We start from the raw sequence: 62,379 nt of genomic DNA on the forward strand, positions 1-62,379 counted from the left end.
TTGATACCATTCTATAAAATCTAAAAATTGAAAGTCACACTTACAAGAGTTACTAAGTGTTAGTAGGTACCGAAAACGATACTAATAGAATAAAGAGTTATTCTGGAATTAGTTAGTCAATAATGTCTTGCTTCAGTGCAGGAGTATTTGACTGTCACTCGGTACTATCTATTCTGACTCAATAAAGTATTGTTGCAAATAAATCAAGAATTTTGGGTACTTTATTATATTTGCTAAAAATTGGATTTAGATGCAATTTTTCTAATAGAATTTGAAGCATGTCGAATTCAATAATCCAACTCTTAGCTTTCGATAAGTTCAATGGCGAATGTTATTCGAATCTGAAATCAAACATAAATACGATACTAGTTGTTGATGACTTGAAGTTCATTTTAAAGGAGGAATGTCCTCCGCTTCCTAGTTCAAATGCAAACCAAAATGTTCGGGATGCCTATGAAAGATGGGTTAGGGCTAATGAAAAGGCCAGGTGCCTATATGTTCGGGATGCCTATGACAGATGGATTACTAAAAAGCATGAAACCATGGTCACTGCTAAAGAGATCATGGAGTCATTACAAGAGATGTTTTGACAATCTTCTTCATCAACACGACATGATGTTATAAAATACATTTACAATTCCCGCATGAAGAAAGGGTCCTCTATTAGGAAACACGTGCTGAACATGATGGCTCACTTCAATATTGTGGAAGCGAATGGTGCTATCATAGACAAGAAAAGACAAGTCAGTATGATCATGGAATCTCTTCCAATGAGCTTCCTAACCTTACGTCATGATGAATAAGATTGATTATAATTTGATAACTCTCCTAAATGAACTCCAAACTTATCAATCATTAATGAAAAATAAAAGTCAAGAATGAGAAACAAATGTTGTTACCCAAAAGAACATTCAAAAAGGATCGACATCTGGTGTGAAACTTTCTAAAAAGAAGTCTGGTTTTTCAAAGAATAAAAATATCCAAATGAAGAAAAAAAGAAAAGGAAAGAAGAAGGCTCCTACTAAGAAGAGCAAGACTAAAGTTGCAAAAGGACAATGTTCCCTTTGCAATGTTGATCAGCATTGGAAACAAAATTACTCAAAATATCTTGGAGAAAAGAAAGCTGAAAGGGAAAACCAAGGTAAATCTGGTTTACTTGTAATTGAAACATGCTTAGTGGAAAGTTCTCATTTGACCTGGATACTAGATTCAGGCGCTGCTAATCATATTTACACCTTCTTTCAGGAAACTAGTTCCTGGAGATAGCGGATAAAAAATGAGATGACTTTCAAAGTGGGAACGGGTGAAGTCATTTCGGCTGAAGCAGTGAGAAATCTCAAATTATTTTTTGGAGAAGCATACATTTTGTTAGAAAAGTTATATTATATACCTAAGATGAAAAGGAACTTAATCTTTGTCTTCTGTTTATTAGAACATATGTACAAATGAAATGTTCATTAGTTCAAGAGGTGTTCAAGTATGTTCTGCTAAACTTGAAAATAACTTATATGTATTAAAACCAACTAAGGCAAAAGCTATTTTAAATATAGAGATGTTTAAAAGAGTTGATACTTAATATACGAAACGAAAGATTTCTCCTTACGCTTATCTTTGGCACTTAAGATTGAGTCACAATAACCTCAATAGAATTGGGATATTGGTTAAGAGTGAACTTCTAAATAAATTAGAAGATAACTCTCTACCACCATGTGAGTCTTCTCTGAAGGGTAAGATGACCAAAATATCTTTTTCAGGAAAAGTTCTTAGAGCCAAAGAACCCTTAGAGATAGTGCATTCAACTCTCTATGGTCGATGAATGTTAAAACCCGATGAGGTTATGAATATTTCATCGACTTTATAAATGATTATTCAAGATATGATGATATTTACCTAATGCATCATAAGTTTAAAACACTTGAAAAGTTTAAGGAATATAAGGTAGAGGTTGAGAACCAATTAAGTAAAAAGATTAAAATACTTAGATTAAATCGAGGAGGTGAGTATATGGGTTTACAATTCCAGAACTATCTAATAGAACATGGAATTTAATCCCGACATATTGCACCTAGTACACCACAATAAAACGGTGTAGCAGAAAGGAGATAGAACCCTATTAGACATGGTTCGTTTAATGATGAGTTATGCCCAATTACCTCAGTTCTTTTGGGGATATGCAGTATAGATTGTAGTATATTTTGAACATGGTTCCTTCAAAAAGTGTTTTAGAAAAACCATATGAGTTGTGGAAAAGACGTAAAGGTAGTTTATGTCACTTTAGAATTTGGGGATGCTCAGCACATGTGTTAGTGCAAAATCCTAAGAAATTGGAACAACGTTCAAAAGTAGGCCTATTTGTAGGATGCCCCAAAGAAACAAAAGGTGATCTGTTTTATGATCCTCAAGATGACAAAGTATTTGTATCGAAAAATGCTACATTCTTAGAGGAAGACCACATAAGAAATCATCAACCTCGTAGTAAACTGGTATTAAATGAAATGTCCAGAGAATCCACAGATACGTCAACAAAAGTTGTTGATTAGGTATGTCCTTCAACAAAAGTTATTGTTCAAATTGGTCCATCACATCCTTCTCATGAACTGAGAATGTCTCAACGTAGTGGGATGGTTATTCAACTGCCTGATCGATACATGGGTTTAACATAAACTCAAGTCGTCATACCAGATGATAGCTTAGAGGATCCATTGACCTTTAAATAGACAATGGAAGATGTAGATCGAGACCAATGGATAAAGGTCATGGACCTTGAAATGGAGTCAATGTACTTTAATTCTATCTGGGAACTTATATATCAACCTGATGGGTAAAACCTATTGGTTGTAGGTGGATCTACAAGAGAAAACGAGACCAAACTGATAAGGTACAAACCTACAAAGCCAGACTTGTGGCAAAACGTTTTACCCAAAGAGAGGGGGTAGACTATGAAGAAACCTTCTTTCTTGTTGCCATGATTAAGTCTACAAGAATACTTTTATCCATTGGTACTTTTTATGATTATGAAATATAGAAAATGGATGTCAAGACATCCTTTTTGATTGGTCATCTTAAAGAAAGTATTTATATGTCTCAACCAGAAGGGTCCATTGAATGGGGACAAGAGTAAAAAGTTTACAACCTTAAAAGATCAATTTATGGATTAAAATAAGCATCTCGGTCCTGGAATATAGGATTTGACACTGCGATCAAATTTTATGGCTTTGAACAGAACGTTGACAAACCTTGTGTTTACAAGAAAATAGTCAACAAAACTGTAGCTTTTCTAGTACTTTTATGTTGATGATATCTTGCTCATTGGGAATGAGGTAGGATTTCTTGCTGACGTGAAAAGATGGCTAGCATCGCAATTTCAAATTAAATATTTAGAAGATGCACAGTATGTTCTTAGAATTGAAATAGTTTGGAATTGGAAGAACAAAATACTAGTGTTATCTCAAGCATCTTATTGACAAAATGTTGTCAAGATATAACATGCAAGATTCCAAAAGAGGTTTGTTACCTTTTAGACATGGAATTCATTTGTCTAAGGAACAATTTCCAAAGACATCTCAAGAAATTAAGAATATGAAAAGAATTCCTTATGCATCAGCAGTCGGGAGTTTAATGTGTGCTATGTTGTGCACACGCCCAGACATATGCTTTACAGTCGAAATAGTCAGCAGGTTTAGTCCAACCCTGGATATAGTCATTGGAGTGTCGTTAAGAACACCTCAAGTATCTTCGGAGAATGAGGAACTATATGCTCGTGTATGGCTCTAAGGATTTGATCCTTACTGGATACACTGATTCTGATTTTCAAACTGATGTGGATTCAAGAAAATCTACTTCGGGATCAGTATTCACTCTAAATAGAGGAGTTGTAGTATGAAGAAGCATTAAACAAAGTTGTATTGCTGACTCCACCATGGAAGCTAAATACGTAGTTGCATGTGAAGCAGCTAAATAAGCAGTGTGGCTCAGAAAGTTCTTGACTGATCTAGAAGTGGTTCCAAATATGCATCTGCCAATCACCCTGCATTGTGATAACAGTGGAGCAATTGCCAACTCAATAGAACCAAGAAGCCATAAAAGAGGAAAGCACATCGAACGTAAGTACCATCTCATCAGGGAGATAGTACATAGAGAAGACGTGAATGTCACGCAAATAGCCTAAGAAGACAACCTGGCTGACCCGTTTACTAAGGTCCTCACGGCTAAAGTGTTTGAAGGTCACCTAGTGGGACTAGGACTACAAGATAGATAAATTTAGGGCAAGTGGGAGAAATACTAGGTATCTGATACCCTAGTTTATTGCATTTATCATTCTTTCATACTCAACATTGTATATATTTGTATATATGTAAATTCATTGGAGTTTTAGTCCAAGTGGGAGTTTGTTGAGTTGTATCAAATACTTGAGCAACATCTTGTCAATGTACGATGTCTGAGACAACATTGGCACTTTGTTCGTACGATCCCAAAAGATCTGTATACCCAGAACAAACTGAGCCTCTTCCAAATCTTTCATTTGGAATTGGGTCGCTAGCCAATTATTAACTACAGTCGGTAGACCTACATCATTCCCAATGAGTAGTATATCGTCTACATACAACACTAAGAAAACTACTGAAGCGTTAACAATTTTCTTGTAGACACAAGGTTCATCAACGTTTTGGTCAAAACCATACGATTTGATAGCAGTATTGTAACTGCATAAAATGAGGATGTGATGATATTCAATACTACTTCTTGATGTATGCATTATTAATGAAATGCTTGTAGTATGTTATGCATTGTCACAAGTTTCCTTGCGTTGAAACCAAGTATAATTCCACCGCAAGTTTCTCGGAGAGAATCGAGGTCGAACACAAGGATTGCATACTTAATGCATTACGTTTGTGATATATGCGACCGGGGGGGTTTTAATTAATAAAAAGTTGTGTGTGTACAGATATTTAAAATTGCAATAAAGTAAAATTATGCGGTAAAGTAAAGTTGCGATAATAAAATAAAATGCGATAAAAGTAAACCTAAGCTATTATAATACAAGATACAGGATGCTGATACATGATATTGAGATTGAGACTGACTGTAAAGATTATACAAAGGGTCGTGTTATGCGGTGGCAAGTCTTTATGTATGAAATAGAAATAGAAAGGGTAATATTTATAAACATCGCAAGTTCAATAATTGCATTAAAGATTTAACTACGGTTCTGATTTCCCTTGGCATACACATCTCGGTGATCGGCCGCGTTCCCACATCTCTGTGGTGAAACAAGGACGAATGTAATGAACGCAAGGTTGCTTCCATCTCTGGAAGTACTTCTCGCTTTAGTTAACGCAGTCTTCTAACCTTCTTTCAATAGGCAGAATGGCATCTTCACTTTTGCTCTCACAGATGAAGATGCCGTCTAGCATGCTTTAGCTAAACATATTTATTTCTTTACCACGGATTAATTTACTTGTTTAATTCATTCTAATTACCAAGGGATTAAGAAAACATCATGGAGAAAGCGATTAATGGAGGAACGAAAATAGACAGAAAGATGGAGATGAAAATGATCGTGACATTTAATACTAATATTTAGCGTCTGATATATGATGTGAATCACAGAGATTAAGAAGATGAATACAATTGATGATAAGAGATAGAAACAAATATAGAAGAGTACCAACGTCTTGACACAGATCTGGACGATGGATTTTCTTGCCGCGAATGGAGTGAATGGAAGGAAGAGCTTCCCTCTCAAGCTTGCTCGTCCGGTAGGAGTGACCTTGGTATAGAGCTTCACGGCGGGGATTGAAAGGATTTGCCCTGAGACTCACCTCTCGGCCTTATCTCTTAAATCTTCCCGGATCTTCTCTGATTAGCACTCAAACCAGTCTCTCTCTCAATATACAAATATCAAAATATGTCCGTATCAAGTATATTTTCCAATGGAATTTCAGAGGCTATTTATAGACTCAGCTTTGACTCTCTGACTTGTGGACCACACTTTATTGTCATGGCAGCTTCGGAAATGGTGGAATGAATGTTCCTTCTGTTACGCAATCAAACCCGTCAAAAATGCATAACGGTCAGCTATACACATGTCTGGATCCTCTGCAATTGCATTGCTCTTTTGCATATTCGATCATTTGCCTGCATGCGGTGTTGTTTTTTATTATCGCATGCGGTTGAATTTGCGTTGATCGCAAAGCTCTTGATCGATTGTTGCATGCGCCGGATCTTAGCATTGATCGTGTGCGTTTCATTCCTAAATGATGGACGCAATGCGACGTGATGTCATTAATCCTTTTATCTTGAGCATGAACGCATACAGTGACTTGATTTTCCTGCAAAACAGACTTGAAATATTCTTTTCTGCCATCGCAATGGTGTCAGTGGGTGTATTGACGACAATTATAATTCTTGCATTTTTTAGCCAATTTCCATACAATTGACGCAACTTTCCTCTCTTTAACCGCAATATCTAATAAAGCAGTATAAATAACATGTATTTCTACAAGTTATCAAGTATCAAACTGAATGTTCTAAGATCGACACCTGTTTCAAACCCATAAATGGACCGATTCAGTTTTGCAAACTTTTTTATTCTTGACCTGAGCAATGAATCACTCGGGTGGTACCATGTAAATAGTCTCCTCAAGATTGCCATCAGAAAGGCATCTCGACGTCCATTCATTGCGATCTCGTAATTTATATAAGATTTGCATGGATAGGGATGCAGATCGCCCTTAACATGGCAAGAGGCGAGAAAGTCTCCTCATAGTCGACTCCCTCTCCTGGGTATAACCTTTGCCACAAGTCGACGCCTTGAAAGTTTGTAGCCTTCCCATCACACCACGTTTGCGCTTATAGATCCATTTACAACCTATAGGTCTTACCCCATCAGGTTGAATCTTTAAGCACCCATAACATGAGATGGATAGTACATGACTCCATCTCGAGATCCATGGGCACTTGACCCATTCATCCCGGTCTACATCCTCCATTGCCTTCTGATAAGACAATAGATCCTCAACGTCGCCATCTGCTACCATAGCAAGAATGTTTGTGAAACCTAGATAGCGAATGGGCGGGTTCGCAACCCTTCAATTGCATCGAGGTTCCCTCAACTCTTGAGGTGGAATCGACCTACTAGATAAACTATCATCAACAACTCTTGCTGATGAAGAAGGCCCTTCAACAACTCTTGTTGAAGTTTTAGTAGTTTCGTTGGAAAGCTCACGTAACACGACTTTACTATGTAGACTATGCTCCCTTATATGATCCTCCTCCAGGAAAGTAACGTTCGTGGAAACAAACACCCTATTTTCCGACTGATCATAAAAATAAACCCCTCGTGTACTTTGGGGTAGCCTACAAAGAGGCATACCCTCGACCGTGGTTCCAACTTCTTGGGATTCTCCTCAAGCACATGTACAGGGTAACCCCAAATGCGAAAGTGACGTAAATTAGCTTTATGCCTGTTCCATAACTCTAAAGGTGTTCTCGTAACACTCTTGGAAGGAACACAGTTGAGTATGTAAACCGCAGTCTCCACTGCGAAACCCCAAAACGAGTTCAGTAAGGAAGCGTAACTCATCATCGAACGAACCATGTTCAACAAGGTTCTGTTTCTCCTCTCCGCTACACTATTTTACTGAGGTGTACCCGGTGCTGAGAGTTAGAAAACGATTCCACGTTCTATCAAATAGTCCTGGAATCCATAATCCAAAAACTCTCCACCTCGATCTGATTGAAGTGTTTTAATCCGTCTATCCAAGGCATTTTCAACTTCAGCCTTGAACTCTTTAAACTTTTTAAAAGATTCAGACTTTCATTGCATCAGATAAACATACCCATACCTAGAATAATCATCAGTAAAACTGATAAAATACTCATAGCCACCTCGAGCTCACACATGCATAGGACAACAGAGGTCAGAATGTACTAACTCAAGGGGCTCTTTGGCTCAATAACCTTTTCCATTAAAAGGTCTTTTAGTCATCTTACCCTCAAGGCAAGATTCGCACACCGGTAAAGAACTTTCTTCTAACTCATGTAGAAGGTCATTCTTCACCAATCTCTCAATCCTATTGAGATTGATGTGCCCTAAACATAGATGCAAAAGTTGGACATTTTCTTTGGAGAAATTCGTTGACATTTAGATTGAGTTGCGGCAGATTTAAACAACTATGTGTTATGGAGAGAACTTGAGGCTAACAGTCTTAGCACATACAAGTTACTTTCCAAATTAGCTGTACAAATTTCAACACCATCTATATGAATAAACACTTTATCCACATTAAAAGAAAACGTATATTTACATTGTAACAAACACTTTACAGAAATAAGTTTCTTCTTTAGTTTAGGAACTACATAAACATCTTTTAAAACTAGAAACCTATTCTGTAAAGTTAAGTGGATGCCTCCTACTGCCACAGCTAAGACGACGTGCCCGGTGCCTACTCGCATCGTTATCTCACTAGCCTCCAGCTGCCGCCAAGATCTAATCCTTTGAAAAGAAGAAAAAATGTGATTAGTGGCGCCCAAATCAATTATCCAGGCAAAATCATCATTCTCCACTAAACATGATTCTAGTACAAGCAAATCATATTTACCTTTATCTGTCTTGGCCTTAGCCTTGGCGGCCTTCCTTTCCTTCAGCTAGCGAGGACAATTCCTCTTCCAGTGTTCGTCCTGGTTGCAGTGGAAACATTTTCCCTTTTCAACTGGCGGCAGATGCCTTCTTCGGGCGATAGGTGGCGGATTAGCAGGCGCTTTCCCTTTTCCCTTACCACCCTTCTTCTTCTTCCCCTTTGCAGAGTTAGAAGTAGAAGGTGTAGACTTCGTTCCTGAGGTCGAACCTCGATGGAATGCCCTAAAGGATGAAGCAATATTTGCCTCACCCTTTTTCCTTTCCTTACTTTTCTGTAAAGATTGGTATGTCTGCAACTTGTTGAGAAGAGTTATAAGGGTGTATTTCACTTTGTTAAGAATCGCATTCCTACCGAAGTGAAGGAAGCTCTCCGGTAATGAATGCAGGATTATGTTAACCTGACTGCCCTCAACAATTCTAGACCCATTCATCTAAGCCATATTAAAGTGGACCATCATATTAAGCACATGTTCACGAACAGAGATGTCTTCCTCCATTTTGGAGTTGAAGATGTATTTTAGAGCCTCGTGCTTAAGCTGTCCAGACGGCTATCCAAATATCACCCGCAGGGACTTCATGATCTCACGTGCTGAGACCATGGACTCATGCTTCTTGGCCAACATGTCACTTAGACTAGTCAAGATATAGGCTCGGGCCTTCTCGTTTGCCCGTGTTCATCGCTCGTACGCCTCCCGAATATTTCGAGCAGCATTAGGAGCTGGAATAGGAGGATAGACCACCATAAGGGCAAACATTAGATTCTCGATGATGAGTATCGTCATGATCATATGTTTTCAATTAAAATAGTTGTCGTCAATCAGTTTTTGGGCACTAAACAAAGCTATTGTGGTTGTAGCCATTTTAAAACTTGTTGCTGAAAAATGAACAAATTTTTATAAGACTTTGCTAAACCACATTTGTAACCAATTAGTTTTAGCAAAACAGTTTCCAAGTACCCTAAGTGTTTAAGACTTCTATTTTGCAATGATGCCCCAGTGAGGCAGGACAAACGTCACTAGTGGGGTGATCAGATGCCCCTTCACTGGGATGAGACAATCTCAACCATTAGGCAGAACCAACTCTTGAAACTGAACCTAATAGCCACCATTTATTTGGTCCAGAACTGTTAACCCTTAATAAATTCCTCATAAGTGTGACCCCTCGTTTTTGGTGTCAGTCCCGCCCTAATAAGCCCACCGTAGGGAAGAAGCATATTAGGACAATAGACTAAGTAACCTTATCCTCTTATAGGAGATCAAATAAATAAAAGCTCAAAACTGTCATCCTATAAGGGGACACTCCCAGGATGCCTTGAGGCAATGCGTAGAAACTTTATTCAATCCAACAAGAGAGACCGTGGGATATGTTGTCGCACTTCTCTCTCCCACTTACTATGAACATTCTCTCCATCCACCTTGATATTGACCTACCCAAATACCATCCTTTAGGGGGACACTTCTAGGGTGCCTGATAACGGGCAGAAATGCACGTTATTATAGTGCTAAGTTATAAAACAATGCAAGATTGCATTGATAAAAATATATAATATTGCATCCAAAAGCATTAAGTTCACAATATGGCGATCGCATGTGTCCATCACATTAAAATAGTTAACTTATGTATTTTTGTGCAGAATATGCGTTGACGCAAGGCAGAAAATGCAATCCAAAGAAATCAATGGCCGAGCGCATCAAGAGATTGCGTTAATACAAGGCTATACGATCATTTGCGCTCATAATTATCTGCTCAAGAAGGTTGCCGCATAGAGCCGGTGCATCATGGTGGGCGCATGTAGGTGAAAAGCGTAATAAATCACGATGGGATAGAAACCTGATGACAGTTGATTCTGAATTAAGTTGACAAGCCATTAACGAACTACTGTAGCAAGTACACTCAACTTTTCGGTGACAAATATTTGGCGCATCAGACAGAGAATTAATGCCATCCCATCAGTGCAATCATAAGAGAGAAGAAGCCTTTCACCCCGAAGCTCTATAAATACCAGAGGCTACCTTCAGTGAAGGAGTTCGTTTAGTTAGAGAATTTTCCCTTTAGATAGAAGTAGTCTTGTTCTTAGTTTTCTTTTACTTAGAAGGTGGAAGTGAGTAAAGGGAGATTACACCGAGAGATCGCTCCAGTGAACTTGGAAGAGTGCCGAGAGCGTCGAGATTAGAGAGAGGGCCAACTCTTGTGGAAGTAAGAATATCTTTTGAGTATAATAGAGATAATAGTATAAAAAGCCTTGGGAAGCAAGGAAATGCTACCAGACTCTCTACCCTTACTTCCATTGTCATTTTGTACTCTAAACTTATTTATATAAATGGAAACTGCATCTTTATATCTATTCACTCTCTGTATAATACGCATGAGTAGCTAAATCTATCGAATGGGTTGAGAAGCACTTAGCTCGCATAACTGGAGATCTTCATTCTATGCGATTATCTTGTATTATGTATGCGTCATTCGTCCATTAGAAATACTCAGGAGGGTAGTATAAGGATAGAATCTAGGCTTGGAAAAATTAGGTTAGAATCTAGGCTCGGGAGAGTCAGATTAGAAACGTATAATCAAGAGATAGGAGCTTAGGAATAAGCGTTGTTTGCTATTAACGCATCGCATGCATCCTAGAGATAGGTTATGATTGTATGCAGTCACCTTGTCCTTGTGTGTATCTTGCATCATCGCATAGGCAAGAAGTAGAGATTTAGGAATAAGCTCTATAAGCACTATCGCATTCATCACATGTGTCCTAAAATTAGGAGCTACCGCATCTGCATTGGAAAATGATTTGTTGTCGCATGAGTCTAGCATGATCACATAGTTTGACGCATTCTCTGGAAATGCTAGCTAAAGACCTTCTCAACCCATTCCGCTGCATATCAGTGTATCTGTCGCATAATCATTCTTATCTCAAATCTGCCGCATACTTTTTATACTTCAAACAACAAACCAACCAAATCATTAATTTATTTGTTACCACAAAGTAATCTAAAAATTATTGCTGCATATTGTTTTCCTTAGTCCCTGAGTTTGACCCTGGGCTTACTAGGAAACTCAGTAGGATTTATACTTGGGTCCTGCTGAGAAAACTTGTTGCACAACGCATTTTTCCATCACCGCAATTCCTTTCATTAATTCACCGCATAAAATAACACATCAGTGCCACAAGGCCGAAGGTAGATCTCACGGTGTGGACTATAAGGGAGAAATATGAAAGGTTTAAATGAAGCATCATATGCCCCAAGTACCTCCCACTGAATTTTCTACCTAGGGGTTCATTAACCTAGACAATCCGACTACTGATTTTAGTCTAAGTCATTTATTAAGTCCGCTCATAAACAACTTTTGTCTACGAAATAGAACAAGTTCAAGTAGTCACATTTAAACACTTTAATAGACTGTCCTTAACTTGCATGCATGTATCAAATCTATCTAATTCACCTTTCCAGGTAGGTTTCTAGGTAAGGGTGTTACGTTTCCATCATCTTAAATACCCCAGCCTAGACAGAACCCACCTTAGACAAAAGGTCCCTTATAGATATATTTGCTATACTTTAACCTTTTATTAGTCAATTTAATCCTATTAAACTGATTAAAAGATTAAAGCCAAAAGGTTGCTAATCATATTAGAACCATGATCTTAGGTCTATGTCATCCAAGTTTTAAACGTTTTAAAACCATGAATTAAACCTAAGTGAGCATGCATGTCTTTCTTATTTCTTTTAGTTCTAATTTCTCTTTAACCTTTAAAAAGAAACAACTAAAACACATTGCCACACAACAAGGTATTTATAACACTTATAAAGTAACCTATGTTTCATGCTTCATGCAATGTCCGGTCATTACTATACATAACTTTTATATAAAAGTAACAACCAAGCAAACAAGTTTTCCATACACCCTTATACTATAACAATTATAATATAAAGATGATGCATGTCAATGCTTTTATGCATGCATAAATATAACTCTTATATTATATGATGCATGAGCATGCTCTTACGTAATTTAAATCATGATTCTCTAAATCATAACATTTATAATAAAGAGATGATGCATGACCAATGCATAACCTAAGGTGGGATTTTTCTATATTTGCATACCATATGACATATAAATTAAACATACATCTCATGTATTAAAACCACAAATTAATGGACCGGGATGAACCAATTCTAAAACTGGAATAAAAAATTCTATCTATTACATCATCGAACAAATCGATTCATAGGCGAACTGGGTCTTGAACTGCCAGGCAAAGTTCCATTGTTTAGTAAACGCCTCCAGGTAAACGATCATCTAGCACACACTAGACAAAAACAAGGTCGCGAAGCCTGATCGTCTAAACGATCGTTTAACACGCGAAAGTTAAATGATTTGCCATGCATTTACTCCGCGATCGTATAGTCAATAACTAAGCGATGAGACTTACTAAGCTATACGATCGTCTAATGCATGTGCGTGTTAAACGACACCCGAATATCCGATACTCAACGATCGTCTACCTCATCGTCTACACGACTCGACCAACACTTGGTCGTCTTTTTCCTCAAAGAACAGCAACCTTGCTCTGAACTTCTTCACGAATGACTCAAAACTCAAACTAACTTTGAATACATACTCGATAGCAATTAATTATGCCCAAAAATGCAGAGACCTTTATAATTAACTAGAAATGTAAAAGACTTTAACAAACCGAGGTTCCATCCAAGAAAACTCCATTAATTCATACATCCACAAACAATTTAACAATTAAAACAGAGAGTAGACATGTTGCACCCACCGAGAATGTAAATGCAATTCTTTGCAGCAATGAATTTGGAATATCAGAAACCTGGCTCTGATACCAATTGAAAGAACTTTTATACAAGAGTAGCTATGAGCGGAAGCAGATCTTTCCAACTCATTGTGATAAAATTTTCACATATACAGATATGCATTGATAATGTTAAATTACTGGCATGCTTAAAGGATGAATAAACAAGAGACCGAGAGAACATACCAGTTGAAGACTTTTCTTCATTTGAAATCTCGCTCTCTCCACGAACGACCTCTCACTCTCGCTAAACTAGCAAGTAATCATCCAGCAACACCCGGGTTGTCTAGACGAATAGCTTCACTTGAACAATAGGAAACGGGGATGACACCACCACTCGGAGCCCTCAGTATTCTCGAAGTAAGAATCCAAAAGGTGGGCTTTGTTCGGATTTGGTAGAGGTGAGAAGGAAAGGGAGTCGTGTACTAAGATCAAGCAAATGGGAGAATGGAAAGACTATCGTATAGTCGGTTGCTTGATCATTTAGTGCGCGGTACACGATCATGTAGTAAAAGCTAAGCAATCTTCTATATGATCGTTTAGTTCTATTCAGGTGCTAAGCGATCGTCTATGAAATGGTATGCGATCGTTTTGGAAAGCATGGGCACGGGTGTGCAATCGTTGATGGGTTTTATGTTCTTATACTCATAGTTTGTAATATTAAACAAGTTCTATTTGAAATAAAGATGTTATTAAAGTTCATTCAATAAATATATTACACTTTTAAAAGTCTAAATCCAATAAACTAAGATCCATGGCTATTACATGAGTACTTGGTCTTTATATGGAGACATAAAAATGGATCAAGTTCGAGTAAATAGCCAAAATGGTCTATAGTATACAAATGAGGTTGGGTACCTTATTCTAGTAACACTATAGGATGCAGCCCGTTTTGTATTTAGTACAAACGATGTGATCCTGAATCGTTGATGTAGAAGATATACAAGTGGGGGCATCCTATGCAAAGAGTTTGTATAAGACTAGACCAAAAAACAAATCACTCTTATTTTGTAACGTTGTTTACTGTTTAAAACTGACTATTTCAAATCAATGACCTAGGTAACTCGACCTTAATCCTGAGCTAACTATGAACTATTGTTTATTCGGGATTATCCTTAGATTTTTCATAGGTGAGGGTTGGCTCTATGACACCAGCTCAATAAACCTCCCATTTCAGGAGTAAAACCGAGTAGATAGCTGGGGACATAGGGTGCAAGATGGAATTCGCTCCTACCTGCCTTTAAAGGTTAGTAGAGAGGTTGTTTTCTTAAGTACTAATTCTAGGTCTTGAACAAGGGGTCACACACTCTCATTGGCTCGAGAGAGACTCGATTTGGTGATTGGATCATAAACCAATTCTTTATTAGAATATCAGTGGAACTTAACGAGCAAGATGTAATCTCAAGGATAAAACAATATTTGACCCCGCCGTTATTACAAACAACCTGTGAAGGCGACTTACTGATTACGGTTAAATTAAGTGGACAAAAATATATCTACAGTAAAGGGAGTACAACTATTGGGCTTTAGTTGAGTGACCCAGTAGTTAACAAATGTTGATTAGTTCGGTTTAAAGATTTTAGCTGATTAATCTCGAATCATTGGAGCCCATGATCTGTAGGTGTATTAGGTCCCCCTACTAGCTCACAAATAGAATAAACCTTAGAATAGAGTGATGATTTTAATTTGAAACGTTCAAATTTGGATTAAGGGACTTAGTAATTGTATGTGATATAATTACACGTTTAATTATTGAATTAAATGAAATTGGAGAATTGAATAATATTTAAATTCGATTTAAATATTAATTGCATGAAGAGGGATTCATGGTAGTGGAAATTGGTGTTTAATTAATTTAATATTTAATATTAAATTAATTAAATTATTTAATTAATTATTAATTTTATTTAAAAATTAATTTTTGAATTAATTTTTGATAAAATTAATAAAATTTCAGTTTAATTAATAAATTAACACTGAAAATTAATTTTAATTTTCAAAATAATTTCAAATTTTGAAAGATAATTTGATTTGGAAAAATCCACTAAAAGTGGGATTTTTCCACTTGCTTAAACACCTATTTCCCAATCAAATCTTGAAGTAGGAGGTTTTTACTTCATATGATTTTGGAATTGTATGTTGAAGAGATAAAAGTTGAATACTTCAGCTGAGTTAATGGCATGGAAGACTTAAATTTTCTGAGATTCAAGGTTGAAGAAGAGTTCTTCATTGCATGTTCTCAAAACCAGCTTTTCTTCTCCACAATACTCCATCAATTCAGCTCATTTTGATTCCCACAAACTAATCTAAGATCCAAGAGAATAGTAGGGAAGATCAAGTGGTAATTTACATCCATTTGAATTGAAGATTATTGTTGATTTCGTGGATTGAAGAAGTTCTACAAAGGTAATTCCTGAAATCCTCTTTTTCCTTATGAACATATTTGATTTGATGTCAAAATTAATGAATTGGAATGCTTATTGATTCTGATTTCTTCCGCTAATTGCATGCTAACTCTATCATAGAGGTTCCAAGTGGTGGTGTCCCGTTTGTTGGAAAATTTATAGTGTTCATACTATTTTTGTCAAAGGAAGGAGAGGATTTTTATGAAGAAAGAGTCTACAAGGGTCAGTAATTTCTATTTCTCTTCCTCTCAAATTAGAAAGCATGCTTATAAGATTAATTTTGATGTTTATATCTTGTTGCAATTTTGTATGCTTTTCTCTGTTATTTTTATGGTTTCAAATTGAATTTTAATTGCACGACGTTCACGCGCTTCTGCAAAGGAATTTCATTCTTTCACCATTATGTGTCCAAAATTAGTCGTTAGACACAAATATAAAATATGTTTAATTCATTTTTTTAAATTCATTTTCATTTTAAAACCAATCCAAAAATGAAAAAAAAATCCACCATGTGTCACTCTCTCATTGATCTAAGTGGCACCTTTCAATTGGTTCACTTTGATGAGAAAAATTCAATCACGTCATCAGTATGGGATATTTTTATTAAGTTTGTTTTGGTCATATTTCTTTGTTTGAAATCTAATTTGAGTGATTCAAATTGCAATGAAATCGTTGTTTCAAGCTCTAAGCAATAAACACTTCAAAAATACTCAAATTATCAATAAATTAGTTTAGGTTTTTTATATCAAAATATTAATTAATTAATTAATTAAAATTAATTAATTTGAGATCTAGGGCCAGAAAGCCAACAATTTGTAGTTTGAAGTTGCTGACTTGTTTCTACTATTGTTTGGACTTTTCTGGGTACTATGGATACACTTTTATATTCTTTTCTGCCTAACCTGTTAAATTTCTGATTGGATTAGTTGTTTGTCTATGTGTTGTGTTCGTTGATTTTGTGATTCGAGCTTAGGAATGTACTGTATAAAGTGATTGAAAAAATAAGTGTAAATGTGAATGATGCATTGATGCGTTGATGATGCGTTAGTGATGCGTTGATGCGTTAATAATGTGCAACAGGGCGCATGACACTCCTCTATAGACATTCAAGTTTTCTTGAATCAAATCCAAGTATAAATCCAACTTAGGTTCCTGGTAAGTCCAAGGTCGAACTCAGGGATTCAGATTAAGGCTAACGTAGGCCTTGCGTTGTACTATTGTAGAAATATCCTAAGTGTATATAGAAATGAGTTATTTACACTAAGTTGATGTGTGTGTGTGCAAGATTATACAAAAGGGTCAAGTAGAGAATGATGGGTCGTGTGAAAATGGAGTTTAATGCAAGTGATATGCGTCGATCTAAGTTAGATGTACACAAACAAGAATATGATGCAAATGAGATGACTTGTTTACCTCCATTTATGCGTTAGAGTTCTATTCGGCACTTCTCAATGCGAATATCATACAATACCTATCTTTAGGAAGTATGCGTCAGTCACAAGATGCAATGAAACACCAGTGCGTCTATTTCTAGATGTATTAAGTGTTTCTAACTTAATGTTGGCTTACTTATTCTCTCGAATAATTTAAGTTAAAGCTGCTTTTACCAATTGATCTAGTTGACTTAAGCGTTTCGAAGTGGAATTTTGCATGAAGTTATAGATGCATCCAACATAAAACAAGAAATAAACCGTGGCGAAGTATGATAGATCAAATGTGTGAATTTATAAATAAACTGATTGTCTTTACAAAACCAACATTTAATCAAATGAGAAAATGAAAACGATAAGCAAAATGAAATGAAAGGAGTCAAGCCGCAGAGTACAATCTCTTGTCCTCTTTGGCTCAATTCTAGTTCGTGTACAACTAGTTGTGGAAGAATTGGAAGAAATGTCTCTCTCGAGCTTAGCTTCCTCTGCTCTTTGATTGGCGGTGGTGGTGGTTCTCTTCCCTCTTGTTCTTCTCATCACCATAGCACAGCTCTACGGTCTAAAAATTTCAAAATTATGCAATGAGTTCAAAGATCGTTCATCTGGTGGGATTTTCTTCTATTTATAGGCGCCGGTCTTCTTCAACTTGATGATGGACAACATTAAATTTCATACCCTGGTCGGCCGCCTAACACTCAGATGCTTTTCAGACGCCACCCGTTGCAGATGCCCATGCTTGTAAGTGGTGATTTGACACAAATAGCCTGAATCAATGAATCTTCATTGCGTTGAATCCCTCCGACGCATGCCCCATGCGTTAGACTTTGCCTGTGACACTTTTCTCAATCATGCGTTAGACTTTGTTGAGATCCTGCAATATCATGCGTTAGTGTCGCAGTATTTTAGCAATAAACATTCTTTTGCATGAGTTTGATAGTGTTCGAGTAATTCCATGCGTTTCCTCTAAAAATGATGAAATTTTATCATTGAAGACCCTAATTGTTCCAACTTTTGAGCTACAATAACTTGTATTTCTACAAGTTATCATGTTGTCTTAAAAGAACATATCCTAGTCAAAGTGAGAGTTTGTTAAAAATGTGATATTGGCTAAATATATTGTTTATGTTTCCTGGCATTGACTTCTTGAGTTGTTGTGGAGTTGTCTCAGATTTTGTCTTTGTGGGTTCCTATCTTAGAGGTTGTTCTTCAAGGTGTCATCCCTGCAAAATATTTCCTTATTTAAATAATTCTTCAAAATATATTATCTAAGATGTTTTCCTTTTCGGTGAATTGCCGATATTATGTGATGATTATTTCCTTCTTTCTACTGTGCTATTTAAGCCAAAGAAGTTTTTGAGCTAGGGTTGTTGCACATATTGTTTTGTGAACGTTAATTGAAATTTATAGACCATTTTTTACAGTGTGTGTGTTTGAAGAAGAAAGGATTATTCTAGAGTGTGACGGTTGATTCTGTATGTGTTTCCACTGCAATTGTTTGTATCATAAGAAGCATTGTTTTTCCTTTAAGGAATCCTAAGATTTTATTCATCAAGAAGAGAGTTCTCATACACTTAGGGGAAGCCTAAGCTCACATGTGAAGGGAGTTCACAAATAAAAGGAAAGATACGTTCAAGTGAGAGGGGACTCATATATTTAGGAGGAGTCTAAGTGTCATTGAACTAATATTCATCTACTTAGGGGGAGCTTAAGTTCAAGTGAAAGGGAGTCTCACATCTAGGGGAAGCCTAACTGATTTGTTAAGTTGAGCTCTACGTGTGTCACTGTAATCTTCATTACTTATAATAAGTACAACATTGTAATTGTTTGACTTTTATATATATTAGTGGATTATCTTTCTTGGATACTCTGCTCCCTAGATGCAGGTGGTTGATCACCGAATTGGATTACTAACTTCTACATATTCATGATTGATTTATTATTTATTACTTTGTTGTTGTCTTGATTATTGCTAGGATGTCTTGTGTAATACTTATGTATCTAGTCATTCCAAAATTTCAAAAAAGAAAAGTACCCTACAAGTATCCACCCAATCATTTTACTTTGTGCATTTGTCATCCATATCAACAACTTCATTTGGTATTTAAGCCGTATATGCTTAAATTGTCAAAAGTATCTCTGATATTGATTTCAAGTTTACTTCTAATTTTTTTAAAAAAAAATTATTTAAACTCTTAGAGTTTGATTATTTTTCCAAAATAACCCTTTAAGTTGGTTTTTATTTTTAAATTCATGTTATTTTAAGTGAACAAATTTAAACTCGTAAGTGAAGTAATTTTAAGAGTTAGAGTTAGTAAAAGAATGTATTTGTATTTTTTTTTTTTTTTCTTTTATGTATGTGTTTAAATTTATTCACATAAGCAAATATAAAGTTTCCACCTATAAACTATGAGAGATGTTTTGAAACAAACTTCAAGCTTCAAAAGTTATGAAACTTTTCTAAATTTAAGGGTATAGGTGAAACCAAACTCATACTTATTGTGATTGGGTATTTTTATAATTTAACCGGTTGATATTTCATCAAGTTACATTGTTAGAATTAAAATTCATACAAGATATTTCATCTAGTATCTAAAAAATGAGGGGTTTTTTATTTTATATTTTATTTTGGTGACATGAAGAAAAGAAAAAATGTGAGTGATGGGCACTTTCATCCACTTATTATATTAGTGTATTACCACATACATTTGCACGTGTATTTTTTGTTCGAAATTATTTTATGAAAAAAAAAAAAAGCAAGGTAATTTATAGAAAAATTTTATTTTGATTTTTTTTTTTTAAATATGACAATTATATAAAAGTCTATTACTTAGTTAATAACGAATTCTTATTTTCTAATTTTCATTTTCTTAATCAATTAATATTTTAAGTTTCTTTAAATAAAATAATATTTGAAGTTATATTTTTGAACTATCATTTAATCGGCTCATACATTCTATCTTTTTTAATATTTCAAATGATATATATATATATATATATATATATATATATATATATATATATATATATTAAACAAATTAGCAACATATTTTTATAAAAATTAAAAAAAAACATATTTATTAGGCTATATTTATTTAAAAAATAACATATATTTAGTTGTAACTAATATAACCTAATACAAAACAATATAAAATATTCTCGTTATTGTTATTGTTATTGATATTAGAAAATAAATAGAAAAAAAAATAAGCATTCTAGATTACATTATCATGTGAAAAACAAATCATATATATAAAAAACACTATGGAAAAATATTTTTAAAAAAATAAAAAAAAAAATTCAAATGCAATAGTATGGAAAAGAGAAAAAAAAACAATAAAAACAAAATTTTAGATAATAGGAAATAAAATATTATCCTAAAACCATATATTAGCTTTGATTTTCTTTCTTTCTAATTGTTTTTATAAAATATTTCATCTAAAATTGTTATAAGAATAAGAATGTAGTTTAAACAAACATATTAAATTTATTATAGAATTTGACTATTAAAATTTAAATTTATGAATTAAAAAAAGACATGAATCGAAGTGAAAAAAAAAAAAAAAAAACACACCAAATAGATGTATGAGATGCAATATATCATTGAAGAAAGAAAGAAAAAATAATTAAGATATGTTTATACACCCGTCTTTAAATAAATTTCATTTTCACTTGACAATAATTATATATATATATATATATATATATATAATTATATTATAATTGTACAATTTATGAAACGTATGTTCTGTTTGGTAATCATTTGATTTTCTTTTAAATTAAGTCTATTCCAGTCATGATTCTTACAATGATATACATCTTTATTAAGTATAATGGAATCGTGTTTCAGAAATAAAAATAATTTTTTGAAAACTATTTTTTTTAGTCCTCAAAAGTTGACTTGATTTTTTAAACTATTGGTAAAAAGTGGATAAAAAATGAAGAATTTTAGAGGTAAAAATAGTGTTCATAAACTTAATTTTTAAAAATTAAAAATTAAAAATTAAATAATTACCGAATGGCCTCCATTTTTCAAATATGATACAACACATGCATTGTATGCTCATTAAATGGGAAAAAAATAGCTCTAACTTTCTTCCTTATATCTTGGAATACAACCAAACTAAAAAAAATAAAATAATAATTAAAAACGAAAAATAAAAGTAAATTAAAAAGGTTGGAATTTCTTGTGTGGAAGCTAGTGAGGACTCTTGTAGCTATACTATATTTCTCTTCAATCTTTCCATCTCCATCAAAGCAAACAAGCGCACGACCTTCTTTTTATTAATGAAAAAAAATATAAAAAAGACCAAGAATAAACATAAGTAATTAATTTGTATCATCACATAATTAATATATATTAATTAATTAATAGAAACTATTAATTATATTTTGTGGTGATATTTATTAATTCATTGTTTTTTTTATGATGTGCTTAAAGTACTTTTTAATGCACACATTACATTTTTAGTTACGTCTCAAGGAAAAACCATCTTTCAAATTATATTTGGCTAATCTTTGCAATTAATCAAGGAGAAATAAATTACATTATTTTTAAATTATATTTTTAATATCTAAATAATAAAATAATTACTAATGTCAATGCTAATGGCATTTCGTTAATATTTACATTTAATCAAAGAGAAAAAAAGTTACATTATTTTATAAGTTACATTTTTAATAGGAAAATTTTCAAAGATAGAAAAATAAAATAGAAAAAAATATTGATAGACTTCTATCAACATTTATCAATAATAGACTTCTATTGATTTCTATTACTGGTAGACTTCTATCGGTCTCTATAAAAAAAATTAAAACTTTGTTATTCTGCGTTAATAGTTTCCTTTATTTTTCTATTTTTGAAAATCTCTTTTTTATATCTAATTAATAAAATCATTACTAATGTTAATGCTAATGACATTTTTGTAGACGTATAAATTAAAGTAAGGACATAATTGTCCAACAAATTTTTGAAAGATGGTGCCTTTTTAATATGTTTTAATTTAATTTTAATTTTTTTATAAATATTATAGATATACATTATATATAGGTATAGATATAAACCTATATTATAAGTTATAAATATAAATATAGATTATCCATTTACTAATTTGATTTATGTTATAATTTACTATTATAATTAATGATGAAATCTTTTAACTCATTGGAGAATGAAATGGAGTTTTTTTTTTTTTTTTTAATATTGTGATTAGGAAAACAATTTAGGGAAATATAGTGGTTTTGAAACTATTTAGAAATCTATGTTTGTTTTGAAGATTTCGAGGCGGAGATTTTGTTTAAAATATTTTGTCGAGGGTTAAACCCTCGACCTATCGAAAATTAAAGAAGAGATCGAGGGTTTGACCCTCGACTTGTCGAAAACTAAAGAAGATCTATAATGGAAGAGGAAAAAATTTGAAAAAAGTCGAGGGTTGAACTCTCGACCTCTGAAAAATTATAGAACAAACCCTCGACCTAAAGGAAATTAAAGAATCATTTAATAATTATATACACGATCGCACACAATCGTTTAGTAAAATTACTATGCAATCGTTTAGTAATTCTTTATTAACGTAACAATAGGTGCAAACTTCCGGAAAGAACAAGCGAACGATGAACAACTTCTTTATTAGACGATAGGAATCAAACAAGATTAATCGGTCGCTTACGAGATGCTAAACGATCGTTTACAATCTCTCCACAATCGCTTAGTATGACTAAACGATCGCTTACTAAATCCTCTGCAATCAGCCATAAACTTCTAAAAGATCGCTTAACTATTACTATTACACGATCGCCTTCTCAGAACCTATACGATCGAATACCTTTTACTATACGATCGTATACCAAGTGCTACACGATCGCTGAGTTTTACTAAACAATCGCCTAGTAGAAGTAGATGATGAACGGCACGCTACGATGGCCTCTCCACGACCGCGTCTTCCGAACTTCTACTCTCGAGAGCTCTCTTTCCTCACTACACGATCGCCCACAAACTCCTACACGATCGCTTAGTTATTACAATTAGACGATCGCTTTCTCAAAACCTATACGATCGCCTACCTTTTACTATACGATCGTATACCAAGTTCTACACGATCGCTAAGCTTTACTATATGATTGCTGAGCTATACTACACGCTCGCCTAGTGGAAGTACATGATGAGGGCACGCTGCGATGGCCTCTCGAGAGCTCTCTTTCCTCACTACACGATCGCCCACAAACTCCTACACGATCACTTAGCTATTACAATTAGACGATGGCCTTCTCAAAACCTATACGATCGCCTACCTTTTACTATATGATCGTGTACCAAGTGCTACACGATCGTTAAGCTTTACTATACGATCGCTGAGCTATACTACACGATCGCCTAGTGGAAATACACGATGAGCTGCGATAGCCTCTCGAGAGCTCTCTTTCCCTACTACACGATCACCCACAAACTTCTACACGATCGCTTAGCTATTACAATTAGACGATCGCCTTCTCAAAACCTATACGATCGCCTACCTTTTACTACACGATCGTATACCAAATGCTACACGATCGCTAAGTTTTACTATACGATCGCATAGTTGAAGTATACGATGAGCGGCACACTGTGATGGCCTCTCGAGAGCTCTCTTTCCTCACTACACGATCGCCCACAAACTCCTACACGATCATTTAGCTATTACAATTAGATGATCGCCTTCTCAAAACCTATACGATCGCTTACTTTTTACTATACAATCGTATACCAAATGCTACACGATTGCTAAGCTTTACTACATGATCGCATAGTTGAAGTACACGATGAGCGGCACGCTGCGATGGTCTCTCGAGAGCTCTCTTTCCTCATTACACGATCGCTTAGATAAGAATTCGAATCTCTACAGCACGCGTCAGAGGAATTTGAATTGTCGACCTCCTTTAAAATGAATCCGAATCTCTGCAGCGTGTCAACGTCTCGTTCCGTCCCATCCATATTATTTTCCCAACGCCGGACCCATGGGTCGAGTTTTGAAAACTCGACCTTTCAGCTTATAACCCCTACTCTCTCTTCACATTTTCTCACACTGCTTTCGTTCCCTTATTCTCCTCACTGCCTTTCGACCTTTAAGATCAGCCTCTCATTTTCTCTTCACTGCCTTCGTTCTCTCATTCTCATTGCCTTCAGCCTCTCATTTTCTCACATTTTCTCACTGCCTTCAGCAAATCTTCTTCTTCTCCCACATTCGTCCATTAAATTGTGGAGGTTTGTACCTTTTACTATAACAAAATTTCATTTTTTTTAAAGAACTATACATTTTGTTCCTATTCTCATACGATTCATATTTTTTTTATAATTTTTGTTGCTGTTTGAAAAAGACAAAAATAATGTTTAAATTGGAGTTATCTATTTATTTATTACTGTTTTATTAGTATTGGATAGATCTAATCATGTTGAATTCATATTAAATTACATATGATGTTGAAGTAGTTCTTCTCTATTAGTATTATCTTAGTAAATTGTTATGGTTAGATCTTATGTTTGGGATGTTATACCAACATGTTAATCTATTATATTTTTTTTTGTTTTGTGTTTGTATTTAAGTATAGTTTTATTTTAGTTTCTTATGATAACATCGTCTAATAAATTGTGAAGTTTTGTATCCTTTAATATTTTTAATTATACAAATTATTATGAGTTTTATTTTAAATATATTTCTTATGCGATATTGTTTTTCTAGTATTAACTTTGAAAATATAGTTTAATAATAGTTTGAAAAAATTTAATTTAATTTTATTTTTTATTTTTGTATTAAATTTGAAAAATAGTTAATAAAAGTTTACACTCATTGTAATGTTTAAAAATTGATGTTTTAACGCTTAAAACTTTAATTATTTTTAGTTAATACAAAATTATTGTGATTTTTTGTTATAAAATCTTTATGATATTTGAAATGTTTAATTTGTTGTTATTTTATAAATAGTTATAGAAGTTTAATTTATTGTTATGTTTAAAAAGTTGAATATTCATAAAAACTTAAAAAGTTGATGTTTTATAATGTAAAAAAGTTTAATATTTTAGTTAATACAAAATTATTGTGAATTTTTTTGTATTAAATCTCTTATGATATTTGAATGTTAATTTGTTTATGTTAAAAATAGTTATAAAAATTTTATTTATTTGTTATGTTTAAAAGTTATATTCATAAAACTTAAAAAGTTGATGTTTATAAATTAAAAAGTTTAATATTTTTAGTTTAATACAAAATTATTGTGATTTTTTTAATATACTTCTTATAAAAAGTATAATACAAAATTATTGTGATTTTTTTTAAAGTTTAATATTTTTAGTTTAATACAAAGTTTAATATTTTTTTACCCACAAATTTCTTATATTTCCTATATATATTTCTTATTGTGATTTTTATTGTGGTTTGTTTTTGTTTAAGTTTGATCATTAATAGAACTATTGTTTGTCTTTTTTTTTTAGAAAATGGCAGGCAAATGCTTGGGATTTTTGTTGTTTACAAATGGTAATATGATTGATGGTATTGATGGAGTTGACTATGACCAACCACCAAGTGGGAGTTTTAGCATAAATGTGAACAGTGGAATTGTATTTGAACAATTTATTGAAATGGTTGGGATGTCACTTAGTGTAGATTTGAGAACAAATCAGATAGAAATAATATATAGACATCCTAACTTAGAACCATCAGGATCAATAAGGTTGTATGGCGAGATCGGACTACTGGAGAAATATCTTGCAGGCGTCGAGAGACAGTTCTCCAGTGCACTATCCTACTCCACCCTCAAATACTATCGCTACTGCGTACATCTGGATTCTATGGGGTTGCCAGATTGGGATTTATTCAGTTGGACTTACATCTGATCACAACCTTGGTCAAGAGATAGAGGCCTGAGACGCATACATTTCATATGTCTGTTGGAGAGTGCACTATCACTCTACAAGACATAGAAGTGTTGTTGGGGTTACCTGTTGACCGTGAGCCAGTCACCGGAGTGATGTACGATGATTGGTCACAAGTTTATCAACTGTACCTTGGTGTGACTCCATCTACTGACAAAATTAAAGGATCGAGGTTAAGTTTGATATGGTTAGAAACACAATTTCGTGAGCTCACAGATGATGCAGACGAGGAACCGTCATAAGATATGCATGAGCATATATACTACAAATGATGGGTGAAAGTCTGTTTTCCGACAAATCAAATCATTTTGTTTACTTGATGTTCCTGCCACTATTAGCTAACCTTTATGATGCAGGGCAGTATTAGTGGGGTGGAGCATATTTGGTATGGTTGTATAGACAACTATGCAAAGCAACAAAACTTGAGGTTCGTGAGATAGCTGGGCCTCTCATACTTTTGCAACTATGGGCTTGGGAGAAATTTCCAACAATGGCTCCACAACTACAACATGTTAATGACGCTCAGTTAGCTAGACGAGTCTATGGTTCTCGGTATGTTATTGTAATTCAATTTAAGTTTTATATCATTGATCTAGTTAATTTAGATTATAAATTATCAATTTAAAAATTTAGGTGGAGAGACAAATTTTGTGTGACTAGGACAGCCACACATGTAGTCAGCCAGTACAGATACATGTTTGATCTGCTTCAACCTGATCAGGTACATTACACTGAACCTAATTGATTATTTTATACACATTTTTATTGTATTTTTCTTTAATGTTCTCCAATATAATATTTTCGTTTCATGTTATTTGGGAGCCGTATAAAATTATTATGCATACTTTACCCAATTCTGTATCGAATGGTCAAAACATATGGCCGAACGATGAGTCCCTCTCATATGTTTTCACATTGGTTGAGTGCATCTTCCTGGATAGGGGATGAGAAAATTCAGTTGTTCCAGCAGATGTCTCGTCAATCGCTTTGTAATACGAACCCCTACTGCATGTAAATCGACTTAAGGATGTAAATTGGTCCGAAAAAAATTGCAACATTGGTAGTGCAATGGCCACTATCGTGCAAAGTTTATTGTGAGTGGGGTTTCTATTAAACAAGTTTTGACAGGATGTCACTCAAGACTACATTCATTGTATAATAATATCACAAGGCGCTACGTCACTCATCCGGGAGCAGTTGTGGTCATATCTGGTAAATGAAGAATATTATCTATTATTTTTAATATAATCTAATTGTTTTATAATTTACAAAGATCGAACAACAGTAGACTCCGTGATGTGTCGAATAATCTGAACCAGTTCTTGCTTATATGTAGTAGTACAACCAAAGCTATATGGAGGAGTATACATTATATGCACGATATACCTATTGTTCCTCCACCAGCTCCTAAACGTTAGAGGACCTGTACGGGAAGAGGATGAGTTGATGAGGTTCCCATAATGTGGAAGAGTTCCCCCATGTATGCGACGCAGAGTCAAACTGATTATCTTAGTCTGATGATAATGATGCCAGCATCTGGTTCAGGACATTATGACTCAGAGGCAGGTCCTTCGTCTTCATACGTGCATGGACATGGTCGGGGTCGTGGAGAGCATGATGAATATTTATATCATGAAGCGTCTATAGAGGTACCAAAGCAACATCAAGAAGAACCAGAGAAACCTCAAATTCGAAGTCGACAACGACAACCAGCTCGAAATCGACGAAGTCCACCTTGTGGGATACATTGATTTTTGTAATTATTTTTATATAAATGAGATATTTTAATTTACACTTTTTTTATTTTTATGAGATAAATTTTTTTTTAATTTGTTCTTTTTAGAGTTTAAATAAAATAATAAAATAATAAAATATTTTTAGAAATTATTTTTATAAAATGGAAAATTAAAAAATAAATAAATAAAGGTCGAATGTTAAAAATTCGACCTAGGTGAGTCAAATTTTCAACACTCGATGTATTGGAAATTATTTTTTTAAAAAAAACATTTTTCTAAATAGTTTCAAAAGTACAATATTTTTATAAATTGTTTTCAAAACTACTATATTATTTTAATTTTCCCCTAGGAAGGATATAACTTGTACTATTTTATTCTCCACATTTCATAAAAATTATCGTTGATCATTAATTTTTAATTTATTGTTTTAATTGAATATTAAAAATTTTGTGAGACATTAGATTACAAAATTAGTTTCTCGAAGGTAAGTTTATAATAGATGATAAATTTTTTATTTTGTCCAAAAAATATTAAAAAGAAAAATAATACATCAATTATAAAAGAAAAAAATAATATTAGCTATAGTACTATCATGCTAAAAAAATAATAATAAATGCATAAGCTTGAAATTCATGATATAGACACAACACATGTATCATCATTTGTAAATGAATATACCATTATCTTTGAGATGCCCTAAAATTTGAAGTAAATTTTAGAATAATGGGTTGAGAGAAATAGAATGAAAAAATAATGAAGTTTTAAGAGTTGGTGAAAAATGGTCGAATGAAACTTTTTAAATTTCAAAACTTTTAATTTTGATATCTAATTAAATTAAAGTAATATAAGTATATAGTAGGGTGTTATTGCTTCTCACATTAATTTAACATTAATAATAACGATGATGATAAATTAAATTAAATGACAACCGGTAGATTTTCTTTTTGAATATATATATATATATATAACATGTTTTTCTAAAAGAAATGGCATGGAAATGTAATAAATAGAAATTTAGAATGATATATTAGTGTAGAATTTTTTTTAAAGAAAATAATCCTTTCCTATAATATAGTTTAGATTTAGATTTGTTGATAACAATTTTTTTTTCTTACTTCTTTATTCTTTTTTCGAATTTTAATTTAAAAACAATATTTCTTTCCAAAAAAGGAAAACACAACTTTTGTTATCAATTTATTTATTTATTAGTACTTTTGTTATTATTTTATTTTCATTAGAAACAATGTAATTATTCATATTTTTATACCCTTTTATTATATATGCGCTTCCCCTGCCCTTTTTTTCATCAAGCACTTCTCGTATTTATTCTCTTGATATTTTCTTTTTACATTTTTCTAGAAATGTTCTCTTGTTTAGACGTGTCGATCTTCCTTACACATGATTGAGTACCATTTAAAATAGAACTTTATAGCTCAAAAATAGATTTTTATATAGTTTAGTAAATGGAGCAAATTTCCGATAGCTTTTATATTTGACACATTTGTAAGTTATAAAATTTATATATGGCTTGTTATTATAAATATTATAAAAATAAATAGATATCTATTACTTAATATCCTAAAAACTATGTATCAATCTTCATGTTGTCCATGTGCTTTGTAGTTATTCATGTTTGGTGTTCATGTAAGACCACGTCCTACTTCCATTTTACCTATAAATAGTGACATTTGGTGGATTTTGAAATTACACACATTGATGAGAAATTCACTTCAAATTTCCACTAAATTTTCATTTTATTAAATTTTCATAATTTTAGTTATTTTATTTATTATTATATTATATTATATTTATATATTATTATTTTATATTTTCTTCCTAAAGCTCATTATGAGTGGATGCATTTAAGCTACAAGATTTTAAATCAGTAAGTTATTATAATTCCGCATTATTTAAAATTAGTTCCAAATTGTTATTATGTAAAGAGAAAATTATTGATGTTGATATGTTAGAGAAGAAATTTTCTACATTTCATGTCTCGAATATGCTCTTGCAGTAGTAACATCGAGAGAAATATTTTAAACAACATTCTAAACTAATTTCATGTCTTCTAGTGGTCGAACAAAATAACGAGTTATTGATGAAGAACCACGAATCTCGACCAACTAGAGCAACACCATTCCATGAAGTGAATGTTGTGAATGTTAATAATCATGGTCGAGGTCGTGACCGTGACCATGGCAGATGAAGAAATAATTATTATTTTCATGGTGGTCATTCTAATCATTCAAATTTCAAAAGAACCACATAAAATGATGATCACAAAGGAAAAGCTCCACAAGATAAAAGTTCATAGAATGTTGAAAATCAATGCTTCCGATGCAGAATGACGGGCATTAGTCATGTACCTGTCGTACGTTAAAACATTTAGTTGACCTTTATCAAGCCTCCCTGATGGAAAAAGAGAAAAATATGGAAGTAAATTTTGCATACCATAATAATGACATATTTGACCCATCCCATATGACAAATTTGGATGTGGCGGACTTCTTCAATCTCCCGAAGAGAAGATTGACACAATTGATGAAATTTCAAGTGTTTCTTTTGACTTTGAAAGTATCTGGACTTAATGTTGTTTTTTTCTCTTATCTATTTTTTTTTAGTAAATTTTGTATATTTTAAGTGTTATTTTTCTTATTGTAATTATTTTCTTTTAATGAAGAAACATGGATCATTTTCATATGTTGAGAGATTAAAAAATAAGCAAAAAAGATCTATGTCTAACAGACAGTGCAACTACACATATAATACTTACAAATAAAAAATAATTTTTCAAATTGAAATGCTGAAAGTAAAAGTAAATACAATATCAGGTTCTGCAAACTTGATCAAAGATTTTTTAAAAGCAAATATTATTTTGCCTATAGGAACAAAATTTAAAATTGACAGTGCATTGTTCTCTAGTTAATCAAAAAGAAATCTTCTAAGATTTAAAGATATAGGTTGTAAATGGTTATCATATTGAGACTAATAGTAAGAATAATGTGGAATATCTATATATTATCTCTATTGTCTCAAATGAAAAACGTATATTGGAAAAGTTGTCTGCTTTATCTTCTGGATTGTATCATACTCATATACGAGTAATCGAAACATATGCAACAATGAACCTGAAGTTTATGAATCCATATATATTTTCTATTTAGCATAATAGATTGAGTCATCTAGTGTCTATAATGATGAGAAGAATCAATGAGAATTCAAGTGGACACCCATTAAAAAGCCAGAAGATTCTTCGATCTAATGAATTATCATGTGATGCTTACTCTTAAGACAAATTAATAATGAGACCATCACTAGCTAAAGTGAGAACTGAATCACCTACATTTTAGAACGAATTCATAGTGATATATGTGGACCTATTAACCCCATCAAGTGGACCATTTAGATATTTTATGGTATTAATAAATGCATCCAGTAGATAGTCACACGTGTACTTGTTATCAAGTTGAAATCTTACATTTGCAAGCTAAGATTAGTTGCTCAAATAATTAAGTTAAAACACAATTTCCTGATTATACAATTAAGACCATTCATCTTTATAATGCTAGTAAATTTACATCCCAAGCTTTTGATAATTATTGTATGTCAATTAGGATAAGTGTTGATGTTCATATACAAAATGGTTTAACAAAACCATTAATAAAATATTTGCAATTAATTGCAAGACCATTACTTATGAGAGCTAAACTTCCTTCATCTATATGGGGACATGCTATTTTGCATGCAATTTCACTTGTATGCATTAGGCCAGTAGCTTATCATAAGTATTCACCATTACAATTAGCTTATGGTCATGAGCCAAATATTTCCCATCTAAGAATTTTTGGATGTGCAGTATATGTTCCAATTGCTTTACTACAACGTACTAAGATGGGTCCTCAAATGAGATTAAGAATATATGTTGGATATGATTCCCCATCAATTTCAAATATCTTGAACCCCTGACAGGTGATGTATTTACTACACGATTTGCTGATTGTCATTTTATTGAGACAAATTTTTCAGTATTAGGGGGAGGAATTAAGAAATTGGAAAAAGAAATTATATTAAATGCATCGTTATTGTCTCATTTAAATCCCCATACAGATCAATGTGAACTTGAAGTTTAGAAAATAATTCATTTGCAAAATATAGAAAATCAATTATCAGATGCATTTATAGATCCAAAGAAAGTAACTAAGTCACGTATACCAGCTGCAAATGTTCCATAAAAAATTGATATTCCAACACAAGTTGTCACTAAGGAGTCTAGAACACGCCAAAAGTATGGTAGAACAGTAGGTTCCAAAGATAAAAATCATCATAAATGAAAAATAATTAATAGTAAAAAATGACTTGATTGAGGATGTAAATATCCATGAAGAAATCATGAACATGACTAGTGAGGAAGGTGAAATACCTAAAGATAATAATGAGATTTTAATAAACCATGTCATGATAGGAAAAAGATGGAATCAAACTAATATAGTTATTGACGACATTTTTTGCGTATAATATTGCTCTTGATATTATATCTAAAAATGAGGATCCTGAACCAAATGTTGAAGAATGTTGACATAGTAAAGATTGGCTTCAGTGAAAAGAAGTAATCGAGGCAGAATGAAACTCACTTTCAAAAAGACAGGTTTTTGTACCAGTAGTTCGAACATCAGAAGATGTCAAGTCTGTGGGATACAAATGGGTATTTGTGAGAAAAAAAAAATGAAAATAATGAGGTCACAAGATACAAAGCAAGACTAGTTGCATAAGGTTTTTCACAAAGACCTGGTATTGATTGTGAGGAGACATATTTTCCAATGATGGATACAATTACACTAAGATATTTAATTAGTCTAATTGTGTATGAAGGTCTGGAACTGTGTATGAAGGTTTGGATATGCATCTTATGGATGTAGTCACAACATATTTATATTGATCTCTTAATAATGATATTTATATGAAAATCTCAGAATGATTTAAAGTACTTAATACATCAAATTCCCAGGAATTATATCAATAAAGTTACAGAGATCACTATATGGATTGAAACAATCAAGACGGATGTGGCACAATTGGCTGAGTGGATATTTATTGAAAGAATGATATCAAAATAATCCAATATATCCGTGTGTTTTATAAATAAATTGTAATTGGGATTTGTTATTATAACTGTATATGTTGATGACTTGAACATAATTGAAACTCCTGACGAGCTTTCAAAGGCAATAGAATATCTTAAGAAAGAATTTGAGAAGAAAGATCTCTGAAAAACAAAATTTTCCCTTGGTTTACAAATTGAGCATTAAGCATGTGGAATATTTATTCATCAGTCAACTTATACAGGAAAAATTTTGAAAAGATTTTATACGGACAAAACATATCCATTAAATATTCCAATGGAAGTCCATGCATTAGATATAAAAAAAAGATATATTTCGACCTTGAGACGATAATGAAGAACTTCTTGGTCCTAAAGTACCATATCTTAGTACAATTGGTGCACTTATGTATCTTGCTAATAATATAAGATCAGATATTAAATTTTCAGTAAATTTCTTAGATAGATATAGTTTTTCTCTTACAAAAATACACTGGAACGAAATTAATCATATACTCTACTATCACCGAGGAACAATCGATATAGGTTTTTTTTATTCAAATAAATCAAATATTGACCTAGTTGGTTATGCAGATTTTGGATATTTATCTTATCTACACAAAGTTGGATCTCAAATAGGTTATCTATTCACATGTGGAGGAATTGTTATATCATAGCGATCGGTGAAACAGACCATAATATCCACTTCCTCAAATCATGCTAAAATTATTGCAATTCACGAGGCTAGTCGAGAATGTGTATGGCTAAGATCAATGACTTAGCACATTCGTGAAACATGTGGCTTGTCTTCTAATAAAAATCTTCCAACAATATTATACGAACATAACACGGCTTGCATAGTCCAAATCAAAGGAGGATATATTAAAGGAGATATTCACCGAAGTTTTTCTACACTCTTGAAGAAAATGACAACATCATTGTACAACAAATTTGTTCGAAGGATAACCTAACAGACTTATTTACAAAGGCATTACCAACTGTGATTTTTGAAAAATTGGTGCACAACATTGGAATGAAGTGACTCGGGGATCTTAAGTGATGTTTTCATGAGGCAGAGTAAATATATTGTATTCCTTTAAGAGTATATATTATATGAAATATGTACTCTTTTTCCTTTAGTAGAGTTTTTTCCATTGGGTTTTTTCTAGTAAGGTATTAATGAGACATATTTCATATATAAATGGACATGTATGGGAGAGTATTATAAATATTATAAAAATAAATAAATGTCAATTGCTTAGTGTCCTAAAAGTCATGTGTCAATCTTCATGTTGTCCATGTGTCTTATAGATATTCATGCTTAGTATCCATGTAGGACCACATCCTCTTGCCACTTTGTTTATAAATAGCGGCATCTGATGGATCTTAAAATTACACACATTGGTGAGAAATCCACTTCAAATTTCTACTAAATTTTCATAATTTTAGTTATTTTATAAGTTTAGTTATTTTATTTATTTATTATTATATTTATATATTATTATTTTATATTTTCTCCATATTCGTTGTGTCTGTTGTGCTCCTCAATTTTACAAGACTTGTCAAAATTTAAATATTGCTTAAAGTATTTGTTGGTGTGTGGATCTTGTAAATATTCGGCGTTGTTGTGAGTTCCTTGTGGACTTAACCTCCAACTCACTTCTCCCACTCTAGTCTCACTTTACAAACTGACCTGCATAAAATATCCCTACACCAATGTATATCGAACCTATCACATTCTAATATCTAAGTTAATATAGAGAATGTATAGTTCTGTTAAGTATACAAAAGTACACTCTACATAATCGTCTAGAGATTACTTACCCTTTGAGGTCGTCGAATAGAGCTATTTATAGTACCTTCTCTCTATCAGTCACATATGGTTATGTGTAACTCTAATAATGTTAGAGTTGTTTACAATACTCGAGGTTGCATGATGTCAAACCGAGCACAATTCGATTATCAATGGGGTGGTAAATTCAAACTGGTATTGTTTTTTCATTGGGAAAAAAATCAATTTTCTTCACATCAATTAAAATTTTAAACTTTTAATTAGATCCTAAACTTAAATAACCAGTGCAACTTTTTAAATTTGTTCAATTTTCACTATGGGGGATTTTCAAGAATGGAAAAATAAGGGGAAACTATTTACACAAAATAACAAATTTTAATTTTCTTTGATAGAGGCTAATAGAAGTTTATCAATATCTATCTTTTTTTTTTTTTTGTTATTTCGATAATTTTTTCTATATGTGAAAATTTCCCTTATGCTAATTCACCTACCAATTTTAATAGAAAATAGTTTTAAAGTCTTCATAGGCTCATTATAGCTTATTTTAATAAGAGAAAGTTCTACCCATCACAAAATACGAAGGAAAACAAAAGGTGAAAAGAAATACATAATATGTTACATATGTAACTTTATTATTTGTTAATCCGATGCAGGAAGATTTTCAAATTGATATCTACCATCATGGATTAAATCCTATCAACCCCTAATTATATATAGTAGATGCATCATAAAAAAAAATTAAAAAAAAATCCTACAAGAGGTTGAACTAGTTTCAGAGGTGCTAGACTATCTTGTATAAGGCCAAAGTCAAACAGATCTAGATTAAACGATTGTTCCTACATTTTTTTTTAAAAAAAAATTACTCGGAATTTTGTAAGCTAAATAGGTCTTAAGAAACTTAAGACTATTGATTGAATTCCATTAGTGCAAAAAATACAAGACCTTTGTTTTTTTAAAATTGGTATATTGTCGTATTCTATCGTATCTATATCCATATTTGTGCTTCATAGGTTGATAACATTATTTTTATAAAAAAAAATTTACAATAACTGACAAATATTACTTTGTTTTATTTGGGCTACTGTAACATTTATTCCACTTTTTAGTAACATTTAATTTTAGGAAAATTTTCACAGACAAAAAAAAAGTCAAACTATTTATAAAAATAGTAAAAAACACGGTTAAATACGGTTAGATTTTTATGAGCTTTTATTAAAAAAAATTAAAATTTTATTATTTTGTGTAAATAATTTGTCTTAATTTTCTATTTTTGAAAATTCCATGTTATTTTATTTAATCCTCATTGAGTTGAACTAGAGATATTGACCAGCTAAGGTTATTTAAATATAGTTAGAAAAATTGGGTATAATTACTCAGGCTTATTATTGATGACCTAAAAAGATTACCATTATTATTTATTATATCTATATATGATCGCTAATATCTCAAAACATATAATTCAACCTGCTAAAGGTACATACTTTCAACCAAGAAGTTCGAAACTTGTGTCACCTACTTAATCTTCTTTTTAGAAAAGGAGCGAACTAAGGTAAAAATAAAATAAAAATTGAGACAACAAGATTTTTGTGCTAGTGATTATGCCTATAAATATCAACCTACATCTCCACATATCATTGAACTAAAAAAATAATAAATTAAAGGTTAGTACATGGAGTATTTAGTTCAATTGAGTACAAGAGAATTGTTTGTCCTTTGAAACCAAAGGTGTGAGATTGTTTATAAGACTAATTCTCTAACCCTTGCTTGATATATGTGCAATCTCGGTGACGTCGGTGTAGCCGTTACCCTCAAAATTGCAAGTGCCAATATCAAGCTCGACTCGATCATTTCTCCGTTAATATTAACTCTACGAGCTTGATTGGTTGACCAAGACTTGAGAGCTAGATGGTTGTTTTTTAGACATGCGGACTCCTCAAGTTAGGATATGTCCGTGGACTTTGGTCTTGCTTTGGACGATTCTGAACGCTATCAAACCAACTTCGACTCATAATTGAATTCTAAAAATGTTATCTTCAATTCAATAAAATACACACATATATATATTATTAGGGTAAGCATGATTTCATAGCTGCATGTTGATTGCAGGGTCTCTGTTTCCATTTTTTCCTTTTTAGTGTCGATGGCTTGCCTCACACTATATTTAATCACTTGAAGAAGTGAAATGTGAAACTATAAATACACAAACCCATTGGCATTAATACTCATCTTTACATTTACAGTCACCTTCAATCCGTCCTTTTCCTTTGCGTTTTTTTTCCCTCTCTTCCAATTCCCTTCCTCTTCCAACTTCAACGTCATCAAACTCTTTACAATCCACTGATATCATGCCCTTATATACTGCAAATTTGGCCACTAAACTTCCACATCGCTTCGCTTTTACTACAACGAACACCAATTCCTTACCCAACTATGCTGGGTTTAAACCTTTCTTCTTCTTCTTCCCTTCTACCCACATCCATAATTCTTCCCCTAATCGAATCTATTCGTCTGTTCCTTCATCTTCCTCAATAATGGAAGACCAGAAACATCTGGGTCATTTGATTTCTGGGCCGAAATCACTTTCCCAAGAACTCAAAATCGCCGTTGGAGCTGTTCAGATGGCTTGCTTTCTTTGTCAGAGAGTTCAGAGTAACTTGCTTGCGAGCAATGCCCAAATTCAAGCCAAGGATGACAATTCTCCTGTTACTATTGCTGGTAATTTTGTTTGTTTTTCCTTTTTTGGCCTTTTCTTGTCCATTTAAGAGATGGGTTTTCGATTGCGTATTGCTTTGCTTTGGTAATCTGAGGGGTTGTTTGGAATTATGTCATTCTTCTTTGTCCATTATCTGGGATGGGAATTATTGTGGCATTCATATTACTCTTTGACGTTAAAATTTAAATGGATTTCAATCGTAGTTTCTACAATCAAAAAAGTGTTGATGACTTTGGCAGTCACATTTTAGTTAAGAAGATAATGCAGGAACAATTAGCCATATTTAATAATGAAGAGCGAACGAACCTGTGCTTCCCATAATATCGTGTTTGCTTAACTAAAGTAGCTGTAGTAGAAGAAAAGTTACCTAGTTTGCCTATTGATTTTTCCGCAGGGTAAAATTATCGTCTAGCGTTTGTGCTTAGAAAAAGGGCAATTATAACACATTAAATCAACTTCCAAGATTTGAATATGCAAATAGAAAAGTTCTTTTAACTCTTGTTTACATGGGGGGGCATTGTAGACTAAGAAAATTATATAACAAGGTTAAGATCTCTACACTTGGTAATTTGCTCCCCCCACCCAAAATTAGTATAGAATTTCCCCCCTCCCTATGAAAATTTTATGCTTCATCTTTAGTTGTTGATCCTCCCATTTTTTGGCCCCAAGCACATACTTCTGTGGCTGAAGTCATGAAAGAGCCCCTCTCTCCCCCCCTGTTTATACAATTTTCTTGCTTATCCTAATTATGTTTGTATTTTCCTTGACGGGTTTTCATCTTTTATTCTGATTTGTTAGGCAGGGGACCAAGGTTCCTGTATTTGGTGAAAGAAACCAAATAAAAAATAACTGTAGAAAATCTTTTTGATTGAAAACTTGAAGTTTGAGACACTGTTTAGACATGATTCTGACGCTTCTCCACAATTTCCTATTGATGTCGTTGTCAAAATTTTAGAAAATTGATCTCTAAAAATTTTTTGGAGAATTGGCAAGGATCTACATATATTTGACACTTGTTACACACATGTTAGTTCTTTATCTCCCTTCACGGAATTATATTCATCAGGGCTTCTTCCTTTAGACCGTTTGATGCAAACTGAACTGTTCTTAAAGATTTATTTATAATTGCATCTGTAGGTTGTAAAAGCTCCAAGAGATAAAAGAAATGAAAAACTGTACAAGTTGTCAGTGTCGTGCTTCGCTATTATAATACTTTTTGTTGCCATAAGTTGGATGAGAGAGCTATTCACCTAAAGAGTTGAAAATTTGTGAAGTTTTTCATTGGTTATTACTAATTTGTTGGTAGACATGTAGCATTCTACTATTGGAAAATTTTCTCAATCACAAATGTGAACAGATTGGAGCGTTCAGGCAATTATCAGCTGGATTCTATCCAAATCTTTTGGGAGTAAAAATGTGTCAATTGTTGCCGAGGAGGATGTTCAGACTCTTTCCGAGCCTGGTGCAGACCGACTCTTGAAAGCTGTAGTGGAAACTGTAAACGAGTGTCTTTGTGAAGCATATCGTTTTGGATTGGAAGGTCCAGAAAGCACCCTCTGTACGTCCGAGGTTCTTGAAGCAATCAGCCGATGCAACTCATCTGGTGGTCCAACTAGAAGATTTTGGACTCTTGACCCTGTGGACGGCACGTTGGGGTTTATACGTGGGGATCAATATGCTGTAGCTCTAGCATTGATAGAAGATGGAGAAGTGGTGCTGGGGGTTCTGGGATGTCCAAATTATCCAATGAGAAAAGAATGGCTATGCTACCATCCTCGCTACCATTCAATCATATCCAAATTATCAACTACAACATCAGAGTCTTGGGACAAAGGTTGTGTGATTTATGCCCAAAAAGGTAGCGGTGAAGCTTGGATGCAACCACTGATTCATGTAAACAGGGAATTAGTATGGCCGAACTCTGCTATACCAATTCGCGTATCCTCCATCGACGATCCAGCATTGGCAACATTCTGCGAACCAGTTGAGAAAGCAAATTCAAGCCATTCATTCACGGCAGGACTTGCTCATACTGTTGGACTTAGGTACATATGTTTTTGTAATCTGCATTAAGGTTTTTGTATATTTACATGTTTCTAAGAACCATCTTGGCGGTATAGACCGGGAAGATCTTTTAGGTCTGATCCACAGAACATAACATAAACCATGTTTTGCCTGTAGGAACCAACCATTGAGAGTGTACAGCATGGTGAAATATGCAGCCATAGCTCGCGGTGATGCTGAAATCTTCATGAAGTTTGCTAGGGCTGGTTACAAGGAGAAGATATGGGATCATGCAGCCGGTGTGGTTATCATACAAGAAGCTGGTGGTGTAGTCACGGATGCAAGAGGCTGTCCACTCAACTTCTCGAAAGGTATGTATTTGGAAGGCCTCGACCGAGGAGTCATCGCTTGCGCTGGAGCTAACCTTCATGACAAGATAATCAGAGCTGTTGACGCTAGCTGGAACTCCTCTTGTCTATGATATCATGGCTTCATGAAAATAAGAAAGATTGTATTGTAATAGGGGGGAAGAGGAAGCTGCTTTTGCTTTCTAAATGTAATTTTGGTATATGGGACTTCCATGGAAACTATCTTATTTTCAATACAGGCTTGTATTTATTGTAAAAAAAAAGCTCATATCTATAGTCTGGAGGAAGCCTTTTCCTGTTTCAGAACTCAGAAGTATCTATTACAGAATTTAACCTTTATAACTTGGGGGGTGATTTGGGAATTTTGCCATATTTAAGGAGTTACTTGTCTAATTTAGTAAGTTTTGGTGTGGTTTATTACTTTGAGAACAATTCCCATTCCTGTTATCTAATATATGGGCCAAAAACCGTCTAATTTTGAGCACTTGTGACCAAAAAGATAACTAGATCTTGTAAGACAGATTTTGATTTAAATCCTAGATTCTTCTGAAAAATGAAAACTTTTATTTAAGAACTTGGAATTTTAACTCAACTCTATATTTTACAGATCTCATAAAATAGGAGAAAAGGTCAGTTGCCAAGATATGTGGCCAAGTTACAAACGAGAAAGAAGCCATTTCATTGTATGTATTATGTGAAAAATAGACCAGGTGGCCGGACTTTTTACTGTTCCCAAGGATTTGATCATATTCCCTCGCAAGTACATTAGGGTGTACAACTATACTAATAGTTACATTTTTATCTTTCTTTTTCCTTATTTTCTTTTCCTCTCTCTTTCTTCCTTCAGCTCTGGGGGAGGAAGCTACACTGAAACATACAAAAGAAAACCCATCTGTGGGAACAAAATTGAATATTCAAATAATGAAAAAAATTAGGATGGGCTAATACAACTATTGCAGTATGGCAATGATAATATGTGTTGAGAGGAAGTACAACCCCCATCTAGATTAAGCTCAGCTAGGGATGCTTGCTTCTTGAATATTAATGGTGGCGGCGTCTTCGTTTCCTCCGCCTTTGGTCACTTTTTAATGAATTTCGTTTGAATGGATCAACCCAACTCTCATCCTCTGCTACCGCTTTGTTCCATCGTTGTTTGAAGATTTGAAGTTCCCATGTTGATTGCCTCCTTATCTGCTCAAGTTCATACCAATCATCAACACTGAATTCAAGTTTTAAGCTCCAAACCAGACTTATCATGTTTGAACAAAGAAAGATCAATCTGGCCAACACACTGATGCAGCCACCCGCCGTCCCAAAAAAAATGATTATATACGTATATATTCGAACTGATAATGAGAAGCTAATCTTGGTTCTGAAAAATGATAATTATTATCAGAAGTCTAACCTCTGTTCGAACATCACCAGGTATCGGGCTATGTTTCTGAGTATTTAAAAAAAAAAAGAACGTGAGATTTAAATAGACTTAATAGACAAACATTACAGGTAAAAAGAAAAGTTTAAATGGTTACCTTTGCATACTCTGAAGCTTTTGAAGACGACTTAGACTGTAAAATGAAGAGGAAAATTTAATAGCAGGAATAGTGAAAACAAGCTCATAGAGAACGACATCAAAATATGATGATCTCTTCTTTAAAGCAGAGATATGAAAGTGGATGCAAGTACAGACTATACAAATCATCGACAAAAAAGAGTGAGCAACATAAATTACCTTTCTTCCACCTCCACCCAAAGTTTGTATTCCCTTGTGAACAATATATTGACTGTCAATTACTCCCACCTTCTTGGTGCGATCACCCTGCAGAACAAGCTACTTTAGCACATTTCAAAATGAAATATGAAAATAACAAGGATACGGTAATTTCTTAGGTCCACTGGTTCATTTTAGGCCGTGTCAGCCTTCTCAGTGAAACAACAGAAAAGCTATCAAGCAATGGTTTTCACTTTTCAGTGCTTCTGCAGCTGTTCGGCATCAGTTGGTCTTCTCACGTTTCCATTGTATTCCAGTAGAGAAGGGCCTTCATCATCAGTAGATCCTCGTGTTTAGGAAAGGGAATTGTTTGGTTCTTTAATTTTCTTCTATTTTATATGAAGTATCTGCATAGCAAGGTTCACCATGATGCTGGGAAGTGGGAATTAAGTTGTTTTAGATAATGGGATCTCGACGTTCAAGGTTGTTCATGGGGAGTTGGGTAACTTGCAGTTGCTGGCACGTGATGGATGTTAACAATACAGCTAAGTTGATTAAATATTTTGTCTTCTCCCCTTCTGTTTTTGTTCTTTATTGTTTCCATTTTCAAAGGCTATGTAAAGTGGAAAACATAACGAAAGGTGTTTAAAATGAAATAAATGATAGGATGCTATTGTAGATTTCAAATGCTTATAAATTTTCATTTCTGATATCCAAGTTACCATCAGCACAAGTAATTTAGAAACTAAATAGGATGTTTCGATGCTTGTGGGTAACGATGAGCTGATTTAGGTTAGTGGATTGTGATATTACATAAGGAATAGTGAATGTAAGAAAGCCTTACCTGTGCACAATACCCAAGTTTCATATCCATTCCCCATCCATGGACAAGATCATTCTGGACGAAGGAAATAACATGTTAAAATGAACTCATCAAATAAAATGAAATTGGGGGTGGGGAAAACGGATAGAAGCTGTAATTGCAGCTCAAATGCTCAATGCTGAATTAGATTAAGAGAACTACCTGTATAAGATGCCAAGTACAATACCAGGCCGATCTTGAGAATACAGGGGCCATACCTTCTACAAATCTAGAAAAGTGGTGACATTTTAAAAGTGAGTTAATTTTCCCATACTGATTGATAAAAAACAATGACAAGACTTGTTTGACCCAAAAGTTAAGCTCACTTCTGGGCTTGAAATATATAAAAGACCCAATAAATGAAAATCAATATTAATTGGAGAGAAAATAAATATTGAAAGGTTTGAACCCTAGACCTCCTGGACCATCTGCTCTGATACTAATCACCGATTGACCCAAAAGCTTAAGCTGATGGGTGAAGGTAAATTTAACATCATATCATCTAACAAGACTCATGCTTACCATTATATTTTATAAACTTTTTGTTTGGATTTGATAAACATCACAAAGTTGATTTTTTTCTCTTCATCCATTATATTTGATAAATCAAAACATAGATATTCCTTATAGTGTTTTTGGATGAGACAAACTTGGATGTTTTTGGTCGACGTGCCAGAATATTTGTTAAAATACATAGTAAAAAAGGAATGTTATATCATAATAGATGAAGAAAAATAGAATTTGGGAGAAAATTAAGTTCATCCACAGAATCACTTACCCAGTGCAAGGTGGCTCCTCACTTTCATCTGAACATTTCACACTGCCTCTGAGATCATAAACTCTTCTGCATGAACTACTAAATGTTAGATGAATACTTAGTACTTACGTGGATAAAGTAGAGTGTTTCATAGAGTTCTTTTAAAATGTCTGTTTTACCTGTGTATCTTCTTTGTTCGTGCACGAATGGTAATTCTATGGTGAATATCAGTTGAATTTGGGTCCAAGGCAGGCTGAGATATTTCCAGTCCTTCAGACTTTGCAATTTCAAGGTATCTGAAATTTATCAAATTTTGAGATGAAGAATGAGATATTTCTTCCTAATGTGAGGGTCTGAGACAAGTTTTTCTTTTCTTTTTTCTTCTCTTTTAATTTTGTAAATAAAAAGCAAGATTACGTGCCACAATGAGCATGGCTCAGTGGTAATTATCATGTACTCCTTCCCTTGATCTTGAGAATAAGAACCAAGGTTATGTGGTTGGAAATAGTTGTCTGCGTACTTGGTAGGTAAAGGAACAGCACTACATTGCGAAAGCTAGAAAAGTGCTGAGTAGAATAAGGAAAGACCAGGCTTCTTGTATGCTCAGTTAAATTAATTTAAATGGTAATTCCCGGAGATTCCTAAGTGCATGTTTGGGAGTGATTCTAAAATTGTTAAAATCACTTTTGTCATGTTCCTAACATGCCTTTAATCAGGTCATCAAAATTGGTTTTGAATGGTTAAAAACATGTTTCAAAGTGATTTTAACCATTTTAGAATAACTCCTAAACATGCCCTAAAAATGAGAATGAGAAAAGTAACTTGAAATCTAACATAAAAACTTAAGCAATATATTAACAGTAGACTACAACATGACGTAGTCAGAGAATGAATTCAAATAACAGGGAAAACATTGATGATTTCTTTATAAGAAGAAGATTTAAAGATGAACGAGCTTATTTCTGTACCTTCTTGGGCTAAAATGTTCAACCCCCAAATCTTCATCCCAAAGAAATATGTAATCGTAAATGGACACAACTGCCGGTTGCAAAAAGCGCTTTGCATACCACCTAAGGAGAATGACAAATGACGATAAACCATTTGAACCAAACAGCACCCATTCTAAGTCCAAATACGATTGGAGATTCTTTAGCCAGAGAGGGCAAAAAATAGAAAGGAAAACTGGAGGTAGTCAAACATACCACTTCGTTTGGTTTCGAGCTGCTATATGTATAGCATCATTACACCAGTCAAGATCCCACCATCCATCCACATTGCCATCATAATGAAAGAGAATAATAGTAAAGTTCGCTGGAATAAACTGAAATGTGTGGAGTTAGACATAGAATAATCCCAATAAATATCCTTGATGTCAAATGATGACAAGATCATACTTTCTGTACAATAGAATTAACATTTTCCTTCTGTTTGATGCCAGCTGGAATTGCAAGCAAATAACGGTTGCTGTAATCATGAGCCTGAAATTTATACCAATCATGACATCAGAAGTAATTGTCAAATCTTTTAGCAATGCTAACAAAGGCCTTCTGCAGCCCTACCAATATCGAAGTAAAAATTAACTGAAATATCTACAAGCACACATCCAAGAATAAGCCTTATGAAACAAAATAGTGATAGAAGCCAACCTTTAACCTTGAACTACTAGTTCCCCAAAGAGGTCTCAACTCCAAATCTGATCTAGCTTCTACTATGCCACGCGGCAAACTATTCAAGTTTTGAGACTCCTCTCCAAAGTCCTAAAGGAACATTTAAAAGAATTTTTTTGAATGGTGAGCATTCATTGATAATGGCTCCTTATTCGAGCAAGAAGAGAAAGCAACAGAGTATCTTGTCTACTGAATGAAATTTAGATATTTTAGATAATCATGAGAATTGTATTTTCAACCCAGGAACAGGAGGCAGGGAGGGATCAAATTTGGTCAAATATGATCAGGAATGACAGAAAAATTTACCTTTGTGGTCTCAAAGGGTTGCAAGGTTGTTTCAATCTGTAGGGGAAAGAAAATAGGTAAATAGAGCCTTCAGCTTAATGACCAAACTTAATTCCGTGGGATTTATTACTAAAATATTCAAAGAAATATCTGATTTCAGATGTCACAGATAAACCTACAATTCCCATACAATGGAAACAACCTTACCTTAGTCTGATGATATTGGTAATTTGTAGTTCTGTATACAATGAACAGCATTACAGAACAAATAACACCCATAAATGGCAGCTGCTTCATTTTGAAGCCGTATTTTCCCTGCACAGCCATTGTATGCTTAGGCACTCCAAGAATATCAAACATAGCATGGCAGGAGGGGTACAGCTTATTCGAAAAGTTAAAATCATAATTCCCGTTAACCTAAAACCCTAATTAAAAAATTAATATTAAAAAAAAAAAAAAAAAAAAAAAAGGATCATACCCCATCAGAGAATAGATTCCTTTTTCTGAACAGCGTGTCCCATGATTTAATTGGCTTCATAGGCAGCAATACTTCCTATCTTGAGTTCATAGAGGCCGCTATTACTACACACAAAGAAGATGAAATTAAATCGTTAGTAGTCCAAGAACAGTAATCCCAACCAACAGAAGGTTCTCAATTTCTTCTTCAATGATATTTGTTCAGCAGGAATAGAACTTCTGCCATTTATCTTCTTCTCCCTTGTCTCCCTCAGTTGGATCAGTGAGAAGAATGTAAAAATTTATTGAATTTTACAGTTCAAGAAGCAAAACATTTATAAAGCATAAGGCAAGATGTTTCTGGATAAATTTTCATTGAAACAGAAGTTCAACAAGCTTAAGAAGAATAAAATGTTATAATAAAGAAAACCAACATAAATCCAAGATCAAATATAAAAAGGGAAGGTCACATGATCAAATATTATAAAGATATTATCAATTCCATAATATTTAAATTATAGATTAAAGCAACTAGAATCAAATTTGTGCAATTTTGGACAGCTGAGATAAGAAACGAAACAAAGCATGAGAAGCTTGAACGTCCCTTATCCACATTATATGCATTCGACATATTGTTACATGGTTGAGTGATGATTCGAGTATAGAAAGGAGCAAGCAAAAAACAATGGGGGTCACAACAATAATCCCATACTAAATCAAAAACATCTTAATTCTGCATCTTGTCATAATACCCACAATTGATTTAAGTTGGGAAAAAAAAAGGAAACAATAGCAAACTTGTATGAATCTTGCAATTAGAACTCCTCCCATTTTCCAAAAATTGCCAACTACCCCGGAATTAAAGGAAAGTGAACAGAAGCTAATCAGAAGGCGATTCAGAGTCAGGAAGAAAGGATATGAAAAAGAAAATCAAGAAATATGGAACAAGAGAAGCACCACTTGAGCTTAAAAATCTGAACCAAATCATTTGATGATTTCCACAAGATCCATATTTCTATTGTTCTTGAGAAAAAGAAAAGAAAATGTAAAGATTAAAGCATGTTTTAGGCTAAGAATTGGATCCTTAAGTAGTCCTCCATTGAGAATGAAATAAGAAGAGACCGTACAAATGCAAGGGGACCCCTAATCCAAAAGATGCCTAAAGGGGCCAGATCTTTCCAGAGTGGATCCACATAGAAAAAACCCAAGAGAAATTACAAAAATTACCTCAAAGATTTCCCAGTAACAGAGAGCTGTAGAAGTCCAGCTGAAAAGCCAGACACAGAGAACAGGGATCCTTGGCTAAACCCAGCAAAGAGTCAGACCCCAATAGATTAAAAAACGTGTAGAATCACAGAAAACATGAAAAAGGGGGGGAAAGAAAGTGATTAATGAGCAAAAAAGAAAGAAAACGACAGAGAAAACAGAGGAAGAGAAAATGGGTGAAAGAAGAAATGGAGAGAAGAGAAGAACGAAAGAGTAGGATGCGCCACGTTTTAAGGGAAGAAGACACTTTCCCATTTAGCTTCTTTGCATGTCGTTCGATTACCAAAAGACATCACATTTGATACAGTGGCTTTCGTTTCAAACCAGACCAATTTACTGTTTTTTCTTTTTCTTTTTCTTTTTCTTTTTCTTTTTCTTGTCCTTTTCTTTTTTCTGGTTGATTATCTTACCATTTCAAAACCCATTTTGGTAACCAAACTTACCTACCATCTTTAACTCTTTCACAGACCCACGCAACAGCGTTAATCAAATCATCAACAAACTACTCTAATTTTCTACACAAAATTATTACTCTATTAATATATATTAATGGCTTCAAAATCATTTTTACTCTCTTAACTTATTTAGTTATTAAACTATTATATATTAATTAAGTCACGAAATTTTAGCATGTAATTATTAAATTAATATATATTAAAATTTTGGGACTAAATTATTATAAATTTGGAAGTATAAGAACTACATCGTTACAATTAAATTATTACATTCATAGAAGTTTAGAGATCAAATCTAATTTTTAACCCAAAAGATGGATTTTTGTTCATTTATTTTAAAATATTTAGATGCTTTAAAAATTAAAATATCATTCTTAATTTTTTATAAACAATGTTTCAAAACTACTCTTAGTTGAAATTAGTTAGAATGTCAACAACCTAAAATGACAATTGGGATCTAAACAGTTCCAAAACAACATCATACTCTGTTTTAGATTCCAAGTTCCATCCAAAATTTGAATATATTTTCTCCAAAAAGTAATTTTGAAAAATTTTAAAAGTTTGGAGGTAATATTATTAAAAGGAATATGAATGGTAAAATTTACCATTCTCTTAATATTGATTATGTAAGCCACATTCCCTTCCACTCTCAATTTCATTTTCAGTGTATTATTCCTTGTGAATTTTTCTTTTAATTTATTCCCTTTTTAGATTACGTTCTTTTTCAATATTTCCCTTTTGCCAACTTGTTGAATTTTATGTCTTTTTCTTTAGATTCACACTTTTCTGTTTTAATGTGTTCTTTAACCTCATTCTTAGTTTATCAGATTGTTGATTTTAGATTAATTAGTGTCATTGGTATCTCCATTTTTTTACTTCACGTTATGTACTTTCCCTTTTCAATTAAATTTCTAATTCGTCTTGTTTCTTAATAGATTACGTATTTCACTACTTCAATTTTCCATTGTTTATTTTAGTATGTTGTGATTTGAAGACTTTAATATTAACATTTGTAATAAAATGAAGCTTGGTTTAAAAGAAATCTAAAAATGGATAATTAGATCCAATTTAAAGTTAGAGAAAATTTTCTCTTATAATCTTTCTATATAATGAAACATTTTATCTTTGGATTTTTTTTTTTTCCAATACTAAAACAATGTATATTGTTTTATAGTGAATGCCCAAATTCAACCGTGTATAAGTTCATACATAAGATCCAATTTAAAGCAAGATAAAATAAATTGAATATAAAAATTACAAAACCAAAAATAAATTTGAACTAAATTACAAGAAAAGGAATATCCTTCAACTTTGGAATTTTTTTTTTTAAATAATGTTTTTTTAATAAATAATGACAAAAATAGGGTTGGGGGAAGTTTTTTCAAATATAGGTATTTTGGGAAAGTATTGACAGATTTAGGGTAATGAAATCGTGTACCACATGGAATCGTGTACCCAGTATACGATTCGCTTATAATTTTGTTTTCATTTTTTATTGTTAAAACTTAATTCCTTCATTGTTGCTTATAATTTTTTTTTTTTAATTGTTAAACTTAATTCTTTCATTATTAAACTTAATTTTATATTTAGTCTACAATGAAAACATTTTGCACTCATATTAAAAAAATATATACCATAATATTAAAGAATATTTACAATTAGTTCTTTTGAGATTTGCAATTTGAAAATGATACAATGTGGGATTTAAAAACGACCCCCCCGACCCTTACTCCTCATGGGGGTTGTCTTCGTGTCCCTCTAAATTAGGTTCACCTCGTTGTCGCTGTCGTCTACGACGGATACGTCTTCGATTAGTGTCAGCAACATTGAGTCGTCTTGTTTGTTGAATAATACTTTCTACGTTGATCAATGTTTGCTGACACATTGAACCCAATTCTGGTAGGTTGTTCTGCACTGAATATTGTTGAATATCACCGATAAAATTATTCTGTAGAATAAAAAAAATATATTAAACAATATTCATATTATATATATGGAAAATGTCTGATTTGAAATCTCTTACCATGCAGTGATAGTAAGCGTCGTCTGGTGAGATAAATCGTCTCGTGATCGAATTGTACTAGGGAAAGTAGTCATCTGATACAGCTGGCCCATCTGTTAATTCTCCCTGTGCACAACGATCACGTCGTCCATGCCAGTAGAATAAATACTCCGCATGGATTCGACGCTAGTCTTGGTCGTGCTTACCTCTTAAATCGATCTGGTGTAGTTCTTGGAGTGTATAGGACAACGAAGGTATCGTTTGTCGCATACTGAACTGTCTCAGCACACGATCTGGATGATGGCACTCTACTATATGGAAGTATATAAAAGGGCTAACAGTCAACCAAATGTCTTCATCATCACGACAATAATCAGGTAAGGATGACTAAATTTGTGAGTATGGCGTCCAAATAACCTGACAAAAAAAATATAATAAGTATACATATAAAATTTTTTAAATATTCATTTATATACATGTTTACTACCTGATTGGGCGTCAGCATGTCGAATGTTTTTCTGTACACGAGCAACATATTTGCTGACTGTTTAGAGGTAGCTAATACACCACTCCATCTAAAATTATAAAAAAATACAATTAATTTATATTCTTACATAAAATGGTAACGAAATAAATATATAAATAAAATAATACTTGGCACTAAGTGGACGATGATCTGGGGCTTGTAGTTGGACTTGTGGTGCTACAATTGGAAATCAATTATAAGCCCATAATTGTAATAGTATCAGTGGCCCAGCTATTTCCAACGCTTGTGTATTGGAAGCTGGACAAAGTTCTCTATACAACCATGCAAGACATGCACCACCCCACGAGTACGTACCAGCGTGCTTGAAATCAGACAATAATGGAAGGAACATAAGATGCACCAGAGTATTTGACTTGTCGGCAAATAAAAATCCTCCAATAAGCTACAGGATGTATGCTCGTGTGTACCTACGTACGCTGATGTCGTCGGCATCGGGAGGTAATTCGGGAAACTAGGATGCCAACCAAGGGATACTCAATCTTAATCCCTTCAGATCTTCTGGTAGAACGCCTAAGAGCTCTTCACAAACGTTCTTCTAGTCATACTGTAGTGAGTCAGTGGTTGCCCATCCACTCTTAACCTAAATTGTACAGCAACATCCTGCAGCGTAATAGTGCATTCCCCACAGGGCAGGTGAAATGTGTGGGTCTCTGGTCTTCAGCGCTCAACTAGAGCAGTAATCAGGTGCCAATCAAGCTGGATGAAACCAATCTGTGCAACCCCAAGAAAACCCGCCTCTTGAACATATGGAATGATGCGATGATCAAATGGGATAGTACTTTGTGCAGTCGCCTCCCTCCTCCGACAACTCAACACTATAGTGGAAGAACTATCTCATACTGTCTGTGAACGATGCGTGTTTTGTTCGTACAATTGGACGGGATTAGAAGGACCAGGCTCCATTACCTAAAAAGTTCAAATTATATTATATAATATAAAAGATACCTAAAAAATACATAAGAAAATACAATTACATAAAATAAGTTTATTAAATAAATTCATTACATAAATTCATTATAAATACATAAAATATACAATTACATGAAAATTATAATACATAAAGAATACAAATACATGAAAATTATAAATACATAAAGAATATAATTACATGAAAATTATAAATACATAAAGAATACAAGTAAAAAAATAAAAATAAAAATCCTAATGACCCGAAGACGACGAAGCACCCAGTGTACGGTGTGGACAAGTGCGTNATACAAGTAAAAAAATAAAAATAAAAATCCTAATGACCCGAAGACGACGAAGCACCCAGTGTACGGTGTGGACAAGTGCGTCTGTTATGTCCTTCTCTTTTACAAATTGTACATTGCACTTTTTGGCTTGCTTCTCTCCAATCCATTTCATTATGAATTCGCGTACTTTTTGGCCGACCTTGTTCTCTGAGTAAGTCTGCATTTGGACGAACTTCTGTAAATGATAATTCTGGCCAATAATCAAGGTGTTGAATTGGATGGAAGTGGCCTTCATAACAACGCTTGAAATGGGACAATTTGTAGCATTCATCAATAAGTGGTAGGTATGTCATATGCATGTAATTACAAACTGCAATTACATAAGAGTATGGAATCTTGAATGATTGTCACTTATTGCAAGAACATGTCCCTTTTTTCAAGCTTAAAACTTAGGTGTGCTGTCCTTTGTAGGGAGAAATCATACTTATGTCAGTTTGTACCTCGAAAGTTTGACTTTCCCTGTCAATGGATGTCACCGTATGTGCCGATGCTCGTTTTTCCCACCTCTTCAGTTTCTTTAGGGCATATTCTGTATATATGTCCCCACGATCGAGTGCTTCACTGATTTCTTGTCTCCGGCGTTCAAAATACAATATTATGCGATAAAATGTTAGCCTAACCAAATAAGTAATGGGTAACATTCTAGCACCTTTAAAAATGTCGTTTATGCATTCAGCTGCATTGCTAGTCATCCACCCATAGCGGTACCCACCGTCATGTGACTGTGTCCATTTTTCTAAGTCAATGTCTGAAAAAAATTCAAGACATTCAGTGTGCAATTGTTTCAATATGCACCGAATGAACTTACGCCTTTGGTGTTGATTTCCGACTTTAAACGCCAAATTTTTTAGTTACTTCGATTTGTATTTTGTATTGAAATTACTGGCAACATGGCGAAGATAATATCGGTGGTACGCTCTAGGTTCACTCCAACCAATTTCTTCATTATTAATTGCAGCAAGAATGCCTTTATGTCTGTCAGAAATCAAGTAAATACCCTCTCTTTGGGTAACATATTCACGCAATGCCCACAAAAACCATGACCAACTGGACGAATTCTCACCTTCTACAATAGCAAAAGAAAGGGGAAATATATGTCCGTTTGCATCAACAGATAAGGTTGTCAATAATTTCCCCTTATACTTTCCATATAGATTAGTTCCATCAATCTGGATTAATGGCCTACAATGGTTAAACCCTTCCAGAAGACCAAAAAACTCATCCAAAAATAGTCGTACCTGGCACATCAGAGGGAAAGAAAAACCAGTCTGTTCGTGCTCCTAGGTTGTAATGAACAACAACACTCAGCCAATACGAAAGCTCCAAATATGATTTCTCCCAATCGCCAAACACAACAATTGACGTTTTTCTCTTGGCTTGCCACACCCGTCTATAATTAACATTATAGCGATATTGTCTTTTAATGGCTTCTTAAAGTAGGGCCACAGGTACTCCAGGATCAGCTCTAACCAAATTCTGAATTTCGATACTCATGAAATTTGAATCCAGTTGTTAATGATCCTGTATCAACTCTGAAAACAAACATGAGTGTTCTCCTTGAAGTTTTGTGATTTCGAACATCCCATGAGTTTTGCGTCGACATGCCCATAGCCTCCAAGCACAACCGTCACTCCAGGATTTACATTTAACATACCAAAGGTCCTGATTTGATTCCACTACGACAATTTCGCAGTGTTCTGTCACACAATATTTTTTTACAGCAAGCTGTAAATCTTATTTGGTATTAAACAACATTCCCGTATTAAACTACAGTTATCTACTTCTACATTTCTTTCTTCCAAAGTAGACCCTAGTTCAAACGTTGAATTTGTCATTTCCCAATCTATTTGGTTGAACATTTCTGACGGTACCAACTCAAGATCTTGTTCACCACTACCGTCGTTTCCAAATAATTCATCCACTTCAACGTCGATGTCACTATCTCCATTATTTCAAAGTTCAAGAATTACTAAATCTTCAGGACGCATCGACATATTTATTATGTTTTTTTCAACTGTTATAGTTGACAAAAAATACGTTAATATGTCAACCTAACAAACTCTAATTTCTAAGTTTTCTAAGTTTAAATCAATCATACATAAGCTATACATATAAGATTTTTAAGTTTAAATCAATCCAAACAAATAAAAAAAATGTAAGATCAGCCCAAAAACATACATAAACTAAATCATACATAAGCTAAATCATACACAAACTATATAATACATAAACTAAATCGTACATAAACTATACATAAATTAAATAATACATAAACTAAATCATACATACACTATACATAAACTAAATCATACACAAACTATATATAAACTAAATCAAACACAAAACTATACAACATAAATTATACATAAACTATATAATACACTATACATAAACTATACATAAATTATACATACATAAAATATACATACATAAACTATATATAAATTATACATACATAAACTATACATACACTATACATAAACTATACAAAAATGTAGGAATATACCAAGCAAAATTCAGCCCAAAAACATGCAAAAACATACATATAAATACAAATCAGCCCAACTAGAAAAAAAATTATACCAAGCAAAATTCAGCAGCAAAAAATGTAGGAAAATCGAGCAACACGACCGCTACAATGGAGGATTTGGTGAGGATCAAATGGAGAACTGAAAGTCGAGCAAAATCGAAATTTTGAAAGATTTCGGTAAAATAGAGGCTTCGATGAGTAAAATCAACGAGATTTTGGTAGGTAGAAGGGAGGAATCGATGGTTTCAATGAGGGAAAACGATGATAAGCGGTGGTGAGGAATAACAATAGGTATTTTGGTGAGGAAGAAGAAGGTTCGGGCGGAGCTTTTAAGGCGTGGAAGTCGTGTACCCGGTACACGACTTAGGGTAATCATGTACCTGGTACACAATTCCCTCAGTCAAACCTGCATGCCTGCCATGCCAGACTGGGTGTGCCAGGTGGACAGGGAATCGTGTACCCGATACACGATTTAGGCCTTAGTACACGATTTAAACACTAGTTTTGGGAATACTTTCTCCCAACTCTATTTTTGTCATTATTTATTAAGAAACATTATTTAAAAAAAAATCTCAACTTAATAAGCCTCTATTTTTAAAATTAGGCGTTTATTAAAAAAAAAATCGAGAGTAATATTATAAGTAGTTTTGAAAGAGAATGAATATTATTTTTAAACAAATAACAAAGATTAAGAGTTTTTTTTTTAATAATTCAAAATTTACTTCAAATGGCTTGTTAACATAAAAGTGAGGAGTTTACATAGAATTTTCAATGATCTTAAAACAGAGAAAATTGGCTTGAAATGTATTTAAATAGTTACCCAGAACCAGAATATGGCAAAAATAAATAAAAAAAATAAAAAAATAAAAAGGAACCAATCACAAAATGACAGGTCGACACTTTACTTGGATTTCCCATTCTCGAATTCTCGACTTTTCCAGCTGCGGCTGTCAAGCACGATAAATTCAAAATACTCTCAAAGGCCATATTATTATCATTATTCAATTACTATAACTTACATAACCTTATTTTAATTTCTTTTAATTATCGTGACATCAGAGCCTATTGCACCGTCACGCATTTAATTATAAATACAAATACACCCCCGTATTTTGCAACATTTAGAACTAAAAACATGATTATTTATTAATTCAACCGAGACAAGAGCAGTGGTTATCATTATAATAATTAAAATCTTAATCGTAAATATCACTAAAAGCTACCCTATACTGTTTATAGAACCGCCGTCATGATGACTTTCATGTGTGTTGTCTCCCTCTGTCACGCATTAACACCATTCAATCTAAGTTACCCAAAAACAATAACTGTATTAAGAAATATAATTTGCATGTTATTATTTGGATGAACTAATATTCTAAAGCTAATACATTATTATTATGTTTATTTAATTAGAATGATTAGCATATAAATTCGAGCTAATATTAATGGTAGAGCGTAACCTCGTATGCCAGTCACGTGGGTGGTTATGTGGTAAGGCACCCGTGTGTGCCACGTATGCGAATCATGGACAGGGGCACTGTGAGGAAATCGTAGCCGTACATTTTAATTGTTAAGCTTTGTTATTGTGCACGTGATCACACCAGATGACGTCAAACTGTTTTTTTTATATTATTCTTTAATGGTTGAAATTTTAAAATATTAGGAATTAGTGAATAGGTATATTTAGTTGGTAGATGTTAAATAAATACATTGACGAAGCGGGGCCACTCGGAGGGGTCATGGATTAAATAAATTAAACAAGACAATTGTTTTTTAAAAGCGATTTTTAAAATGGCGCAATAATTTAACCGAGCAGTATGGTTGTTTTTTTTAATAATAGAAATATTTGAAATTTTTAAGAAAATCATAAAATAAAGAAAATGTCAGATGGGGAAAGGAAAGTGTGTAGGACAGAAAAATGCAAGCGTCAAGGCGCGGGAGACCCGGGATGTCGTGGACATTACGCACACGTGTCAATCACGCGTGCGAATTTAATTTTTATTTTTAATTAAATATGTAGAATACTGAAATTAGAGAGACTTGGATGAGAGATGGAAAGTATACGCTTAATTATACTCCTCATATTTTACATTTTTTTAAATTAAGTTAACATGTTTATTACCTATATTAAATTTATTTTCTTCCTTTTTTATGTTTTATAAATATTTTAGACATAATGAAAATGTTATTTATATAAATATTAAGCTAAGAGTTTTTTTTTTTTTTTTTTTAAGTGCAATTCATGTCAATCTTAAAGTAGGGAATACATGTCATTTTTACTTTAGTTATACTCATTTTGATAATTTAAGACTAAGAGATCTTTAGTTTTGGAAATGTTGACCAAATTTTGTATGCAATCATATTAAATAATTGCAATAGGTAGCATTTTTAGGATTAATAATTAAATATATTGTAATATTTTTAAAAAATTGTAAATATAGCAAAATCTATCCGTAATAGACTTTATTGTCAATAGACTCTTATCAGTGATATATCACTGATAGACTCCAAAAGTTGAATTTAAATTTTACTATGCCTACAAATTATTTTGCATTGTGCTATATTTAATAATACTTTGGATCGGAATATTATATTTGCAATTGCCTATTATATTATATACTGTATCTAAAATGTCTGTTATTTATTTATTTATTTTCGATCACAAAACTTCTATTTATTAGCGTTCGGCTGCCAACTAAATTGGTTTTTTGTTTCGTTAGGTCCATCATTTGTAAGGTATTCATTGTACTAAATAGACTCATAATATATATATTTTAAAAAAGACATACAATAAGGAAAAAAAAATTTAAAAATTAAGATCGAAACATATCAAACTCATTTTTTAATCGTACACAAGCTTGTTGATTTAATTTATTTCTTAAAAAATGGTATTTATTTTTAATTCTATAATTTAGTAGACGTGTTTTTTCCATATCTATATTTTAGATTTTTTAGAGAATGATGTGTCACCATGTTCATATCACGTAAGATCCATGTTTTTTAGAGCTCAACTAGTGGTCACAATAGCCCAAAGGTTGTTTTGAACTATAATTTTCAATTCTCAAAGATTAGAATGTGCCTTTTGAAATTATATATATATATACATATATATATATATATATATATATATATATATTAATGCATTCTCGTTAGTATCTTTATTTAGTTAACAACTTGTTATAGGAGTGAGATTTCAAAATTTTTCACTTTTTCGAGAAGTCCATATATTTTAACTAAGTGAGCTACGTTCAAGTTAATGAGTTATATTTCAAACCGGCCAGATTATAGGGTCAGATGTCAACAAAGTAGTGTCACAATCATCTCAACAGTATGGGTTACAAAGTAATTTAGAGCCCAATTGAAACTTTACTGCATTAATAGGCCTGCTTGTCCACACTATATATTGCTAAAATTTTCTTTCAAGTACAATGACTGCTTACAACATTCTATCACCTCTACCATAGTTTTTTCTTTCTTTTCTAAGTACAACTGTAGAAAAGGCATAGGATCTATGGATCAATTACTTAGAAGTAATTTTGTGCAGTAATTCTTCTTATCTAATAGAAAAGGATCCCATGATTGTGAACCGATCTTACTTGGGATTGCAAATCTCAAGTTTGTCTATGAAGAACGGATCTATTCAATATTCACAAGGATAAATATGAATAAATTCCATAACCAAAGGTTGATCATATCATTTACCTAACACTGACAATATTGTAGTGATGATTCATGGGAATTAACATTCTTTAGGACGGATTGTATTTTGAAACAAATAAAAAAATAATCATCTTTGCAATCTTTCTAAAGCCAAACACATCCTTAAAGCCTTAACCTACCTGGTTTACAACTTACAAGTTCTAGCCTGAGAGAACTTTTTACCATTTACTTTGTTCTCCCTCTTTTCCTTCCCTTAACAGCAGTTGCAGATTGCCCGCTTTTCGACATCCCACCAACAGCCTTTCTCGTCCCACCAGGGCCTTTCTTTACCCTAGAAGTCGAAGTTTCTTTCTTTGCCAACTCCATTGAGGAATGGGGATTAGCATTATTTCTTCTTCTTCCATTTGGGGTTTTAACATCTCCTGGATTGACTTCTTTCTGAGGTACATTACGTTTAGCAGGCTGTGAACGACGAGGTTTTGCCATCAGATCACAGGTTTGTGTTCTCTGGTTGTGAGGGCTGTGAGCTACCATATTGCTAGAGCTCTTCATTAGTTTTTGAAATGTACTTGAAATTAGGCTTCTGAGCAGCACTGCAGACTGGTGCTCCCGGGAATTCGGCGAGTAGAAGACGATGGCATTGTTAGCAAGCAACAACAGATCTCTGTACAGCTCCTTTTTTGTCGTTGTGTAATGACTTGCAACTCTTGATCTTATTGTTTCAATATCCAAATGTTGCCGGATTAGTTTCTTGTATCTACCTCTCCTCTGTTACATATTCACATGTTCATAAGCAACAAACTTGTTGAGTCAAAACAGTTATTTGTTCTTTCTTACATTCTAAATTTGGTTTATTCAATAACTAGATGCAACCATGTTGAGAGAACCCAATTCAAGAAAAGGGAGAGCATCTTTGTTGTATTGTACCTGACTATCAAGGCGACGACGAAATACGGTGGCAGTTTTGTTCTCTGCAACAGAGTTAAAAGCAGCCATTAGAACATCAACTCCATCCATGGTTGAGCTTCTGCTTGCTTCATTTGCATCAGAAGATTCACGAGCCTCAAATGAGTTGCAACATGAGTTTTCTTTAGACTGTGAAACAGTTGAAGGGTTAACTGAATCGGACAAGTTATTTTCCCCACTACTTCCTTCCTTAACTTCCCTATTACAATCCTTCCTCTTTCTCTTCCCTCTTGATCTCTTCCTTACTGTTCCTCCTTGGCTTTCATACAATACCCCTCCCAACTTCCCAATCCTTGAGGCTTTTCCCCGTTCAAGAGACTCTGATGGTTCTGGTTTAATCTCCGTCTCTTCGGTCGACAGCGGAGCCGGCTGGCATTCGATTGAACTGCACGTCGTGTTTTCCTGTGTGAAGCTACCGGCAGATAGCTCATTGGTTGGTTTCTGAACAGCTCCCCAAGATTCTGATCTGGTAGAGGCATTGACTAGAGACTTGTCTGATCCACTCCTAGACTTAAGAGCTTCAAGTTTTGATTCCAATGACCTGAAATCTATTCAACCGTAATTACCATAAAACTGAAGTAATGGAGCAAACACAGGCCTTAGATTCAATTCAACCAGTTTTTCAGCAAGAAACTAAACCTTCATCATGGATACTTGTAATGTCTTGTCAATCTAATTGCATAGTTCACATAATTGAGCGTCTCAGTCCAGATCTAAACATTGGATCTCATCTTCTTAGTTTTCCTAACGGTTGAATGCTCTGCTTTGGTCCTTGTACTCTCAATTTTGATTCATTTTGATCTTCACATTTTAGTCCCTATCTATATTTTTAATTTTAGTTTATTTTGGTTCATGAACTTTCAAAATATCATATTGGTCCCTTCAAAATGGTCCATTTTTAAAAGTATGAGGACAAAAATGAACCATAGTTAAGTACAAGGGCCTCAAAAGCAGTCACTTTCTAAAAATACAAGACATTTTGAAAATATACGGATCAAAATGAATGACAAAAATAGTATTTTAAACATTTTTCTTGTGATTAAGAACATGACATCAACTGATTTAGAATATTCAGCTGCTTATATATGTTGAGTTAAACACAATGGATAGTAAACATAGCAATTTACTGACCCTATTGAGTCTTCAGAATGCTCTAGGGCTTGTCTTAGTTCCATGATTCGTTGCCGTCGAAGCTCCTCATACCAAGCCCTATTAACAAAGAATTGATATTTCAGAATCCCATAAAGTAAATTTAATTAAATTTCAACTTTTTAAGAATTTAACTGGGACTAATTAGAAAAAGTGGACAACACAAATTAAAAGGCAAAAAGGAAAAAAATAACCATAAATTTAATCTAAATTCTCATATTGTTCACGAGGATAGAGATTTACTTGCATCCAACGAAACGCTTCTTCAAGTCTTCATATTTGGCCTCACAAGCCTGCAAATGCAAACATACCATTTAATTTAATTAAATTATTGAATTAATTTTGTTTAAAAGAAAAAATCAAACTGGCCGCCGATTTAAAAAGTTTTGTTCTTTATGCGTAAACGTGTTTCTATCAACATTTTACCATTGAAACCAATAACATCTAATATATAAAAGTATTTATAATATTTTAGGAGAAATATCAATTTACACCTTTTTTTTTTTTTTTTTTTTTTTTTTTTTTTTATGAATAGCCCCAAGAGAGACGTTTTGAAAACAAAGGTTTTTGTTGGTTTTTTACTTACGTCATAATTGAGTGAAATTACTAAATGGACCAAATTGAAGTGTGTTCGTGATTCTTGCCTTCTTTAGATTCTTCTTCTTTTTTTTTCCGTGGCTTGTTTCGTGCTTCCAAATATGCAATTTTTTTAAAAAAATTCCAATCTGCCTCCCTCTCTCTAGAATCAAAGATGGAAATAGAATGTGAATCAAAGTGAGACCAAGAAACGAGAGGAGGAAACGAGTATGAAAGATCGAGTGAGAGATAAAAGTGAGAGCGAAACTAAGAAGTGATATTAAGACCAAGGAGTGAGAAAGAAGAACGAAGGAAAAAAATTGTAGTAGTATTTGATGAGGAGCAAGATGAAGGAATGGGGTGCAAGAGGAAGGAACGAGAAGTGTCAGGCCATCGTGCACATTTTGGAGTTAAATGAGTACTTCCACATGTGGTTGATGGCAATAGAATGTCATTTTTCATTCGTTTTTAACCTTGGGCCAAATCTTAGTTGACCTATGAAAAGGTGTCGCACGTACAAAATTTTCCCAAATTTCAAGGTTGCATCAATTTAAACCTTAAACTTCTAATTGTATCAATTTAAACCTTAAACGTTCGTATGTATGTCAATTTACATCATTCATTATGTTATAGTAAACATCATGGGAGACTTATAAGTTTATTAATTAAATCCCTAAACTTTCATTATCGAATCAATTTAGGTTCTCAATTAAGATTTCCTTTGAAAACTGTCCGTGCATCAATAATAATAATCCATTTTATTAATCTACCATTTGAAAAAGTCTACATACGTATAAGAATTGAATGCATGGATGAAGTTCAAATATAATCTTGACAAATGGTCTAGATTGGTTAGATGTAAATTGATATGCTCATGAAAGTTAATGTTTAAATTGATACAATTATTAGTTCAGGATTTAAATTGATGCAACTCCAAAGTTTAGAAGTGTAAATTAATTGTTTTTCACTTATATTTAATAGCTATTTGTGGTGGGTCATGACTGAAAAGTAGTTTTTTAGTTTAATAAGGATGGAAAATTTAAACTACAAACCTCTTTAATTTTTAACCGAGGTTATATCTCGATTCTTGATTGATCTATGAGGAATTACATGCATATGGGAAAAATGACATATTTAAGGGAAAATAAAGTTAAAAGATTAGAGTAATGCATTGGTCAAATGGTTGAATAGAAAAAGTCAACCCACTTGGTGAAAGATGGAGTCAAAATAGACGATATTTACATCGTGTCATCATCACCAACCAGAATTCCTTATCCAAAATTCTATTCTCTCTCTCTGTTCTTTTTAAACACCAGAGAAGAGATGAAATCTTTTTTTTAATTTATCTTTAATGAAAAAAGAAAAAGTGAAAAAAAAATATAATTAAGGTATTCAATAGCGCGTCGCTGGTAGACCAAATAAATAAACGCAAAATAAAAGGAAAAGAAAATAAAATGAATGCCCAAAAACAGTAAATGCAAAGGGGAAGTAAATTGAAGAATGATTTCCCTGTTTCTTGCCGTTGTACAAAAGAAACGATAATTACGAAGAATAAGGATTGTTTTACCTCGGGTGCAGGCTGCGGACGAACATCCTCGCCCGAGCCGTCCGCGACGAAGGTTCGTCACCGGTGCCGTGGCGGGAGTACGCCGCCACTAATAGAGAGCTTCTTCCCACGTATCCCACGTTTTGTCTAAGCTTCCGCTCCCATCTATCTCACGCGCAACGAATTCGAACTACCCTCCCCTTAAATCACTGTAGTGGTTTCACGGGGATACCTTCGTCACGCACCCCTTAGCTCGGCGTCAATTATTAATGCGGAAATTATAAAAAATTAGATCGAATAAAGCGGTTTTTTATAGGAGAAGTATTAAAAAATGAGGGAATAATGGTTTTTCCGGCTGTGCGATATTTCGCGGTTTATGGATGGGGTATGGTTTTGGAGATGGATTTCATTTCAGATGTTTGCTTTTTGTTGTTTTTGTTTTTGTTTTTTTTTTCCTTGTATTAAACAAAAAAAGAGTATTCTGGAAAGTTTTGGGGGTTATTATGGTTATCGCGAGAATTGGGGTTTCTCCATTAACTTTTATAGGGGGAGCGGGTGAAGAAGGGCAAAAGAAAAAACATTAAAAAAAAAAAAAAAACAAAAAAACAATAGAAATTAATTTTGAATTAAAAGAAGAAAAAATGAGCTCCACATTGTTGTGAAAATCACGAAAACAAGGGGAATGAGGGAGTATCAGATACATCGGAGCAGGAAGCATTTGAGAAATTTCCTATTTCCCTCTTTAAATTTTAGCAACAAAATTTTGGTTTCATTGTGAATTTGGAGGAG

The 62,379-nt window shown here is 33.3% G+C and overlaps 3 protein-coding genes across 7 annotated transcripts; 1 reads left to right on the forward strand and 2 right to left on the reverse strand.

Annotated features, from left to right (window-relative positions):
* The first annotated feature begins 36,922 nt into the window (after positions 1–36,922).
* Positions 36,923–40,275, forward strand: LOC120082910 (PAP-specific phosphatase HAL2-like). The gene is made up of 3 exons (XM_039038320.1): positions 36,923–37,535; positions 38,891–39,578; positions 39,715–40,275. Exons 1-3 carry the CDS (start codon positions 37,166–37,168, stop codon positions 40,016–40,018), a joined length of 1,362 nt encoding a protein of 453 aa, XP_038894248.1. The 5' UTR covers positions 36,923–37,165; the 3' UTR covers positions 40,019–40,275.
* Positions 40,276–40,560: 285 nt separating this feature from the next.
* Positions 40,561–47,187, reverse strand: LOC120082912. Of its 5 annotated transcripts, none has more exons than XM_039038321.1 (16): positions 46,868–47,187; positions 45,663–45,766; positions 45,392–45,499; positions 45,206–45,241; positions 44,879–44,989; positions 44,627–44,710; positions 44,435–44,553; positions 44,201–44,302; positions 43,412–43,528; positions 43,254–43,319; positions 42,638–42,704; positions 42,458–42,511; positions 41,635–41,721; positions 41,435–41,470; positions 41,311–41,346; positions 40,561–41,096 (listed from the first exon to the last, which is right to left on the reverse strand). In XM_039038321.1, exons 2-16 carry the CDS (start codon positions 45,720–45,722, stop codon positions 40,947–40,949), a joined length of 1,233 nt encoding a protein of 410 aa, XP_038894249.1. In that variant the 5' UTR covers positions 45,723–45,766; positions 46,868–47,187; the 3' UTR covers positions 40,561–40,946. The 5 variants fall into 5 exon arrangements, 4 of the variants coding, with proteins under 4 accessions (XP_038894249.1, XP_038894252.1, XP_038894251.1 ...); XM_039038324.1 differs by lacking the exon at positions 46,868–47,187 and adding an exon at positions 46,601–46,764; XM_039038323.1 differs by lacking the exon at positions 46,868–47,187 and adding an exon at positions 46,598–46,764.
* A 10,254-nt stretch (positions 47,188–57,441) lies between these two features.
* Positions 57,442–60,706, reverse strand: LOC120082772. Its single transcript, XM_039038077.1, has 4 exons — positions 59,712–60,706; positions 59,451–59,528; positions 58,281–58,860; positions 57,442–58,121 (listed from the first exon to the last, which is right to left on the reverse strand). The coding sequence occupies exons 1-4, from the start codon at positions 59,780–59,782 to the stop codon at positions 57,579–57,581; spliced, it is 1,272 nt and encodes a 423-aa protein (XP_038894005.1). The 5' UTR covers positions 59,783–60,706; the 3' UTR covers positions 57,442–57,578.
* Between the last annotated feature and the right edge of the window lie 1,673 nt (positions 60,707–62,379).

Source organism: Benincasa hispida, chromosome 8 (genome assembly GCF_009727055.1).
Source record: "Benincasa hispida cultivar B227 chromosome 8, ASM972705v1, whole genome shotgun sequence".
In the NCBI taxonomy this organism is placed as follows: Eukaryota; Viridiplantae; Streptophyta; class Magnoliopsida; order Cucurbitales; family Cucurbitaceae; genus Benincasa; species Benincasa hispida.

What these genes read in the sequence shown, in the direction of transcription:
- LOC120082910 (XM_039038320.1), top strand. Translation starts at nt 37,166, where the DNA reads ATGCCCTTATATACTGCAAATTTGGCCACTAAACTTCCACATCGCTTC. An exon ending in TTCTCCTGTTACTATTGCTG is followed by an intron (nt 37,536 to 38,890) that starts GTAATTTTGTTT and finishes AAATGTGAACAG; the next exon opens with ATTGGAGCGTTCAGGCAATT. An exon ending in GCTCATACTGTTGGACTTAG is followed by an intron (nt 39,579 to 39,714) that starts GTACATATGTTT and finishes TTTTGCCTGTAG; the next exon opens with GAACCAACCATTGAGAGTGT.
- LOC120082912 (XM_039038321.1), bottom strand. Translation starts at nt 45,722, where the DNA reads ATGAAGCCAATTAAATCATGGGACACGCTGTTCAGAAAAAGGAATCTA. An exon ending in GGAATCTATTCTCTGATGGG is followed by an intron (nt 45,500 to 45,662) that starts GTATGATCCTTT and finishes ATGGCTGTGCAG; the next exon opens with GGAAAATACGGCTTCAAAAT. An exon ending in GTACTTGGCATCTTATACAG is followed by an intron (nt 42,512 to 42,637) that starts GTAGTTCTCTTA and finishes TCCTTCGTCCAG; the next exon opens with AATGATCTTGTCCATGGATG.
- LOC120082772 (XM_039038077.1), bottom strand. Translation starts at nt 59,782, where the DNA reads ATGGTATGTTTGCATTTGCAGGCTTGTGAGGCCAAATATGAAGACTTG. An exon ending in AAGCGTTTCGTTGGATGCAA is followed by an intron (nt 59,529 to 59,711) that starts GTAAATCTCTAT and finishes CTTTGTTAATAG; the next exon opens with GGCTTGGTATGAGGAGCTTC. An exon ending in GTCGTCGCCTTGATAGTCAG is followed by an intron (nt 58,122 to 58,280) that starts GTACAATACAAC and finishes AATATGTAACAG; the next exon opens with AGGAGAGGTAGATACAAGAA.